The sequence below is a fragment of the Neofelis nebulosa genome, chromosome X, assembly GCF_028018385.1.
Source record: "Neofelis nebulosa isolate mNeoNeb1 chromosome X, mNeoNeb1.pri, whole genome shotgun sequence".
NCBI lineage: Eukaryota > Metazoa > Chordata > Mammalia > Carnivora > Felidae > Neofelis > Neofelis nebulosa.
Window position 1 is genome coordinate 110,861,791 of NC_080800.1, and position 60,948 is coordinate 110,922,738.

Genomic DNA, 60,948 nt, shown 5'->3' on the forward strand with positions numbered 1-60,948 from the left:
GAGGTGACCTTTATCCAGTGGAAGGGTGAGTAAAACTTCTGGGAAGCTAAGGGCTGACACCTGAATGGCATCTTGAAGGGTGCTAGGTCCTGGCTAGTCCAAAAGGAGTTGTAAAGGAGTTTTGGGAGCAAGAACAGCATAAATAAAGAAACAGGGGATGGACCCAGAGGGTATTATGCTGAGTGAAGTAAGTCAGACAGAGAAAGACAAATAGCATATGATTTCACTTACACGTGGAATCTAAAAAACAAAACAAACAAACAAAGCAAAAACAGACCCGTGAATTCATGGAACAAACTGGTATTGCCGGGGGGATGGAGTTGGGGGGACGGGCAACATGGGTGAATGGGGGTGGGAGGTACAGGCTCCCAGTTATGGAATGAATGTTATAGGGATAGAAGGTACAGCATAGGGAACATAGTCAGTGCTTCATGGGGACAGATGGGAGCTACACTTGCGGTGAGCGCAGCACAACGTATAGATGTGTCAAATCGCTAGGTCAGACACCTGAATCTAATGTAACATTGGGTGTCAACTCTACTTCAATAAAAACAAAGACAAGCTTATTGAAATAATAAAAAGGAAAGGCCTTTTGTCTCTCTATTCCACTCATCACAAATACCGACTCTTGGTTTCAGCTCAGGTCGTGATCTTAAGCCCCACATGGGGCTCTGCACTGACAATGCAGAGCCTGCTTGGGATTCACTCTCCTCTCTCTCTCTCTCTCTCTCTCTGTCTCTCTCTCTGTCTCTCCCCCCACCCCCTTGCGCTTTTTTTGTCTCTAAAATAAACAAATAAACTTTTAAAAATTTAAAAAAAGAAAGAAAAACTGGAGATCATTATAAACTACTCTTAACTGGTGTAAGATAAAAAGTACTCCATGTTACCACCTATGAAACTAGCTCTTGTCGGGGCATCTGGGTGGCTCAGTCGGTTAAGCGTCCGACTTTGGCTCAGGTCATGATCTCACGGTTTGTGAGTCTGAGCCCCGCATCGGGCTCTGTGCTGACAGCTCAGAGCCTGCATCAGATTCTGTGTCTCCCTCTCTCTCTGCCCCTCCTCAGCTTGGACTCTCTCTCTCTCTCTCTCTCAAAAATAAACACTAAAAAAAAATTTAATGAAAAAAAGAGGAAACTAGCTCTTCTGGTTAATATCGATTGGGCTCTGTGGGCCAGGAACTGTGCTAAGTGCTCTACGTGGATTATGTAATCATGCAATTTCCGCCCCCCTCCCCCCCAAAAAAATCCTTGAGAAGGCACTTCCATCATTCTCAGTTTATAGATGAGGAAATTAAGGCACTAAGAAGTTAATCTGAAATCAGGATTTGTGTCCAGGCCATTTGGGTTTTTGCCTCCCAGTCTAGTTCCATCTCATTGTGATTAATAGCTCCCACAAATCTTATTCATATATAACGCCTTTAGCTTTTAGACTTATTATTATGCCATTTGAGATGAGTGTAGAATTTTCTGATTATGTTACTTAACCAATAGCCAGATAGGGGCAAAAGGAACAAAGATGCTGAAGATCACCCAGGACTCAATGGCAAAGCCAGTTATAAGCAAGTGTCTTCACTAAGATGTATGCCTAAGAATGATATTGATCAGAAGGAAGTCTTTCAGGCCTGCAGATATAACTGACAAAATGCCCAGTAGGGGAGTGTTTTTGTTTTTGGCTGGAAGGCGGTAGGTTAATGGTTCTCAAACTTTTGTGCAAATCACAGTCTAACCTGGGGAGCTTGTTAAAAATGTAGTTGCTGGGCCCCATTTCACATCTACGCCAGAATCAGTGTGGTAGGGCTTGGGCTGCTGCATTATTAACCAATTCTTGAGATATTTTCATTCCATTCCAAATTTACTTGTCCCCAATTCTTCATTATATTCTCTCCCCCATTCTCTGTTTTCTACTCCTTTCCATTTCCCATTCTCCATGGTTCTCCCTTATTAAATATTTATTGAATATCTACTATAGGCCAGGCACAGAGTTCTACGGGTTAGGGATGGATCAGTGAACATGACAAAACAAAGTCCCTGCACTGGTGGAGACAGATAATAAACACACAAGCAAATAAATAGGAAGCAGTGCTACACAGTGATTAAGAGTTTGGCTTCTGGAGTCAAAACAAGTATGAGCTTGACACATGGTTCTTCTTCTTCCTAGCTGTGTGACCTTGGGCAAGTTACTTAATTGCTCAACAGTCTCTTCCTCTGTAAAATGGGACTAATAACATTCCCTGCCCCTCAGGGCTGTTGTAAAGAGTAAATAAGATAATGCACATAAAGTACTTAGCAGGGTGCCTAGTACATTGTCCGAAGTCAGTTAGCTCTTACTATTTTGTAAGCATCGGCACTGTAAAGTTGAATTACTTCTCCGATATTGCCATCAATATATTAAGTTCAGCTTCTGTATTTAATTCTTTAAAAACAACAAACAAACAAACAAACAAACAAACGATGTCTTACAGATGTCCACGCGCCTCTAAAGCATTTCCCTCTGTCACAGTTGCTAGTTTCCTGGGGAGTTTCTGTACCATACCCAGCATCACACTGCTTCACAAGGGGAGACATGAAAGTCCACCAAGGCTCCTAGCTCTTCGGTTAGGTACCAGAGTAGTTCCGTACCCTGGATGAAGTAAAGGGTGTTCTAAACCGTCACCAATACACTAAGTGGATGTTAAATAAACAACAACAAAGACTATGCAGAATGGCATGGGGTCAAATTCCGGCAGCCAACGTTAGCAGGTACATCAGTGAGGTGATATGGCAGTTAAGGGATACAGAAAAAAACTAACTGTCCTTCATACTTGTTGAGGCAGGAAAATTCACATACATCATTCTCTGTCCTTGTGTCCCATAACAACTTTGCAACTAATAGCAATCTCATTAGACTGATGTGTAAACTAAGGCTCAGAGAAGTCAAACGAATAGTCCAAGTTCACTCTGCTAAGTTAGTGGCAGGCCAGCAACTCAAACACAGGTCTTCTGACTCTTACGCAGCACCTCACACAAATAAATAGCATTTTTTTTTTCACAGAAGCATTTATTTTTTAAAAGGTTTTATTTTAAGTAATCTCTATGCCCAATGGGGGGCTCAAATTTATATCCCCGAGATCAAGAGTCACATGCTCCACTGGCTGAGCCAGCCAGGCACCCCTTCACAAAGACATTTAAAATGCAGAAGCCGGGGCACCTGGGTGGCTCAGTTGGTTGAGCATCTGACTTCGGCCCAGGCCATGGTTTCGCAGTTTGTGAGTTCAAGCCCCACATCGGGCTCGTTGCTGTCACTCTGTCAGTGCAGAACCCGTTTCAGATCCTCCGTCCCCCTCCCTCTCTGCCCCTCCCTCTCTGCCCCTCCCTCTCTGCCCCTCCCTCTCTGCCCCTCCCTCTCTGCCCCTCCCCTGCTCGTTCTCTCCCTTTCCAAAAAATAAATAAAATGCAAAATCTTTCCACTTTAAAAATAAAAAAGTAAGAAATGTAAAATGTATCCAATATACACAATGCAAATAGGCTTCAGTTACACATAAGCAACATTTACGACTTTTTGCACAAGACGCGATTGCAATTTAACATTTGTTTATATTACAAGTAATGAAGATTAAGGTCGGTCTGTCACTACACCAAAATGGACCGTGTCGGTTTTTATCTAACATGTCATAGGTGATCAATATGAACTTGATGAATGAATGAATGATCCACTGGTGTTGATTATAGCTAGAAGGGAGGTCATAGGCATGAGTTGAATTTAGCCTTTGGTTTAGGCAGGAGCAGAAATGCTAGAGGTATCTTACACAGAAACACTGAAGATGGGAAAAGGAATTACTTTTTAGTTGCTGGAAAGGATGAATTGGCTTGTACTGGATTCAGTGATTGAGCTCAAGGACAGGACTGATCTAGGCAGAGCAGATGCAGTTGCTAAGCGGTTGTTTACAGGGTATAAAGTCAGAGACTTGTTTCAATTCTACAAAAAAGAGTAGAAGGCAGTTTCTTAATGTGTGGTCCTCAATAGATCTGCATCAGAATATGTGGGCAGTTTAAGAGGGCGGATTCCTGAACCCCGTTCAGAATCCCTGAAGAGGGGTGGTGCCAAGAAAATTTGCATTTTTAGCAACCTCCCCAGCTAATTCTCACTTCCAAATTTTGAGAATTGCTGGGCCGGAATAACAATAGATCTGCAGCAGGTCTAAGACTCTGACTAGGGGAAAGTCTGCATTATCAGGTAAGAAAGAAGAAGGGAAACCTTATACGAGAGACTGAAATAGCAGCCAGAGAGCCAGAGTCCAGAGTCCCTGTTAAGAGCCAAAGAGGGTGAAAGTTTAAGAACAAGTAAACTGCCAAAAGTGTCAAATGTAACAGAGATGTCAAGAATGAAGATGGAGAAAAGTCGTGAAGATGGAATCCAGATTTTTCTGGGCCCGGACCTGCCCTTCAAGATCCAACTCAAAACATTTCCTCCCCAAGGATGTATTTCCTGCTCCGCTGGACAGAGTCCATCCATCGTTGTGGTATGTAATTCCATTATAGCATTTCATCTATTGTAGTGAAATTCTCGTCTTCTTCCTCATTAGAAATACCGGTTTTTCATCCTCATTAGACTGAGAATTCCTTGAAGGCAGGAGCTGCTTCTTATTTCTTTTCAAATCTCCAGTGTCTGCCATAGTACCTGGCATATAGAGAATATGTGCAAATGCCTGCTGATTGGGAAGGAACTGGGGGCTGAGAACACAGTCTGGGAGTGAAGGGAGAAGAATCCTAAGTGTTCGAAGGCAAATGAGAGCAGGGAATAATTAGAGAATCAGTTCCTGGAGACCATGAAGAAGATGTGATTAAAACCACAGCCTTAGCTTTAAAGAACTGGACGGGCAATTCTTTCTGAGTCTTGAAGGAAGCCACAAAGGATGGGTGTACGAGATAAAGTCACTTAGCCCAGATGGCCCAACTCTAAATAAGTCAGAAAGCTAAGGCCTTTGCTGAGAATGAGGTACAGAAAGCAGGATCTAGAGCCCGAAGAAAGATGGGAAGGCTGTTAGTGGGAGTGTGCTGGCGGTTGGTGGTTCCATAAGACATTAAGAGATCCTATGCTATATCCTCAGGCATTGTTAATAGGGTGTTGTTACGGGGCGCCTGGGTGGCGTAGTCGGTTAAGCGTCCGACTTCAGCCAGGTCACGATCTCGCGGTCCGTGAGTTCGAGCCCCGCATCAGGCTCTGGGCTGATGGCTCGGAGCCTGGAGCCTGTTTCCGATTCTGTGTCTCCCTCTCTCTCTGCCCCTCCCCCGTTCATGCTCTATCTCTCTCTGTCCCAAAAAAAAAAAAAAAAACGTTGAAAAAAAAAAATAGGGTGTTGTTACAAGATGACTCCCTTTCGTAGCCCTTGAAATAACAGGCTGCATCTATCAGCCATGCTAATTGGAGCTGGCTAGCAGACCTGGGGCCTGAAACTCACTAGGGTCGCAGAGCTCTTCCTCTCTGGAACATCCCCTGCGCTTCCTTACCACCTCTTAAGGCATGCTGTGGTCCATCTCCTATCATAGATACTTGTCTTTTCCTTGTTAGACTGTAAATAGTTGAGGGAGAAGGCTGTGTCTTATTCACTGTTGTGCTGTACCTTAAGCATAGCGCTTTGTACACAACAGGCAGAGGATGTCTGTACCAGGCACACACCTCTCTATAGCATTTATCACACCATACCATATTTGTTTGCTTCTTTGTCTCCCTTTTTAGACCACGAGCTTGAGGTTAGGGATGGAGTTGATGTATGTCTCTCTTGTGTTTGGAACTTTGTAGTTTTACAGATGTTTATTGAATCAAATTGTTGAAATGAGTGCACGGTTGAGAGACTGAATAAAAGATACCAAAATGTGGGGAGTTGGGGAGAAATCTAAAAAGACAACACACCGCACAGACAGTACGTTTTGTTACTTTCCCTATCATCAATGTCATTCTGACATCAATCAGTAAGTGTGTAAACGCTGGTGAAAATGCTGGGGGACCGTTTTAAAATACGAAGTTAATGTTTGGAACACTCGTTCTGGATCTTCTTATGTAAATTGCCAGCCTCTCCTTTCACTGTAGAGGGCCTGGGTGAAAGCCCTAAGGGTCCCGTGCAGCTAAATGACTGCTTTGTCCAACATTAGTTACCTGCTTGTATGGGATGCAATGTTACATGAACGCAGTTACTGTTTCCTTTAGAATAACAATTTAAGTTTGACCTTGCAGGGAGAAATAAAAACAATGTTGAAACAGGGTAGTAACAATATAGGATGGCAACAATGAAAATCCACCGCGACCCCCCTCCTTCCCTTTTACAGGAAAAATAGCTACAAAAAGGTTATCTTTAAATTTTCATTGGTTTGTTAGGGCTTTTTTTTTTTTTTTTTTTTTTTTTAACCACTTGCTGGCAGTCTATGAGCATAGGAGAAAATGACAAAAGCTGGCCCTTACATAGGGCATAGTATGTGTCCAAGTGTTATTCTATGTGATTTACGTGTATGAACTCCTTTCTCTTAACAGCTCTTTGAGATGGATACCATTGTGATCTCCATTTTGGACGTGCTGAAACTGAGGGACGGAGAGGTAATGCAACGTGCTCAAGGTCATAGAGCTAGAAGTGGGGGAGCTGGAATTCAAACCCAAGCAGTCAGGCTCCATACATCAAAGAGGAAAGCGCTCGGTTAGGTGTCGGGTTTACCTGTGTGAGTTATAAAGGAAATCACTTATCTTTGTTGATTATGATAATCTCCGTATTTACAGAGGGCCTGTTATATGCCAGGGACGCTCATAGACGTTTAACTTGCATTATCTCATTTCTTCTTCACAATAAACCCGTGAGATAGTATTTTTAATCCCCATTTTAAGACAAAAAAACCAAACCAAAACAAAACAAAACAAAACTCTCAGATACAGAGACGAAAATGCTTTGCCCAAGGATTGAAATCCAGGCCGACCTACTCCACTACGAGCTTCTCAGTCTTTCCTGGCAGTATAATGAGAGAACGGAGGACCTCAAAGGGATGCCACGAGAGTACAATGAAATAATGGATGTGAAAAGGCCTCGGTGAACAAGTGCAAGGGATCAGGCCTACCCACTTGAATCCCTGTTGAAAACTGGTTACCCAGGGCTCCCGCCCAACGGTTTCTAGTCCCAACCCTGCCCCTTCTCCGCCCGACCCACGGCGATATCTTCGAATGTCTTTCTCTGTCTCCTCGGAGCCTGCCCCCAAACACTTGGCTGAGCGGCGGACCGGAGAATAGAAGGTACGCGCGCGAGCAGGAGGCGGAGCTTGCCGCCCCGATCCGTACTGGGGGCGGCCTCGGCACATGCGCCGTGGTTCTGCGGCTTCAGTTGCCCCGGCCGTGCAGCCAACCGGGGCTCGCGGCGCGCTGGAGACGTATTAACGCTGTGTTGAGTCGTTGCGTGCGAGGGGGGCGACGTAAGGGCGCTCCGCGAGCCCGTCTCTCCTCGAATGAAAGGAAACAACCTCCGGCGACAGAGCCCCGCTCCCAGGCGCTGCCGGAGAACCGACACCGACTTCTTTCTCTTTCCCCTCATTGGCGCTTCTCCCCTGCCGTTCGCCTCTGGGCCCCGCCGGTGAGTCCCCACGGTAGCTCGGGGGCCCCCCATTCTCTGCCCGGCGGGAGAAGACAAGGAGGATGGCGGTGGCCAGGCCGCCGCCCCTGCCCGTTGTTAAGGGGGACTCTCGGTGGTCTCGCTTTATTGTCAAGGACCCCAGAAGCGCCGCTCGTTGAAGGCGCTTGGCAGAGAGGTGGCTGAGAAAAGTGCTTCGGAGGAGCTAAGGGAGCGGTTAGGCTCCAGCGTAGACTTCGGGGGAAGGGGCGCAGCATTTAGGGAGGAAAAAATACTGGGAATTTTTAGTCTTTGCCATCGCTTAGGACATATTTGGGAAGGAGGGAGACTCCCAGTTTGGGAAGCGTAAGAGGAAGAATGGTCAGGATGGCAAGAGGGTTGGCTTTGCGGAATGAGGAAAAACTCTGGGGTGGGGGGAATGAGGGGTGAAACTGAGATCTGAAACGAAGACTATTTGAGAGCGAACTCCTGGGGAAGGACGGTTAAAGAAAGTGGTGGGATATCTTCCTGGATTCGGGAGGATTGGAAAAGGACGATTAGGGGACCCTGACTTGACGACCGAAAGGACCTGCTAAAGTGTTTTAGAGGAAGATAGTTTTGCGAGTTTATCTAGCGCTTGATTAGAGGGAGGTCTTGGAGTCTAGTGTGTATTGAGGAATAAATAACGGAGAGAGGATCCGGTACGTTATGTGTACCATCCTTTTATTATATGGACGAACAGCACGGCATTCTTTTGAAATTTGTTCGTTTCGATATTCTGCGTGGAAGTTGAAAAATCCTTTCTTTTTGAAAACCCCTTTTCTTTTCATCGGCTTACTACGTAATATCGGGTCTTATTCAGACAGTTCAAATTCTTTCTTACCCTTGGGTTTGAAACAACTGGAAAATTCCTTCAGTTTCCTTTTGAATAACCGCAAAAAGCAGTGCGAAGCATGTAATAATATCGTGCAACCAAATTCAGGTGCCCTTCCGGTTCATCTCGATCGTTTATTTCTCTCCACTGTAACTTTCCTGACCGAAATACTGCTTGTTTGGGGATCACGTTTATGTATTTTCAACTGTATGTTTCAGCTTGATTGCGTGTGGGCTTGTTTGATCTTCCGGAACGGCAGTTTTTGTTTTGTTTTGTTTTGTTTTTCTGTGGAAATGGTCTTTCAGATACGAGACGTTGAATGAGCTCTCGACTTGGTTCTTGAATGCTCTCCTTGATGTTTCAGGTTATTTCCACCTTGGTGCTTTACAGCATCTTGTAAAATCAGGAACGAATTGATTGCCTCAGCCTAACTAATCGAGCTTTTATATTTTTTCAGACATTTCAATTATGTTTCCCACGCTGTTATCTTTGCCTCTTTTTTTCTGCTTTATAACATGATCCATAATGTTATGTTTCTTTTAAGGAAAAGGTTTCATTGTTGGGCAAAAGCATCAAAGTTTGATCTCTGCGTGCCCTGAAAAACCTTTTACGCTGAAATTAAAATGCCACATAGCTGCGTGGATCGTTATGAACCCCTTAATATTGGTCCTTGGAATGCCCTTATTCTCCTTAACGAGAGACCACAAGTGAGACAGCATTAGATAAAAATCTGTATTTTTATGATAAAGACATTTTTGTGAGGAGTCATTGTTTCCATGATGTTCCCCACTTCATGTTTCACAAGGAGGCTGTAAAAAATTAGCAAGATATGCACAGATACATTATTTTAATTTTAGTGGAAAAATCCATTTAGTCATTGCACATTGGGGAAAGTTTTTAATTGGTTTGGTGCACTTTGTTGTGTTTTCTGTTCACTTTACCAATTTAAACTGATGAAAACACTAGAATATTTTTGAATGCAAAATAAAGCGTACCTTTTTTCTCTCTTAGATTTTTGGGTATTTGATATCTTAGAAAAGGGAATTCTCAAAATTAGGATGACAAATTTACCTGTTTATAAATTCAAAACAGACAGAATTCTGTACGGATACAATTTGAGGGACACCATTTTCAGAATCAATTTCAAGAGTAAAAAGTGCTTTTTTACTCTAGGACTTTTTAGAACCTTACAACCCGGTTTTATAGCCTATGCTAGGGTTGTGCAGAAATTACACATTAAAGATGACTGTACAGATTAGATTCATAATGTGCTATCCTTTGAACTGGCCAAGGATGACCGGGGAGAAATGCTGAATATGTTACAGTGGTTTCAGAGTGTCTACTATTCATTGCATAGTCGTAAAGAAAGCTAATTTAGAACTCAAATAGCAGATTTTGGTGCTGTTTGAATTTTGCTGTTTTGCATGGTTAATTCTAAAGATTTTGGCAGCTATATTCTTGATAAAGCAACTGAACACATATTTGCCTGTACAAATGCAAACACACTTCCCCTTTTGTTTCTCTGTTATGTCCTTTTTTTTCTTTAATCCTAAAAGTATTTGCTGCCTGTTTTCAATCAGTTTCATGGTTTATAGGCAGTGCTGTGAATACAGTACTGTTGTAAAGTATCCGATGGCGTTTGGAAGACTAAGGTATTTAAAATTGTAGATAGCATTAAGGGTTTGTTAAACCCATCAACACAGAGACTGCCAAGGCCTTTGAAGTTTTGTTTAAAAAACAAAACAAAACAACCCTAGGTATAAATTGATAAAAAGACCTGTTTCTTTGGGGCTTCACGTTAAATTTTGATTAAGTATCTGCAGTTTTATATTATAAAGCACTGAGTGGTTTGCAGCTAACACCTTCCTGGCACCAGCTGCTACTGTTCTTGCTGGTGAATGAAGTGCTTCTCACAAAGCTACAATGTGGTGTCAGTGAGTCCATTTTTCAACATAGTATTATGAAAATACTCAAGTATATAGAACAATGGGAAGAATTTTAGTAAATTTTAAGATGAACATTGCAGATTTTATTTATTGTGACTTCTGTTGTGGCAGCCTGGATCCTGGACCACTTAGTTCGGTTGCTTTGGGAAAACTACACAAATCACATAACTGATTTTACACTTGTTTAGGTTCTTCTTAAGAATCCATGTTGAGATTGATGATCTAAATCTGAAACCTTCTATCTTAGAGCTTTTCTTCCCTTTCTTTGTGTTTGACTTTACTACCTAGAATTATAATTTGACTAGATTTAAGGGTCACACAGAAAAATTATCCTTCCTTTATACAATATTGCTAATTTAATGTGAACGTTACTGCATTTAGAACACCACTCTCTGTTTGTAACTTTAACCTGCAGACTTTTGGAATAAGCCTCAGAGTCAGATAATATAGTTGTTTTTTATAAATAATCGGTTCCTAAAGTATGGTTTTTACAAATAGACTTATAAGCTTAATTTTTTCTTTACTCTAAAGAGGGATACAATAGCAAAAATTTATTAAAGATGTATACGTGATTTTTTTCTAAACTTGAAAATAATTCACATTTTAAAAATAAGTGTTCCAGAGTCACGGTTAAGTGCATTCATTTCTCCTTTGTTGGTTTATGAATATGTGAACTTGAGCGAGTTGTGCAATTCTAGAATTCTGTTCACTCTGGATATTGTGTAGTTCTCTTACAAGTTTCTGCTCTGTTCTCAGATATATAATTCTTGGTCTCCTTGAAGGGGAATCTAGCTATACATGAAAAATATTTTTCATTAATATTGTGAGCAGATGACTGTTTTAGTGTCACACATTGCACATTTTTAATTTATCCACACAGAAATCGTTTTAGTTATTTCACATATCCTCTAATTTGGGAGCCGTTTGATTTTTCCGAATTATTTCAGTAACTTATCTTTATGCATACATTTGGTTTTTTCATTATGGAGGCATTTCAGGTTTTAATGTTCATTTGTCTATTCTAAATACCCGCTTAAAAATGCATATATTAAAACTTAGGTTAAATATTAAACAACTACATGACTGTGTAAATGGATATTAAAGTGCAATTAACCATTTTGTTGCCCTTCTCATTCTCTGTAGCATTTCTTGAGGCTTAAAGTGGCATTCTAAAAGCAATTTAAAAATCATGTCAAGCTCAGTTGAACAGAAAAAAGGGCCCACAAGACAGCGCAAATGTGGCTTTTGTAAGTCAAATAGAGACAAGGAATGCGGACAGTTACTAATATCTGCAAACCAGAAGGTGGCAGCGCACCATAAGTGCATGGTAAGTAGAGGCCGGCAGCCGAGAGACCCGAAACCGGGAGGACCCGACAGTGACTGACTGTTCCCGAACAGGATGAAAGTCAGTTAAATTTTTAAGATCTGGTTTCTCACTAATGCTATGCCATTTGTACTAGAAAAGTTCCTTTTAAAGTTAACATCTTGTTGACTGTTTCACTGTAATGTCTTTAAATATGAATCTTAATTGTTTTTAAATGTAATTTATAGCTCTTTTCATCTGCTTTGGTATCATCACACTCTGATAACGAAAGTCTCGGTGGATTTTCTATTGAAGATGTCCAAAAGGAAATTAAAAGAGGCACGAAGCTGGTAAGTTGGTATTTCTGCCTCTTGAGAATAAAACTGACTTTAAGTTCATTAAAGAGGAAATTGCTTATTTTATTTTATTTTAAAAATTTTTTTTTTCCAACGTTTTTTATTTATTTTTGGGACAGAGAGAGACAGAGCATGAACGGGGGAGGGGCAGAGAGAGAGGGAGACACAGAATCGGAAACAGGCTCCAGGCTCCGAGCCATCGGCCCAGAGCCTGATGCGGGGCTCGAACTCACGGACCGCGAGATCGTGACCTGGCTGAAGTCGGACGCTTAACCGACTGCGCCACCCAGGCGCCCCGGAAATTGCTTATTTTAGAGTGTATTGCATTATTATTAACAGTATAATTTTAAATTGCAGTCTTCCCCCCCCCCCCCCCCCCCCCCGAACCAGAAATTCCAAGGCTGGGTTTAACCTATTTATCACTTGACAAAAAAGGAGGGAATCAATATTTATATTGTTCCGATTTTTTTTTCTTTTCAAAAAGAATTAAAATCTTCTTGGAGGCTGTGTTGACTTAGAAAACAAGCAGTTTGCTTAATTTGAATAGATCACGTGTTAAAGCATTCATTCAAGGGAATTTTCATAACTCAGATGTGTTTTCCTCTTCCGTCATCAAGTAATTGTGGTGATCATAAATGAAGGTGACAGTACCCTTTCGGCAAAACAATGTTACCACTTGCTGCATTTTATTGTCGTTCAGCCATGTAACAGCATTTATGACTTTGTGTAACTTTTGATGGATTTTACTGTTTTTTCTGAAGGTATGTATGCTACAGTAACTTCCTGTAGTTGTCTTCACTACTGGTAACCAGATTGACAAGATACTATATTGCTGTTTTCGAAAAGTAATATTGTCTCCTCTCGGGACTTAGAAAAGTGCTCTCTGTACTTATGATGCAGTAGGGTTTACATTGAAACAATTTTCCCTCTTTGGCTATTGTATTTCTCCTTTGAGCCCTTTATTGAAATTACATCGGTAAATGTACCTTCGGTAGCTTCACTCTCAAGTGTGCCGTTATTTTATTTTTTTAATGTTTATTTATTTTTGAGAGAGAAAGAACATGTACCTGAGTACACATGCGGGCACAGGAGAGGGGCAGAGAGAGAGGGAGACAGAGGCTCTATGCTGACAGCAGCGAGCCCGACGTGGCGCTCAAAGTCACGAACTGTGAGATCAGGACCTGAGCCGAAAGTCAGACGCTTAACCGACTGAGCCACCCAGGCACCCCTCAGATGTTTCATTATTTTAAAGATGGGTTTGGCAGAACATATATGTATGTTCTTGGGCACTGGATAATCTCCTATTTCGCAAAGTATAGGATGAGCAGAGGTAGGAACTGTCATTTTGATGATCAGGAATAATCCATTTTTTGTAAGTTGTCAGTCTTGTAGTATTAGGGAAAAAAGCAATATGAAGAAATTGAAGGATTTGAGACTTGCTTTAGGATAAATAATCTCAAACCCTAGAATCATTATTGGCGCAGGTGGGAATTCAGAGGTCAGTTTTTGTGGTAGTGAGGCCTTAACTGTGAAAGCATTTGTATTCCCCTATCCCCAAAACTGCTGTAGTAATAGAATGCTTCGTGGTTTTTTTTTAATATATTTTTTAAATGTTTATTCACTTTTCAAGAGACAGAGACAGAGCGTGAGCAGGGCAGGAGCAGAGAGAAAGGGAGACGCAAAATCCGAAGCAGGCTCCAGGCTCTGAACTGTCAGCACAGAGCCCAATGCGGGGCTTGAACTCACGAACTGTGAGATCATGACCTGAACCGAAGTCGGATGCTTAACTCACTGAGCCACCCAGGCGCCCCTCGTGTTTTTTTTTTTTATCGTGATTTTTATTTGCTGGTTTTAGATTTCTTCATGTTTTTATGGCTTGCTGATTTTTGAGAACCAGAGCAGTATGTTTTTATTTCCTAGTCCTTAAAAACAAATTCAGATGCACAGAAAGAATACTATTTACTTGCAAGTGGTTGTGCTGTAAACCTTATTACCCCATTATTTATTCCTTGGCATTATGAATATGTCTGGAAAATGCTCTACATCCTGTCTCGTGAGCATTTTGCTCCCTTGACATGGCTGCTCTAGTCAGAACGGGAGCAGTTTTGGTCTCAGTGTTACTGATTATTAACAAATGCAGTGCCTCGTTTTACGTGAAGCAGTATGGCTAAATCCAGTGGAGATTTCATTTATTTGGACGTGTTTGTGAAGAGAGCATCTGAACTTTGTACACGTTTCACTAATATAAATTATTTTGATTACTTTTTAATGGTATAGTATAGGGAGTTAATTTTTTCTCAAGTGTAGTGCGTTGTAAAGAACGGCATTTGTCCCTTGAACTAGGGATGGAAGAGCATCGGAGGTTAAGACCACAAACTATGGTAACAGACTTGGATTTGAATCGCAGCCCTGTCGCTGGCTGGCTGGGTGACCCTGGACAAGTTATTTACTTGTGTACACCACGTTTTCCTCACCTGCCAAAAGGAGACAGTGGCAGTGCTTGTCTCCCAGGGATACTGTGAGAATTCAAAGAGAGACTATCTGGGACTTAGCGTGGTGCCTGGCACGTGGCTAGGACTTGGTAAATGGTAGCCACCCTGGTAGCTAGTGTTTACAAATAATAATAACCCGCTCATGTCATTGTAGGCTAATGAAAAGCATGCTGGGCTGGGAAGTCATGAGGCTTGTTTTTTTAATAACTCTGTCACTGACACATTATGTAACTTTAGACAGGTCATTAACTTATTTGTCTTTTTGCCAGTGGTAAACAGATAATGCTGCATCACTGCTTACTAGACGGTGATGTTACATGACTAAAAAGTTCTATAAAAGATCAAAAGAGTTGCCTTAGGAAAGGTGTTTCAAAAGCTATTTTGAGGCCCTGGGCATCTATTAGTGAGGAATAGGGGCAAAAGGAAAGAATTTGAGCCCATAGTTGTGTTCCTTTTCCTCCTCCCAAATGTCAGAATTTAAATACGTTACATGGGGGATAGGACTTGAGTGGCATTCGTATGTTTAACTTTGATCTGTGCAAGGAAGGTAGGTCGTGAATACCCACTGAAAATAGACAGGTGCTTCCAAGTGAGGTTCCAGCCTGTACCTGGTGTTGGCTTAACAGGTGCTCCCTGGCACCAAAGAGAAGTTTCGAGAGAAGAGGCTGGGACCTGCGATGAAAGTGTATAGGTGACCAAATGGGGTCAGAGTCTGAGAGAATGGGAGGTCACAGAGCAGGAGTTACAGGAATGTGGTTTTTATGTTCTTGCTGCCATAGGCAGTTTTCCAAGGTTTTCATGTCAGTCACAAAGATGAGGGGAGGAGAGCTATTCTGTATAAACAAATTCATCTCTTTTTCATCACCTTTGAGCGCCCAGATGGACCAGGAATGGCCAGAGTACTAAGAATTTTATCATTTGAGTCTCTGTTTTTGCAGTTGAGACAGATACATATTTTTCCAGAATGGTTTCCCAGTTCCTATTGAAGCCATATGAAGACACCACATCTGTACCATCTACTCTTACCCTCCCGCCATCTAGCACAGAAATGCATTCTTCCAAGTAAAATTATGAATCATCATGACTGTTTTCATTCTCTTTGAGGAGATACTTGAGTATATTTGAAGAACATACTCTTTCTGGAGGAAGATAGGTGGTGAAATCCTTAAGAGTTCTACGTTGGATAGTTACTGTTAGAATTGGTAACTGTGTCAGATATATCACTCTAAGGACAGGAGTTCAGAAGGCCCCTTAGTTCCTCTTCCCTCACCCCCATGCAAGATTGCCTACAAGCCATCCAACATAAGATTTTTCTCCGCTGTTTTTTTAATGTTTTATTTATTATTTAGAGAGCACAAGTGGGGGGAGGGACAGAGAGAGAAGGGGACAGAGGATCCAAATTAGGCTCCGTGCTGACAGTAGCGAGCTTGATGTGGGGCTCAAACTCACGAACTATGAGATCGTGACCTGAGCCGGACTCTCATCTGACCGAGCCACCCGGGCACCCCTTGTCTCTGCTATTAAATATATCAAGAAGTTGTGATTCTACCCAAGCGACGTGAATCATGACCGTCATTATATTACACTCTTCAGAATTGAGGAATCCATCCTTCTTTGTAATTTAATTATCTCACTTAATTTAAAACCATTTATTTTAGGTCTCTCTCCTTCCATTAAAGGAAGTATTTGGGTTTTTTCTTTACTAAAAATGGACAGTCTTTCATATACTTGATGACTGTCCTCAGGTCACTCCTGAACTTTCCCCTTTACAAACTAAATTTTACTCCCATGTCTAAAGAAATCCTCTGAACGTTTTTCTTGCTTTTTCCAGTAGTAGAAATAGATAACATTTATTGAACACTTAAGATGTGGGCAAAGTACCTTAAATACATGATTCTTTTTAATCCTGACAGTCATAATGTGAGATAGGAGGTTAAATCTCACTTTATGGATGAGGAAACTGAGGCTCAGTGCAGGAACCTGACTAAGGTCCTGTAGCTAGTAAGCGGCAGAGCTGGTGCTTGACTTTAGGGCCAGGCGACTCCAGAGCCGGAACTCTTCATCACCCTAGGTTATCCTAGACTGCCTTTTACGCTACTCAATCCCAAATCATATTTTAAGAAACGTAATTATTAGGGCTTAGGAGTTTTCTAATAAATATGGAAATACTTCTGAATTTAGGACATAATCTAACTCCTGTTAATATATTCTCTTCATAGCATTGTTAGTTTGGGGGACAAAAATCTTACATACATACTAGGTGAGAATATTCAGATTCTGTTACCCTCAAGATATCTTTTGTGGCCTCTGAAAATGAAAAGATCAATTTTAGGTGGTCTTTACTTTGTTATTTCCTCAGTACCAGTGGAATGTTTGGCGCCCTAGAGAAACGGGGTATCTGATTTTGAGTTTATGATCTAGATATTGGGCATGCCATGAATCTGCATATATGACAATTTATACATCTTTTTATTGTGTGTGGGAGGAGCCTTGCCTATTCAGGTAAGTAAGACCGCTGCCTAGAGATGGTAAGGTTTAAAAGAGGGAACGGGGGGATGAGTCCAGGAAAGAGGTTAACTACCAGAACAGGTCATTGAGACCGGCAGTAATGGTTCAGTTGAGTAAGGTGGGATAGTTGCCGGGTCTTTAAACCTTAGACAGGAATTTCAACTTGGATAGTAAGGGGATGGGGATGGGGAAAGCAGGATTTTTCAGGAGAAAAGGGATATACAGTGGTCACTATGGAGAACGAAACCTAATAACGGCAGCGTTTTTGTCTGCTATACATAGATGTTCTGCAAGGGCATCTTAAAATGCATCCTGTCTAAAGCATTATTCATCATCTCCCTGCACTGAACCTTGATTCTCTTTCTAAATCCTTTACCTTCAAGTCTTCCTTCTTCCACATCTGTCACATTGACTCTCCTTCTGGGATGTCTCTGCTTCCTTTTTTTTCTTAATGCTCCCCTGCATCCAGTCTTCCTTTTCCCATCCTTCCAACATAACTGCTGGTAATCACTTGATCTCTGCTTCCCTGCCTCCGAACCTTTACTGGTGCCTTACTGTGTATGAAATAATACCCAGAGGCCTCAGCCTGCCCCTCAGAAGTCATAATCCACCTTTCCCATTCTTGCTCTCCTTCTCTCTCCTCTTCGTTTCCCATACATCCTGTTTGTCCCCAATGTTGTGCAGGCACTGACATTATCCTAGCTGTCAGTTCTGTTTTTGAGTTCAGCTCGACCTTACCTCTGCCCCTGAGTTTAACATGCTGTGCACTGTAATTGTTACACCTGTGCAAGTTTCTTCCCTGCTATATCGTGAACTCTGGGAGGGTAGAGACGATTGTCTTTGCCTAGCGCAGGATTCAGCGGGGACAGTGCATGGAAGGCACTTAGCAGGGTACTTGATGTCTCATTTGTGCTCAATGGCATTTTAATAAATGGGCACTCATTCATTGTTGAATTGGAAGGAGAGAAGAGCTTCAATTGGATAATAGTGTGAAACCTTAATGGCTAAGTATAAATTGGCTAGGGAGGTAATGGTGTAGCCTAAAATTCCTCTTTTTTGGTTAATCACAATTTTAGTGTTGTTTGCAGTTCTAGCAGTTGGCAAAGGAAGGAGCGAAATCTAAAGGGAAGACTCAGGTTGGTTACTTGTTCAGGATGGTAGAGCGCTACGTACGCGCCACACCGGAGGGTTTTCGTGTTTCTTCGACATTCCCTGGCCTGGTATGGTGTTATTTTCGTTGTTTCCTTAGGCATTGTATTTGTCAAGTCCTCCGTCTGGAGTCTAGAATTCATCTGTCTGTCCATTTATCAGTTACTTAATTTAGTGCCTACTTTGTACCAAAGCAGGATGCTTAGACACTTTGGGTACAACCATGAATACGTCTAGTTTAGCCTTAGGAGTATGTAAAGAATGCCACAAGAGAGGTGGGATACGGGACCATCATGAATTCTATTTGAGAAGTCAGAAGGCTTCACAGAGAGCGACATCTGAAATGTGTTCCACTGGGAAAGTGATGCTGTAGAAGTCAAAGGGGGAAGAGTTTCAAGGAGGAGGAAGTGGTCAAAAGTATTAGGTAAGTATTAAATGGCAGTGCCATTTAAAGTAGAGCCAGTGGCTCATTCAGCATTCGGTAAGGGCAAAATGGGGTGCCCACAGAGCACAGAATGCTACTGCTGCTTGCTTGCTTGCCGCATACAAAGAAGCAGAAGATGCCAGGTGATTAGTGGTGCTACGAAATCCTTAGAGCAGTGGTCCTTAGCCAACTTTTACATCAGAAGAGGAGTGGGCAGGGCATTACAGGCATGTATCTTTTGAAAAAGATTCCTAGGTGATTTTGGATGAACACTCCTGGCTGTGGACCAGTGCCTTAGAAGATGGGTTGACCAACTTTGATTATAGGACCAGGTAATAAATATTTAAGGATTTGCCAGCCTTATTGTCTCCATGGTAGTCACAGACAACACACAAAGAAATGAGCATGTCTATGTTCCAATAAAACTTTATTTACTAAAATGGCTGGTGGGCTGGGTCAGGCTTGCAGGACCCCTGCCTTAGGGTATTTTTGTGGAAAAACAGGTAAATTCTTCCTGAGTCGCCGGCCTCGTGGTCATCTGTGTAATGGAGTGTACGTGCATCACGAGTATATTCATCTTAATGTGTACTTTTTTAAAAAGCTCAGGTGATGGCAGGCAGATTAATGTGTGTAGGTATTTTACCTGTCATTTGTATTGAAATGAATTTTGCTTTACTTTGGAGATGATTAAGGAGAAAAATGTAAGGTGAAAGAGAAACTTCAAGTCCACAGCTCTTTGACTATCACTGAATAAATTATTTTTTTCTTTTGCCTTCACATACTACTTCTTTGCAATTGAGAATAATGTAAATTTATGTCATTACGTAACTACCTCTTATCTATTTGTGCTAATGGAGGAGCACCCAAACCAGTAATGTAAAATAATCTATGTTTGGTTTTGGGGGATGTGTTGGTACTCACTTGAGTACGGATATGTGTTTGACATTTCCCACTGAGTGAGTATATATAGTGGGCAACACGGCAGTTTAAAGTACCCTCAGCCTGAACTACAGAGCTGAGTTCAGAAAAACTATCTGAATGTTTCAGATGAAAAAAAAAAAAACAACCTTCAAAAGCTACAGTGAGAATTTATATTCCTCATCAGTGATGACTCACAAAGTCTGATAGAGTTGGAGTTTGTGATATTCAGACCAAGGTCAGGAGACCAGGTTAAGTAAGAACTTGATAGGCTTAATTAGTTCATGGCCCTCCAATTTCAAAAAGCTTTCTGAACTCATTTATTCAGTAACTTCTTAGATTTAGTCTGTTACTCTAATGAAAACAAGTACTTTTCAATGGCTCTGTTTTTTAGAAGCACTTGGAATTTTAAGGTCCTAACCTATCAGTTTTGTCCTTTTTTAATAACTTTGATGGTTTTCAGATTTCTTTTTTGCTTTCCAGCTTTCCATTTAGACCTAATTATTACATAAAGTTGATTATTAATAATATTCTATTGTTAACTTTGTGTTTTTGTGAGACCCTCTTCAAAATGCTGAACTGTTTTTGTTTTTGTTTTTGTTTTTTTAACTGTAGCTGTAGTATAAACCAGATACAGTTATGTGTTCATGTTTCACCCGACCACACAGTGGTATTCTTCTTAGGAATTTTTAACAGGTAAATTGGATAGCTGTCATTTAAACAGATAAGTCAGAGGTCACTCTTGTTTTCTAACAGTGTTGGATATGTAAGGTATTACTGTAAATAAAGCCGTGAACCTGGAGTTTAGGAGCATGTTTTAGGCAGCTCTGAAAACTTACCCTAACTGCCTTGTCCCGCATTCATTTTTATTGAAGGCAGTGTTATCCGTTATTAAAAACAACACAAAAAACCAGACACCAGTGTAAGGTGAACTGCCCTCACTTTATTTTTGTCTCCTGTCTCTTGTGCAGATATCCCTGGTACCCTGTCCCCAACTCCAGTGCTTTTTATGTTTCCCTTGCCTGCAGACTCAAGAATATGGCCTCGTTTTGGAACCTTTTTTGCATTCTCATACCTTTGTAGCCCTTTTCTTAGAGCAGGTGTCTTGAGAGTAGTTAACTACTTGGCTGTGAGGATTTATATCTCTACGGTGGTGGTCGGTGATACATACTGGTAGATACACAGCAGTTAAACTGGGCAAAGCGAAGTCTTAGCAAGTGAGCCCTTTGTCACTTGGTTCCATATGGCTCTGTCTAGCCATCAGATTCCAGCTTTCCTTTCTGCCTGTCCTAGAAGTTGGCAGTCTTATTTTAGTTTTACTTTGTGTCTCTCTGTGGTCTTCGTTGAGTTTTCCCTGAGCTTCGCCCATAGCTCCCGAGAAAGCAGTATTTCGCCTTTTATTCCTTAGGATTTCTTCCTTTTACAAACTGAATCTCAGCGCTTGCCTGGTTTAATTGACTGAGGAGCAGGTACATCCCAGCTTCTGGCTCCCGCAGGACTTTAGCTAAGTCATAGCCCTTTCGGTTCCCTTTATCGGCACTCGTGTGTGATTTAGTTCCTCTTTAGTCTAGGTCAGCTCGTTGAGACTAAGCTTGTGGGGTACAGCTTAACCTTAACATAGTAGAGCTTCACTGATAGTAGAAGAGTGGTTACCACAGGCAGGACGGTGGGGAGGTGTTGGTTAACGAGTAAGAAGTTGCAATTGGGAGGGTGAAGAAGTCTAGAAGCCTGGTGTACGGCATGATGACTAGAGTTAATGCTACGTTGTATACTGGAAATTTGTTTGAGAGTAGATTTCTGGTGCTTTCACCACACACACATGCACACACTCACACAAAATGGTAAGCGTATGAAGACATGAAAATGGTAAGCATATGAATACGTGGCTATGCTAATCAGCTCAACTGTAGTAACCACTTCACTAATATTAAAATATCATGCCATGCGGGGCGCCTGGGTGGCGCAGTCGGTTAAGCGTCCGACTTCAGCCAGGTCACGATCTCGCGGTCCGTGAGTTCGAGCCCCGCGTCAGGCTCTGGGCTGATGGCTCGGAGCCTGGAGCCTGTTTCCAATTCTGTGTGTCTCCCTCTCTCTCTGCCCCTTCCCCGTTCATGCTCTGTCTCTCTCTGTCCCAAAAATAAAAAAAATTAAAAAAAAAAAAAACGTTGAAAAAAAAAATTAAAAAAAAAATAAAATATCATGCCATGCATTCTAAATATGCATAACTTGTATTTTAAAAATTTAGGAGCTAGTGTAGCTTCTAACCACACTGTAAAGATGATGTGCAAATATCTGTAATAGGATAGGGCCTTTTTTTCCAGTCTCCCCATGTCAGAAGAGGTGTTTGAGTTTTGAGGCGTGCTAGGTGTACTAGGGAGCAAACTGAAGAGAGGAGTAGAAGTAAAAGAAAAATGATTCTTACCAAATTTTCACCTCTACATAAAGAACTTGAAATCAGGGTATGAACAGGATAAGGTGACAGTTAACATTTATACTTCTTTGGGGGCCGAAAATGAGCCCTCAACTGAATATTTGATACATGGGACAGACAGACATTTTTGCAGGGGGAAGGGGTCCACAGTTGACCATGTTCCTGTCAGATTCTCTTTCATTTTCCCACGTTGGAAAGAGTCACAGGTAGTACAAACTTGATGTTCAATGGCAGCTGACAGGCATTCTGCTAAGAGCCCAGGAGGGACTGACAAGTTTGAGGGCAAATGTTTTCTGTCAAGAGGAATACAGGATAACATTACCCGGGTCTGGCCAACTGGTGCCAGCTGTGTTGGGGTCCCATTTTCCTATTACTCCACTTTTTCCAGAGAGGTCATCTTTTGTCTTCTTTTGCATAGCTTTTCTTAAGGAAAGTGTACCAGCCATCTATCTAGTTTCCCATCTTCTTTCATTTTGTCTTTTTATCTCTTTTTGATTCTCCACCTTGTATCTAACAGGGCGAATCTTTTCCTCCCAAATATTCTTGCCTCTGTTCATTCTGTGCCCCTTCAACTACAATGTTCTCCTCAATTTTACCTCTCCAAATTCTAGATCAGACTGTTTAAATTTTTAGGCATGCTTGAAGATTATTATGTTAAATCTGCAGGTATTAGAACCATGAGTGAGAAAAAAAATACACCAGAAGATATTAAAATCTTCAGTAACAGAGTAAGCTTAAAGTCAATACATTTATTGAACACTACTTTGTAAAGCAGTGTTTATCTTCCCAAAAACTCAGTCTAGAAACAATTGATGGATAGAATCTATACATTTATAAATATAACTAGCCAGACAAAGAAGTCAAATGGTAAGAGCCAAAATGAATGCTATATCTTAAGTCCCATAGGAGTTCAGGGCAGAAAGGGTTATTTAGGGGCTGGGATGTAGTAGTCTGCTACACTTCAAGGTAACAGTTACGTTTCTGTTTTGTGCTCATAGGTACACAAACACATTTGAATTTTATATTTAGTCTTATGGATAATTTTTGCTATTTTGTTAGCACCTTGCCAAAACTTCATATACAAGCGGGTATTTCTGCTTTTATGTGAATGCTGCTTAAAATAGATCCAGTAAATTCTAATTGAGAAAAATTCCTACTCCTAACCTTGAAAAGAATTTTCCACTCTTTGAAACCATTTTTATTGGTATATCTTTTTTCTTCCTTGAGAGGAAATAACAAAAGTGAGAATAAGCATTTCCTCACTTAAAAATTTTATCTGTCCTAAACTGCTGTAGTTAACTGGTTATACTTTGGGTGGATTTAAATTGAGAACCAGTTAAGACAAATTTTGATATATTTTGGACATTTGGTTTCCTTCTTATTCTCAATAAACTGAGAGATGGATATTAAAAGCATTTGCTGGAGTATTCCCAATACTGTTGATTTTTTAGTTTATTTTAATTTTTTTTTTTAATGTTTATTTTAGAGAGAGAGAGCACAAATGGGGAAGAGGCAGAAAGAGAGGGAGACACAGAGTCTGAAGCAGGCCCCAGGCTTCGAGCTATCAGCACAGAACCTGATCTGGGGCTTGAACTCACGAATCGTGAGATCATGACCTGAGCCGAAGTTGGATGCTTAACTGACTGAGTCACCCAGGCGCCTGTATTTATTTTTAAGTTTGTTTGTTTATTTTGAGAGAGACAGAGGCAGCGTGAGTAGGGGAGGGGCAGAGACAGGGAGAGAGAGAATCCCAAGCAGGCTGTGCACTGCCAGCTGCGGAGCCCAACGTTGTGCTCGAACCCACGAACCGTGGGAATCATGACCTGAGCCAAAACCAAGAGTCAGATGCTTAACCGACTGAGCCACCCATGCGCCCCATTTTATTTCTTTATTTTGAGAGAGTGAGAGAGAGGGACAAGATCTTAAGCAGGCTCCATGCTCAGTGTGGAATCTGAGGCGGGCCTCAATCCCATGACCCTGGGATCATGACCTGAGCCAAAATCAAGAGTCAGGTGTCCAACCAACTGAGCCACCCAGGTGCCCCTAAAATAATTTTTTGTGTATGAAAGTATTTTTGTCCATTGTAGAAAAATCAGAAAATATGGGAAAGTATAAACAAAACCATCCACCCAGTGACACAGAATCTGAAGCAGGCTCTAGGCTCCGAGCGGTCAGCACAGAGCCTGATGTGGGGCTCGAACTCACAGACTGCGAGATCATGACCTGAGCTGAAGTCAGACGCTCAAGTGACTGAGCCACCCAGGTGCCCCTGAATCTCATTTTTTTTTTTTTTTTTTTTGTAATTTTTTTTTTTTTTTTCAACATTTTTTATTTTTGGGACAGAGAGAGACAGAGCATGAACGGGGGAGGGGCAGAGAGAGAGGGAGACACAGAATCGGAAACAGGCTCCAGGCTCCGAGCCATCAGCCCAGAGCCTGACGCGGGGCTCGAACTCACGGACCGCGAGATCGTGACCTGGCTGAAGTCGGACGCTTAACCGACTGCGCCACCCGGGCGCCCCAGAATCTCATTTTTTTTTTTTTTAAATTTTTTTTTTCAACGTTTTTTATTTATTTTTGGGACAGAGAGAGACAGAGCATGAACGGGGGAGGGGCAGAGAGAGAGGGAGACACAGAATCGGAAACAGGCTCCAGGCTCCGAGCCATCAGCCCAGAGCCTGACGCGGGGCTCGAACTCACGGACCGCGAGATCGTGACCTGGCTGAAGTCGGACGCTTAACCGACTGCGCCACCCAGGCGCCCCAGAATCTCATTTTTTTAAGACTAGAGTAATAGAAGTAAAATTAGTGGATCAGGAAATAAGAACTTTTTTTTTTTTTTTTTTTTTTTTTTTTTTTAATAAGAACTTTTTAAAAGCTCTTTGATAAATAAGGCAAGCTGCTGTCCAGAGTATAGTGATTTCTAGCAGGATATGAGCACGCCCATCTCACTATTTTTGCCAGTGTTGAGCCAAGTGCAGCATTTTTAACAACACCTCCCCTCCTTTCACTTTTACTTGCTAATTGAATTCAATAATGTTTTTCAAAATGTGCCTGTAAACCCATTTTTGATGAAATTTCAAGATGAACTACTTGCAGTAGAGTTCTAATGAGATGGGGTACGTTTGACTTGTTAAGAAAAACTGGTTGTAAAGTAGTACGTGTGGAATTATGTAGAGAAATACTGCCATGCAAACACTGTAACGCACCATCGGGGCATCTCTACTTGGTAAGCATGAGTGATTTTTAAATTTCCTTTGTGCCCTTGTCTTTTCCAAAATTTCTCTAATTGTGTTTTTTTTTTTTTTTTTTTTTTTAAATTTTTTTTTTTCAACGTTTTTTATTTATTTTTGGGACAGAGAGAGACATAGCATGAACGGGGGAGGGGCAGAGAGAGAGGGAGACACAGAACCGGAAACAGGCTCCAGGCTCCGAGCCATCAGCCCAGAGCCTGACGCGGGGCTCGAACTCACGGACCGCGAGATCGTGACCTGGCTGAAGTCGGACGCTTAACCGACTGCGCCACCCAGGCGCCCCCTAATTGTGTTTTTTGATGAAAGATACAATTTGCTAAAATAATAAAACTTCATAATTAAGCTGCACTACAAATGCTGCACTTCCTCAAGAATTTATAAGCCACCCCAAAGTATTTAACAGCTTTTCCTGCTTGATAGCTTGGCACAGTATTTCTTTTTAACAGTAATACTCTGAAGTTTCTGTATTTAAGGAAATGGAGTATGTCTCTAGTATTAGTAATGGGCACTGGCCCTCCTGCTTTCTGGGGTGTACCTGCCTTGAGAACGTTTCTACTTCTGACTTAGTAGGAGTATTTCTTAAATGATAGCTTGATTAAGAGGTTGACGCTCTGACTTGCTTAAAGAAGTATAAGGAATTTTATTGGAATTTATATTAGCCTCCCCGTATACCAAAAATGCTTAGGGGCCAAGTGATCCCAAAGTTAGGATGGTAAGTGTTCTTTATGTTAAAATCAATAGAGGAGTGAGAACAGTTCCAAATGAGGTATCTAGAAACCAGCAGTTTTTAAGATTTACCTTCTAGTGAATGTGTTTTGGCATGGCATTTGTAGCTTCGGAGATAGCCTCATTGAAAGTCCACTCAGTCCAGTATACTGTGATACGTTAATCAAAACCACTAGCAATCATTGTTATGTACTTTAAAAAAAAATTCTTTTTTAATGTTTATTTCTGAGACAGAGAGAAACTGAGCATGAGTGGGGGAGGGGCAGAGAGAGAGAGAGGGAACCGCAGAATCCGAAGCAGGCTCCAGGCTCTCAGCTGGCAGCACAGAGGCCGACACCGGGCCTGAACTCACAAACCGTGAGATCATGACCTGAGCTGAAGTCTGTCGCTCAACCAACTGAGCCACCTCGGTGCCCCAATTCTTATGTACTTTTTTTTAAAAAAGAGCTTTTTCCTAAATTGAGAGCACGAGCTAGTTCAACAGTAGGAATTATCCAATAAAGTTAGAAGGTAAATACATTAAAATCTGTTTAAGAATATGTTCTTTTATCTATTTGCCTGAATTCATAATGCAGGAGGTAAGTAACAGATTAAATTAAAATAGATGAGCATGTTTTCAGAATCAACATCACAAATTATTTTTAGAGCTTGAGATATTTAAAAATCTACTTTAATTCTTTTATCCTTCTTCCCTCACTTGAAATTGATTTTACCAAGTTCCCCAATAGTATGTGAGGTTTTTCTCCCCAGAGATTCTCATTAAGTGGAGATGTGAAGGACAAATTGTTTCTGGTAGGAGACATTTTCTGCAGTTACTCATTTCCAGGAAAATCTGGATTGTGGAAAGGGCTAAGTTATATACAGCTTACATTCCTGCTATGCAACATTTCAAGTTTTCTCTTGGCCACAGTGAAACAATAGACATTAATAATATTCCATTAATTTTGTCAATGTTTAACATGGGGGAAAATACCCCTGGTAGAATTTTATTCAAATTATTTCTAGGCGAGAACACAAGAAAAATGGCATTATTAGTTACAAAACTTCAATAACCAGTTTGTTTTCCTTGACAGAGATTGCTATGCCTCTAACCTGACATCACGGCCTTAGGAGAATCGCACGCTAGTAATAATTATTTTATTGTTTTGCTGTAGATGTGTTCTTTGTGCCATTGTCCTGGAGCCACAATTGGTTGTGATGTGAAAACCTGTCACAGGACGTACCACTACCACTGTGCATTGCATGATAAAGCTCAAATACGAGAGAAACCTTCACAAGGAATTTACATGTAATTATTTAACTTCTTTAAGTGTTTTTTTCACAGTCCTACTTTAGGCTTTTGTAAAAGTTTTTCCCGTTTCAAAGCATTTCATCATCATTGTAAAGGGTGTTTTTGGTAAGGAATTTAATGGTTAGAGAAATGGCATAGGACTTTTAATAAGATTTGTGGAATCCAGCTTATGAATGGGGTGAAGTGTACTGCTCATTTTCTTAATTTGGAAAACGAATTTCGTTTGTTTACTTCATAATTTTTGATGTCTTCATTTTTTTGTAGGGTGTATTGCCGAAAACACAAGAAAACCGCACATAACTCTGAAGGTAAGTCATTCAGCCACTTTTCAGTATCAGGAAGAAATTTGAGTGAATTCTGTACGGACTTTTGCCATAAGATGTATCTCAGTACTGAATACATTTCAAAGAATTAAGAAAAGTGTTAGGACAAACTAACATACGTAGTGGAAATGATCTGAAGTTTTAAGGAAAATTTTACCCCTAAATTTAGTTCTTGTAAGGAGTACGTTGAGAATGTATTTATCTTTAGGAAACACATGACGGTGGGGGTTTGGGATTTCTGTGATCATGAAAGTGGTAGTAGATTGCAAAGGTCATAATTGGGATCTGTGCTTCTGTCAGATACGCAAAGTGTGAACGAAGGACACTGGTACTACATTTTGTGATCGCCAGGCTTTCTGTTAGATTTTCATGTTGTAGTACTGTTTTAAAAATACAGACATGTTCATAAGAAGTAATTAACTTTAAAATATATTAACTTTTGAAATTATAGTTTATTTCTCCTTAAATTTAGATAAAACAAGGTCAGGGATGTTTATATATAGTTAGCCAAGTTGTACCTGGTCTTTAAAAGGTATGGAAAAGTTCTTAAATTGAATTCTTATTTCGTACCTTTACAAACAGATGGTTTTGATACTGTCACTAGCAGTATAAAAAGGCTTAGATTTAATCTGAGATTGTTCTGTCCTTCTATTTAGATTAGAGATCTTTAGTTTTTGTTAGCCTCCGAGAATGCGTTGCTTAGCAGTAGAATGGTTTCAGCCTGTTGATTTAGGAAGTGGTTTCTTTCATAAAGACTTACCTAGTTATCAGTGTTAGCATATTAAAGTTTGTGGCCCTTTTTGATATCTTAGATCTTGGCTGTATCCTACCCTTTGGGACTCCAGATTGGTTCCATTACTTTAGGATAGTGCTGGTTATATAATCTTCAGCAAAAACTTGTCTTTAAGGTAAACAGATTCCATAGCTGTTAACAACAGAACATTTCGGAGGTGATAAAGTACAACTGAAAAAAACCTTTATGTTTTCCTTGGTTTTTTCCTCATTTAGTTCTAGAATTCAGTTCAAAAACCTTTTGTTCAAAGGTTAAGAGGAAACTTTCCCACCTTTCATTGCTTCAGATTTTAACAGTGTGTTTTTAAAAATTTTTTTTTTTTTTTTTTAATTTTTTTTTTTTTTCAACATTTTTTATTTATTTTTGGGACAGAGAGAGACAGAGCATGAACGGGGGAGGGGCAGAGAGAGAGGGAGACACAGAATCGGAAACAGGCTCCAGGCTCCGAGCCATCAGCCCAGAGCCCGACGCGGGGCTCGAACTCACGGACCGCGAGATCGTGACCTGGCTGAAGTCGGACGCTTAACCAACTGCGCCACCCAGGCGCCCCTGTTTTTTAAAATTTTTATTGTTTATTTTTGAGAGAGAGAGAGAGAGAGAGAGAGAGACAGGAGAGAGTGGGGGAGGGGCAGAAAGAGAGGGAGACACGGAATCTGACGCAGGCTCCAGGTTCTGAGCTGCCAGCACAGAGCCTGACGCGGGGCTCAAACTCACAGGCTGCAAGATCACGACCTGAGCCACGGTCGGATGCTTAACCGACTGAGCCACCCAGGTGCCCTGGATTCTCTTTAAAATTGTAGTGACCATATATTTATGGTAAACCAAGGATTAAGAGCTGGGATCTGATGAAGATGAGTATATGAACACCCTGGGGCAGAATACTTGAGGGTGGCAACAGTGATTAATGTAGGCAGCTCCCCTTTTATTCGGTAGATTTCTGAAGCTGATAGTACCATCTAGTGGTAGAGAAAAGTCACTGCAGACTGTAAAGTAAATTTTGGCCACCTTTTTGCTTTGAGAAATTTATTGAGAAAGATCTAAATTACTGCTTTTCAAGATGACTTTTTTCATGTAACTGGAAGGATTCCTAAATTCCTAAATTATTCAAATTTGTAATACAATTGTCTTGAATTTGGGGTTCGTTGTATATTTTTTGTAGCACTTTGGGGCCCCTTGTATTATTGATATATACGTAGTGTGTATATACTCATATTGTAGAACTTGAAATGTAATTTTACAATTTGTCACTTTTATCTAGCTTGTATTTGACATTGAGTGCTTTGTCAGAAACAGAACTTCCAATTACTTCATTGTTCTAATGGGAAACATATGTTCTACTTTATGATTGTAATTTATGATTGGGGTTTATAGGATTGTATTTCAGGGACTATCTTTGAGAATTATACCGCAGTAGTTTGTATAGCAAAGAGGAATTGATTACCTGTGGCAGTGTCTTGATTATTTGCCATCGGTGGCTCAATAACCTAGTTTGCTAATACTTAAAATGATAAATACGCCATAATTCAGTCTGTTCATGTTAGTTTGATCTAATATGAACTGTTTTGAAATATTAAATTCAAAAATCTCTTTACCGTCTCCATAGTTTTGCCTTTTCCAGAATGTCATAGAGTTGGAATCGCTAACCATTTATGTAGTGATACCCTCAGTTTGTGTGACTTCCGGCAATTCAGGATCCTGTGTGTAGCACAGAGAAAGTGGCTAGTTAGAAATCTAAGTTAGATAGGGAAGTGAAGGCAGGAAAATAAGAAACAGGAAGGAAGTAATAGATGGGAGGGGCATGATTGAAGATAAGTGAGAAGGAAAGTGCTTGGGAAAGCGGTCATTTTGTGGTCCCAAAGTATGTGTGATTTATAGTGAGTTCAGAGGTTAGAACCCTTCTTAGGTGATTATAAAGGTGTCCGGGTGTGATTATAGGGATTGGGTAGTTGATGGAGGACATCACTGAAGGTCAGGGAACTTGCTTGGATTGTCCCATGGGCCTTTGAAATCACCCAGGATGGGGTGCCTGGGTGGCGCAGTCGGTTAAGCGTCCGACTTCAGCCAGGTCACGATCTCGCGGTCCGTGAGTTCGAGCCCCGCGTCGGGCTCTGGGCTGATGGCTCGGAGCCTGGAGCCTGTTTCCGATTCTGTGTCTCCCTCTCTCTCTGCCCCTCCCCCGTTCATGCTCTGTCTCTCTCTGTCCCAAAAATAAATAAAAAACGTTGAAAAAAAAATTTAAAAAAAAAAAAAAAAAAAAAGAAATCACCCAGGATGCAGCAGGGGCTGGAAAGAGGAAAGTGCAGTAAGCTATGTGCTAAGGAGAATCTGATGCGTGGGGTGGAATGATTGGGAGCTGGTAATTGTTAGCAACAAGGAGGGGAGGAAAGTAGCATAATCAGTGTACCAGCAAAATTGGCATCATCTGGGAGTTGGTTAGAAACGCCTAATCTCGAGCCCCACCCCTGACCTACTAAATAAGAATCGCCACTTTAACTAGATCCCAGGTGACTTGTTTGCACATGAAAGTTTGAGAAGCAGTGGTTTTAGCTGGATGACGTGGACCTCAGGTGCAGGGCTTTTTACAAGTGGCTATAGAACAAATGGTTCAACAAGGCTGTCTAGTAGGACTTATTGTGACAATGAAGTGTTCTATATTTGCACCGTCTATTATGATAGCCACCAGCCACATGTGGTCGTTGAGCACTTAAAATGGTATAGTGCCCTTCTACTCTTTTTTTTTAATGTTTATTTTTGAGAGAGACAGAGCATGAGTTGGGGAAGAGCAGAGAGAGAGAGAGAGAAAGAGAGAGAAGGAGACACAGAATCCGAAGCAGGCTCCAGACTCCGAGCTGTCAGCACAGAGCCTGACTCGGGGCTCAAACCCATGAACTGCGAGATCATGAGCCAAAGTCAGACGTTTAACCAACTGAGCCACCCAGGCACCCCTGCCCTTACTCTTAATAGGAATTTATACATTAAAAATGGACAGGAAAAGCCTAGAATTAAATCCTGCAACTTACGTGCCCCATCCTTTGGCCCATGTGTTTAGATAATAGATATATTCACCTTTTTTTTAAAGCAGTATTTTTTAAATACCCAACATTGGCAATAACAGATAGGTCTAGTTTGTAGCTGATGCTAGCTTCTGTATTATAGACGTACCTTAACATGATAGGTTGTCATCGGTAAACAGTTGAGTACCTACAAGGAACTGTGATTATGTCTTGTGGTTCTTTTAAAATCATTTTCATTAAGAGGTTAAGGCTTTTCTGTTTAATAATGTATATGGAGCAAAGTAATCTGTGATGAGATAGAGAACAGTATTTAGAGTAGATGCTGAGTGTTAGCTATTTGCGGCAAGAATGTGTAGATTGTAAATCGTGATTACAAACATAACCTCAGCTCAGTTTAGGTTCTTGAAACTGTAAGTAGCCAAACTTGTGGCTTATTATTTTTGTTAAGCTACCCAGTATAGAATGTTTTGCATGGTATGGGTGCTCAAGAAATGTTTGTAATGTCTTTTCTTTGTCTTGAAACAGAGCATGGTTTTGAATGTATCCCTTATTTGGGTGTGACCTTTCTGTGTCCTGTGGCTTGTCTTGCACCGGGTGTTAGTAGAGCATGATGAGTTAATAGAACGGGATTTTTTATAAGTCTGAAATTTCTTAAAAATAGCTTAGTGAGAAGTGCCACAATTACGGTGACTGTAAAAGACAGTATATAAAGGAATCTTTTGTGCCTAACCTTGGAAGACCTACTCTTGATTTTATTCAGGGACCTGGTAGATCCCCTAACAGACTTTCTGGAAACTTTATATTAGAGATTGCTTATCAAATCATACAACTCCATTTGTGTTTCAAGAACTAAAGTCACTATAGTTCTATTAGAGGTGTGTTGAAAGTGTGCTGTCCCCTGTGTGCATTCTGCTTTAATATTACCTTAGTATTCTCATTCCCTTTGTTTCTCTACAATGTGTTACACCTTCGGTCTTCGTTGCTTTTGTTAAGTGGAAGATGGGGAGATTTTTATGTGACATCAGTGTCCTTGAAACCCTTTTAAGTTTTGTGGCATTGAATAGATTTATGAAGTACTGGAAAGGCAGTTTTGTGCACTGGTTGAACATGGGCTCTGAAATCAGATCCGTATTTGAATCTTAGCTCTGCTACTTACTCGTACATGGTCTTGGGCAAGCCGTTTAGTATCTCTGGAGCCTTGGATGCTGCATTTGTAAAATGGGAATTAAAATAAAACCCTACCTAGGGGCGAGGGTGGCTCAGTCGGTTGACTGTCCGACTTCGGCTCAGGTCATGATCTCGTGGCTTGTGAGTGTGAGCCCCACGTCGGGCTCTGTGCTGCCGGCTCAGAGCCTGGAGCCTGCTTTGGATTCTGGGTCTCCCTCTCTCTCTGCCCCTCCCCTGCTTGTGTGCTGTCTCTTTCTCTTAAAAACAAATAAACATTAAAAAAATTTAAAAAAAATCTCTACCTCATGGAATTATTGTAAGGATTAAATGGAATAATGTCTGTAAGGGTCTCAGCAACATTCCGGGCACATAGTTCAGTGCTCGCTAAATACTACATTCATGTGGTCTTCCTTGGAAGATAATAGAACTTAAATTGTATTTGTGATTTAACTTGGGAAATTTGAGTAACGTGTTCACGTTGTGCCCTTTGCTAGAACTGACTCCTTATTTTTTCTTTGATTCAGCAGATTTGTTGACTACCCATGTGCAAAAAGTACTGCGCTAGGCACTGTTTACGTTCATCTTTCATTTAGCACACTTTTCAAACTGACTACAGGAAGTATCGAACATACATGAAAATACGTTTGAAAAAAAGCCCCATCACCTGGGTTAACAATCCTCAGCTCCTGGCCAGTCTTGTTTCATCTGCACCCCTCACCTGCTTCCTCCACCTGGATTATTTTGAACTGAATCCCAGCCACATTTCATTTTAGCACACTTGCTTAAGAATTAGTATTTTGGGGGCACCTAGCTGGCTCATTCGGTTGAGTGTCAGACTTCAGCTCGGGTCGTGGTCTCGCGGTTTGTGGGTTCGAGCCCCACATCAGGCTCGCTGCCATCGGCCTGTCAGTGCAGAGCCCGCTTTGGATCCTCTGTCCCTGTCTCTGTGCCCCTCTCCCGCTTGTGCTCTCTCAAAAATAAATACATATTTTGGAAAAAAAAAAGACTATTTTTGAGGCAGGTTGTGTTGTTTATATGTGCATACACATATAAATATGCATAAAGTAAATCATTTATCTGATACCTTTACCGAAAAAGAAAGCAGGTTTGTGTGTGACATGGAGCGTGCAAGGCAAACGCACATCGCGCTTCCGTTGGAGGAGGCGGGGCGAAGGGCGTCCAATCTTCCTTTCGTTGCAGCACTCCAGGCGCCCAGCAGAGGCAGTGACGCTTACTGCAACCTTAATGCTTGTCATTTTGCTTCTGTTTTAAAAATAATCCTAACACACATTTATTGAGTGCCTCCTCGGTGTGGGCACGTGGGAGAATTGCCAATTCCCCAATAAAAAAAGCCCCTTGACAGAGAGCTTACCATCTACACAAGGTATGACAAGAGGAATAACTAACAAGTGAATAGAATTTTCTAGTTTACAAAGCATTTTTCACGTTTTCTTAAGGCTTCCTTTTCAGGAAGGTGTTCTCCTCAGTTCCATTTGATACGCCAGGAGACTTTGCCTTGTGAGTGTTAACTAGCTTTACCAAGTTTTAAGACCTAGTAGGTGGCAGTTTTGAAACTTTCTGTCCAGGGGTCTTTTCTACTTCATACTGTTAACTGATGTGAGACTTTGGGGAGGAAAGGAAATGGAGCTTAACCCAGGAAAGTGGAAGATGAGAAAAATAGTGATTAGAAAGAAGAGAATTGGTAACGGAACAGATAGGGCTTTCCAATACTAGGAGGAGGAGAGTTGGTGTGCTGGTAAGGTGGTCACTCCTGTGCCTCATAGTGGCAATCAGAAGGGTGACAGAAGGACCTGGCCTTTCTAAGGTGACATAGACATCCAGGGGGCGGTGCTCATAAGGGTTGGGAATGCTTGGTGGCACTTTGTCACCTTATCAGCCTGGATTTGTAGAAATAAGAGCTGTGAGTACGAAGGTAAGGTTTTGTTTTCTTATCGCATTCATTTGTTTGATTAGGTGTGTGAACATTGTACAGAAATCGGCAGTACCGATGAGTATACGTTGTTCGTGAGCTTTCCTCCCACCCTTATGTCTGTTTCCAGATTCCTTCGCTGAAAGCAGCCACTACTGTCAGTTTCTTAAGTTTCCTTTCAGAGCATTTCTCTGCAGACATGAGCAAACGTGAAACTGTCCTTTTTCTGACTTCCAGGAGCACTTGACATTGTGTATTTCCATGACAGTGGGTATTGCCACTTTAAAAGCATATGGTTTCTCACTAGCATAGGTTGGTCCCAGCTCTGCCACTTCTTAGCTTGGTGACCTTGGCTAAACTTATTTAACCTTTCTGAACTTTTCCTTATCTGTAAAATGAGGGATGGGGATGCTGACAGATACAAGCTCGTGTGGTGGTCGTGAGGCTCAAGTGAGATCATGCGTATAAATCGCATGGCCCATCTGGCATAGTCAGAACTCCAAAAGTCAGATGTTAGCTCTGAGATTTGGCGTGTTTCCAATTTATAAATTAAGTAGAAAAGGGCAAGATGCAGAATAGTGTGCTCAGAATGCCATTTGTTTGTGTATCCTTTTAAAAACCACGTTTGCATGCGCAGAGGAAGTAACAGCTGACATTTATTGAGAGGGTCTTAGGTGCCAGGCGCTGTTCTAAATTAAGTAACTTTACACTAATTCATTTAGTTCATTCATGGACCCTGGGGGGTAGGTCTCAGGTAAGAAGACACACAGGGACACACAGTCTATGGCAGTTCCAGGGTCAAAACCAGGCTCTCAACCCTTGAGGTTGAGAAGAAAAGCCCTTAATGGTGGTTACTTGAGAGAGGGAAGGAGGGAGGAAGAAGGAAGGGAAGCAGGAAAGCTAGGGCAGGTGCCAGCTGGGAGCGCCGCGCAGGCAGAATTAAAAGGTGGGAAGGAAGATTTTTACTTCTTTGATGCAGAGTTCTTTTATAATTATCATTGAAGGAGAAAAAAACACTTTTTATGTTAAAATGTTAAAACATCTTCACAGTTTTGAATTGGGGAAGAAAACCCTACTGTAACCACGTAGCCATGAAAAATTTAAACGAAGGTGCCGTGACTAGCCTCATACTCATTTTTTTCATGTGCATTTTCAGTTATCTTTTTGGGTAAATTCCACAAAGTATGATCACCGGGTCAAAGGGTTCAGTCTTTTTGAGGTTCCTGACACATGTTGCCATGTTACTTTCTGGAAAGATTTTGCTAGATTATATTCCCATCAGGGGTGGATGAGTTTACCCCTCTTTTCACCACATTGGATGTGAGACGTTCTTTTAATTACAAAAGTAGTATATTATCCATTGCTTAAAAATTAAAATAGTACAATAATGGGTGATGGGCATTGAGGAGGGCACCTGCTGGGATGAGCACTGGGTGTTGTATGGAGACCAATTTGACAATAAATTATATAAAAAAATAAAATGAAATAAAATAGTACAATAATACTGTTACATTAAAGCAGTTCAAAAAGGCCGCAAAAAGGTTACATTCTCTAGGAGTAACTAGTAATAACAGTTTGATGTATATCTTCCCAGAGCCTTGTTTACCTACATACAAATATTTAGTGTATATGCACACTTATTAAATACAGTGGCATCATAGTATATATAGATACTATTATGCTACTTGCTTTTTTTATTCTGTGATTTATCACAGACCTCCTTCACTGTTGTTTACAGATTGACATCATTCTTTTTATTTTCATCCACTGAAGCATTTTATTTGTCTTTTTTCCCATTGATTTTTTTTTATGTTTATTTATTTATTTTGAGAGAGCACAAGTGAGGAGGCAAGGAAGGAGGGAGGGAGGGAGGGAGGAGAGAGAGAGAGAGAGAGAGAGAGAGAGAGAGAGAGAGAGAGATGAGAATGAGAGAGAATATCCCAAGCAGGCTCTATACTGTCAGTGCAGAGCCTGACGCGGGGCTTGAACTCATGAGCCGTGAGACCATGACCTGAGCTGAAATCAAGAGTGGGACACTTAACCGACTGAGCCACCCAAGTGCCCCATTTGACCTCTTTCTTTTTAACTGTTACGTTATATCCCATAGAATAAATAGAACCATAGTTTATTTAAGGATTTCTCTATCAAAAATCATTTACGTCTATTTGTTTCATGGATAAAACTGTATTTATCTTCTTGTACGTATATGCTTGTATACTTATGCAAGTGATTCCGTAGTGTAAAGTTTTAAAATTTGGTTTGCTTTTAACATTGGGGAAGGTACTGTCTCATGTACCCAGTTTATGGTCCCACCAACAGTGTATGAGGGTGTCCAGTTTTCTGCCTCTGTGCTGGGACATTACCAGTTTTTAATTTTTGCAAATCTGATTATCACATTAAATTTCCATTTCTCTCATCTCTAGGAAGATTGGGCTTCTGTTCTTTTTTTTTTTTTTTTTTTTTTAGCCATGTATCTTTTTTCTGTGAATTGCTAGCTATCCTTTGTGCATTTTTCTCTTGAGGTTTGTCCTTTTGAAATTGATTTGTAGCGAGTGATTTCTGTAATGGAAGTATTAATTCTCCGTCACTAAATGCAAATGATTTCCCGGTTTATCATTTGTCTTCTAACTTGGATTATGGTGCATGTGCCATGCAAAGGTTTCTAATTTTTAGTCAGATCTCAGTCTTTCCCTTTATGACTTCTTAGGTGTTTGACCCAACATTATAAAAGCTACTCTCCTCCATTTTCTTCTATTACATTTATAGTTTGTTACTTTATGATTAGATTTTTTTTATATGGTATGAGGAAAGGAATCTCAGTTTTAAAATAATGGATAAGCAATTATGCCATCATGTCTTTTCCCCACTCAATTTGAAATGCTACCATTATACTCGGAATTCCCATATGCTTATGGGTCTATTTTCAACCTTGCTTTCTCTTCTGCTGATAAAAGTCTCTTCCTGTGCCAGTATTTTAACTGCTGTCTCTTTACTGTATATTTTGATGTCTTTTTTTATTTTTTTTTATTTTTTTTATTTTTTTTTTTATTTATTTTTGGGACAGAGAGAGACAGAGCATGAACGGGGGAGGGGCAGAGAGAGAGGGAGACACAGAATCGGAAACAGGCTCCAGGCTCCGAGCCATCAGCCCAGAGCCTGACGCGGGGCTCGAACTCACAGACCGCGAGATCGTGACCTGGCTGAAGTCGGACGCTTAACCGACTGCGCCACCCAGGCGCCCCTTTGATGTCTTTTTTTAAAAAAAATCTTGTTGTATATCATAAATTTACTCTTCCAGAAAACCGTGGAATCAACCATTTTATCAGAGTTGCGTTAAATTAAGTTAGTGAGAGCTGACATTCCAAAGTTGACCCTCTTCCTCCAGAAGCTCAATATTTTTGTGAGGCTTCTTTTTGATGTTTATTTCTAACATATCTTGTGTTCAGTTATTCTAGCTTTTTATAACTAAACTCTGCTATTATGATACATGAAAATGATATATCACTTAATTTACACTTGGATTGTAGAAAAGTTATATTTTCTATAAGTGTGTTTAACTACTTATACTCTGAATTATTTGGTCATTTGCTTGGTCCATTTTTCAGTTGGGGCCTTAATCTCTTATGAGCTTATATCATAAGGATACTAATCCTTTTTCACAATTGCAACAGAGTTTCTTCTAATTTGTTTACTTTTTTATTTTATCACTTTTTTTTGCTGTATAAATCTGAAAATTTAGTATAGTTAAAACTGTCAGTCTTTTATGATTTTTACCATTGCTGTTAAAGTCCCCTAAAATTTTACACCAAGTGGTTCCATATTTAGTGCAAAAAAAAAAAAAAAAAAAAAGCCATGTAGAAAACAAGTCATGTTGGCCTGATAATGGAATTAGTTAAGTAATTTCTTTAAAGGTGTTTAATAATGTAATCTTATAGTGTTAATGATTATTTGTTTTCATTGTAAGTAACAGAATATTCTATATATCATATGTATTGTATAACATGTACCAGAATGATGGACAGATTTGCTTATGATTTTTCATTTTTTAAAGAATTTTTAATTTGGGGCAAGTGCAAGTAATTCTAACAGCTTTAATGAAATTCTGTGTCTTAAAAATTGTCAGTTTCAATGTTTAAAGTAGGTGATGTGTTTTGATATGAAATTTGCTATAATGTTAAGATCAGAAGATATCTTTGACTTCTCGGTCTTCACAGGAAGTTATTCATATGAATTTACCTTATTGCTGGTAAAACTTTTACTTTTCCCCCCTTTTTCCTCCCTCATATCCTACTGTAGTTATGTGAAGTTGCATTGATATAAATTTTTATGAACTGTTTTGCAAGCAATCTAATGCCTTCAGTTCCTTGAATTTATATATTCAAATATACTAATTGAATTACCCTTTTCTTGTCATAATGATTATGCTTTTATTTCTAAAACAATAAAAAAATTTTAAGTATTTATTGGGAAACATTGATATCTATGAATAGAAGTTGATATGCTTTCTCATTGAGAAATTAATCCCTGGAATTGAAAACTTAATGTTAAAAGAAAAAACAAAGGCCTTAGAACTGTGCCTAAAACTGTCTTTAGTTTGACCCTAAGAGAAGTGAACATTCGGTTTTTATACCTTTTTAACACTAAATACTTTGTCTCATGTACAGTAGGCCCTCAATAAAGGAAGTGTTTGTAGTGAGTAACTGGATGAAACACCATTCCATTAATCATAGAAATTCTTTTCAAATTGCTGGGAAATGCAGTTCTAAAACTTCTACATAAATGTTATTTAATCCATTAAAGTATATACCTCACTTGCAACATAGCTTTGTTACCATTTGTGTTAGAAATTCCTTGCATACTTAATATTTGTTTAAGTACTTGATCTGTTGTTCATTTATAGATGACTTCCTTGTGGAATATGACCCATTTGATTTTCATGATAGTTTAAGGAGCTATCCTAGAAGAGTGCTGCCTGATAGAACTTTTTTGTGATGGTGGAAACGTTCTGTATCTGCCATGGCCAGTATAGATGCAGCTCACCATCTGCGACTTATAAGCCCTTGAAATGTGGTCAGTGTGAATGAGAAACTGAAGTTTTAATTGTGTTTAATTACAAGCGACTAAAATTGTGAAAAACCACCTGTTTGTTGCTCGTGGCTGCTATATTGGACAGCACAGATACACCTACTTTATTTCCATTTAGTTTTCCAAGTTATAGTAAGATTATTTTCTTAGGTAAGTGTTCTGATTTCACTCACAGTGTTTGGTAAAACTCTTTGAAACCTATGGTAAAAACAATAATACAAGAGCTAATTCTAAAAATGGACTTTAATTAGAGTTTGAAAATGTTTACTGGCTTGTGTGCACAGTCAAGATCACAAAACTCATTTTTATAGAATTATAAATCCAAAAGAAATCATTATTACAAGGATTATAATAAAACTTTTGAAGTCTTCTGTTTTTTTTTTTAAGTTTATTTAATTTCTTGAGAGAGAGAAAGAAAGAGCAAACAGGGGAGGGGCAGAGAGAGAAGGAGATGAGAATCTCATGCAGGCTTTGCACTGTCAATGTGGAGCCTGATGTGGGGCTTGAACTCATGAACCATGAGATCATGATGTGAGCTGAGACCAAGAGTCGGACGCTTAATCGACTGAGCCACCCAGGTGCCCCTAAAACTGTTTTTTTTGGTATTTGATTTTGGTTGCATTTATATGAAACATTAAGGTTCCTATATTGAGCATTCCACACACCGTTTCTCCTCATTTCTGGAGGGGATTTCATTCTAAGGAGAAATGTGTATTCTAAGGACCCATGAACTAATGCCCATTTTAAGATTGGTCCACGTAAAGCTTTTTGTTCATTTTTAAGCAGCTGATTTAGAAGAAAGTTTTAATGAACATGAACTGGAGCCCTCATCACCTAAAAGTAAAAAGAAAAGTCGCAAAGGAAGGCCACGAAAAACCAATTTTAAAGGGCTGTCGGAAGATACCAGGTCTACATCCTCCCATGGAACAGATGAAATGGAAAGTAGTTCCTATGTAAGTAGGAAAATGTGAGATTTTTTACTTTTTGTTGCACCATGAATATTTCATTTAAACTGTGTTTATAGGTAAAGCTCATCATTTGAAATGTTAACTAAGCTTGAGGGTACTGATGGCATATTTTGATGGATCTTTTTTTTTAAGTGTTTTTTTTTTTTCCTTTTACATTTGCAGAGAGATAGGTCTCCACATAGAAGCAGCCCTAGTGACACCAGGCCTAAATGTGGATTTTGTCATGTAGGGGAGGAAGAAAATGAAGCCAGAGGAAAACTGCATATATTTAATGCCAAGAAGGCAGCTGCACATTATAAGTGCATGGTAAGCGTGGTTCTTTTTATGTGCTTTTAAACCCAAGTTTTTTTTTTTGAAAGGCATTTAGCTAGTAACCAAATATGGCACTTTTCTCTCCAGTGTTAGTGGTTTTGAATTATGAATAGTATATCCTGTAGTCCCAAATCTTCATTAACTTTAGGGTTTTAAAAATACAGCCTTTATGACTTAGTAGGATTTCAGGTGGTCCTAATTATAGTTACCATCTTCTGGATAATTGGTAGTTAACTATGTCGTAACTGTACAAATTTCAGCTTATAAACCTGTCGTGAGGGGGGTGTCCGGTGTCCACTACAACCTTGGAAATATCCGTGTTGTTGTGCTTCACACATTGTATTGCACTTACTCATTTGTCAGCCTCTCTCCCTTAATAATAGACTCTTAATTCTTTGAAGAGAAGAACTATATCTTTGCATCCTAAGATCCAGGTCGCACATACAGTGTACATAAACATTTTTGAGTTTGATTGTATTATTCATCCCATTTATGATTAGGTTTTAAAAATTATTGGGATGCCCGGGTGGCTCAGTCGGTTAAGCGTCTGACTCTTGATTTCGGCTCAGGTCGTGATCTCGAGGTTTGTGAGTTCAAGCCCCATTTCGGGCTCTGAGCTGACAGTGTGGAGCCTGCTTGGGATTCTCTCTCTCCCTCTCTCTGCCCTTCCCCTGCTTGCTTGTTCTCTCTCTCTGTCAAAATAAAGAATTAAAATAAACATTTAAAAAATTAGATTATTTATATCAGAGGTTCTTGACCAGAGAGGTGTATCAGATTTACCTTGGGAGCTTTTTCCAAAATACTGAACCCTACAGTATATCCCAAACATGTCTAGTTAAAAAAAAAAAAATTCCCCAGGTAATTTTGATCTACATCTATGTTGAAATTTGCCAGTTTAAACTATTTTTTAAAACTTTGTGGAAACAGGGTACTGGGTGGCTCAGTTGGCTGAGCATCCAACTCTTGATCTCAGGGTTGTGACCTCAAGCCCTCGGTTGAGCTTCGTGCTGTGCCTGAAGCCCACTGAAGAACACAAAGCCAAAAAACTTTGTGGAAACGTAATAAAACAATTGAGATGACAGGGTAACATTGTGGAATAAAGTATCTAATCTTGACTTCACGCTGGCAGCATTAGTTTCATTTCATTGTCCTTATTTTGGGTTATATTTTAGTCCGACAGATGAATGTATTAAAAGTATTTGAGTCAGTACTTGATTATTATGGAAAAGTCCTCTCTCTCAGGATATTGAAGTAACATAACACATTTGTTATTACGTTGTTTAATCTTTTTCTCACAAGAATTCTGAATGTTAAATGTTCCTGCATTTTTCTCTTCTAGCTGTTTTCTTCTGGCACAGTCCAGCTCACAACGACATCAAGGGCAGAATTTGGAGATTTTGATATTAAAACTGTACTTCAGGAGATTAAGCGAGGAAAAAGAATGGTCTGTGGTTTTATATTTATGCTATGCAACGTTACTCTTCTGACTCTCTCCTTTAAACTTAGAACACATCTCAAATTTATCCAGTCATCAAAAAATTTAATATAAAGTAGTTCATATGTTAAAGCAAGTATCTATTGGACTTATTTGTAATATAATAAAGGACGCTGATGTTACTGAAACTTATTCCTCTTTCTATGTAACTTCATTACTTCAGAGAATTACACTGAGATTTATATTTCAGGGTATCTGAGGGTCTTTTAATAAAATAAATGAAGATGTGAATGTGACACACCTAATTAAGTTTAAAATGTTATATTATTTAAGCTTGCTTACAGAACAACTCCATAACCCTAATAGAGCATTGGGAACTTCCCTGTGTTGTTATTCATTCTTTTTTTTCTTTTTCTTTTTTTTTTTTAATGAAAGGAAAAGATTTTTTTCAGAGCCTTCTGTTTAGTTAAAGTTCACATAAGCAGTTATGTCTCTTAAAGTGTTTATCATAGCTTTAAAGTTTTCTTTATAAAATGTGCCTAAGTCTCCTGTTCTTAAATACACTGAATTACTAATAAATAGCTTTAAGAAATATTGGCATCTTTATTGATCACTTACTCCTTTACAGTTGGTGAATATCATAAAATGTCAATGGAATGCAAAATCTTTTCTTTAAGACAACAACTGTCTCTAGAGATGACTTTAAGCATTTTTTAATTGTGAAAATTTTCGAACCTATCAAAATTAGAAACACTAGTAACACACATCTGTCCATCACCTTGACTCATCAGTTATCAAGAATTTGCGGCACTCGTTTCATCTATGCCTTTTATTCTTGTTGCTTGAAGTGTTTTAAAGCAGAGATGAGACTTCATATCATTTCACCTCTACATATTTCAGTATGTATCTCTTAAAAGTCGGACATTCTCTTAGCTAACCACAGTGTCATTACCCCTTATAGATTAACAATGAGTTCTCAGTGTCATTTAATACCCAGTTCGTATTTGTATTTCCCCAGTTGTCTCAAAACTATCTTTTTAACGTCGAGTTGTGTGAATCAGAATCCAAAGGAAGATGACACATTGCATTTGATTGTTCTCTATACGTAACCTAGGGCACTTCCCCGCCCCTTGTCTTAGTTGTTTCTTTTTCTGTTTTGTCGTGTGCCATTGGCCTGTTGAAGAAAATGAATTAACTGTCCTGTAGAATACCCCATATGTTTTATTTGTTGGTTTGCTTATTTGTGATGCCATTTAACTTGTCCCTCTGCTCGCCAGATTGTCTTTAAAGTGGAGGTTACATGTAAAGGCTTGATTAGGTTCGGTATCAAGATTTTTGGGGGTAAGAATACTTCACAGGTGGGACTGTATCATCCACATTTTATAATATCAGACTAGTCCTAATGTCTGGTCCTTGGATTCGGGTGGCGAGTGTAATCCGTGCCCCTCTGTCGTGAGTCCGCCTTCAGCCTTTCATCCAGTGGTTTCAGGCTTTGCTGAGCTTTATCTGAATCCATTAGAAATGACCCTTTCTTTGTGCAACTGCAGCTTTGAAGGTGTGAAGATTGTTGATGTGAGCTATTCTGTTTAAATCCAGTTCAGTTTATTGATACTTTGATTAGTCTTTTATAAGCAAAACTCCTTGGAATCAGAATGTATAATACTACAAAAATATGTAAGGGAAAAATCTCTTCCACGTATCACACCGAGCAGTGTTGTTGTACAGCTATAAATAGGTGACCAGGATAACAGTTCCGTTCTGGTCAACTTATTTGTTTACCTCTGCACAGTGAAATGTTGGTGTACTCACTAACCTAACATTTTCCCAAGTGTGCTCCAAAGGAAATTAGTGCATCGAGATGCTCCCCAGCCCCTCCAAAAATAAAAGGGCATCTGGAATTCAATACTTTGGGAGCTATTTCCTATACCCTCCTTCTTGCCGAAAGGCTGTGAGAAGTTCTGCAATCAAGCAATCTGTTGCATTCCTCCAACTTACTTGACTATGAAACTCTTTTGTCAACAATCACCCTTTTAATCTCAGAACATTCTTGAGGCAAGGCAGATCTAGGGCAACTTGTGATGTCTTGAAAAGATTTCAGCCCCATTAGACTCCCTCTGCCCTTTTACCTACTTGGTAGCAGTCCCTCCGTGGGGAATCGCTTTCCTGTCTTCTCATTCTTTAGTCATAATAGCCAAGGACCTAGTCCCGTGAGGAGGAGAAGCCAACCACTAAAATCTAGAGTATCATTTTTTGGTGTGTTTGGCAGTATTCAGGAATATCTTGTTTATGTTTAGATGTCAGACCTTGGAAGGTTAGTATAGGTAAATAATGGAAACATCAGGGAGTGACTTAATATCAGAAAGTCTATCAGAGTGTGGTTTAAATTGCAGCGTGATTTAATCGAGATGCTCAACAGTAAGTTTGGTGTATTTTTTTTCCATAGAAAACTGGCTGTTTTCTTTGTAAACTGGAATGTTTGGCTGAAATATGGCTAAAATAGAATAAATAAGGTTGCAAAAACTTTGAAATACTGCTTATGATTATTCTTTCTCTTCCCTTAAACAGAAATGTACACTTTGCAGTCAGCCCGGTGCTACTATTGGATGTGAAATAAAAGCCTGTGTTAAGACTTACCATTACCACTGTGGAGTACAAGACAAAGCCAAATACATTGAAAATATGTCACGAGGAATTTACAAGTAAGAGAACAACAATTGTCCATTTTCCTTAACTTGTCAGTAAGTAACTGCCCGTGAGTAGATGACATCAGTTTACTTGGTCACTGTCCCTAGATGGTATTTAGCCAAGTATAGAAGACTTAGGACTCCATATAAAGAAACAAGTACTGTGATTGGCATTTTCCTCTTTCAATACATCCCTGGATTAGCAGTCACTCAGCCAGTGTGTGTTATGTTTACTAAGTGCCAGGTGTTGTGATAGGAGCTGGGCATACAGTAGTGATCAGTACACATACGGACTAAGTCCTCGCGAAGCTTATAGTCTAGTGGGAGAGACGTGTTAATTAAATGGCCACGTAAATGTACAATTACAAACTACATTAAGTGCTAGAAAGGATATGTTACAAAGCACCATGAGAACATGTAACGAGAAGGAGCTGACTTAATCTGTAGTGAGTGAATATTTAGGAATTTCCTTAAGGAAATAGAGCTTGAGCTGAGATAGGAAGGGCGTAGATCCATGTGGGTGTTGGGACCGTGTTCTAGGCAGAAGGAACAGCATGTGCAAGACCCTGAGGTGGAACCGAAGCAAGGGTGCGAATGGGAAGGTGAGTCAGGAGGCTGCTGCTCAGGGTCCAGGTGGGAATTCTTGGCAGCTTAGAATAGGATATGGTTGTGAAGATAGAAGCCCAGAGACGCTCTTGGGGGAATGAGGAAAACATAAGGTTTGGAGATTTGGAATTACTGTCCTCTGCTTTATCGGTCTTCCATATCCATGTACGTGTATAATGGTTCCATTCGTTTAACTGAATGGAGACTGCGTTGGTGGGGGTCCATGGATTTTTGACTTGCCTTCGCGAGTTATAAAGCACTTCCTTCCATTCCCAGGATGCAATAAGCCAGTGACTAAACACCCTACTATTTTGCGTACGAAGCAATTTATTGTAAGCAGTCACCACGTATTTGGGTGATTGGATGAGGTGCTAATGCTCTATTATAAAGTTTGCCAAACTTTGTTTAATAAGGAAGGCAGGAGATGTTTTTCAAGTGAATTCTGTCAAGCCTTTAAGAAACAGGAATTCTAATATTTAAAGAGGTCCAGCACATGGCGAAAGATGGAAAACTTCATTCATTCTGTGAAACTTACATTAACTGTGACACTAAACCTGACAGAGATGGCATGTAAAACAAAAACAAGAAAACCGCAGACCAAATCTGGCTTTCATAAACAATATACCAAATTCCTAAATGTTAGAAAATCAAATCCAGATCTGTATTCTAACGATTTAAAGACTGTTCAAAATTAGGAAATTTATTAGTGTGAACCATTATAACTAATAAAGAAAGAAAGATCCTATCGCCTTCCTGGTGGATGGTGAAAAGGCATTAGATGGCATTCAGCATCCACTTCTGAATTTTAAAGTAAGGAACCAAGAGTGCGCTCGGGCAGCGAGGAGTCCTAATGGAGCATTTATGAGAAAACGGCAGCAAAGAGCCTTATTTTTTTAATTTTTTTTTTCAACGTTTTTTATTTATTTTTGGGACAGAGAGAAACAGAGCATGAACGGGGGAGGGGCAGAGAGAGAGGGAGACACAGAATCGGAAACAGGCTCCAGGCTCCGAGCCATCAGCTCAGAGCCCGACACGGGGCTCGAACTCACGGACCGCGAGATCGTGACCTGGCTGAAGTCGGACGCTTAACCGACTGCGCCACCCAGGCGCCCCGCAAAGATCCTTATTAAAGGAAAGGGACTGCAGTTCGTAACCAGGGCTGAGCCTCACAACCCCCCGAGGATGGATAAGGCCCGCTTTAAAAACGTTCATGCCTGGGCTCCACCATCAGAGATTTAAAATTCACTAGGTAGAAGCCCAAGCCATGTTTTTTAATGACACCCCAGGTTATTCTCATGTTCATCTGGAATTGAGAACCACTCTACCAGTACGCTTTCAACTACCAGTGTTACTTTTCAGCGCTCTTCGGGAGGGTTAAGCCAGTGCAACACGAGAAAGAAGAAAAATGTATAATAGATATTGTGAAGGAGCAAAATAAAATTGTCAATATTTGTTATGAGTGTCATCGTCTACCGAGAAAATCCCAAGGAATCAACCCAATTTATTAAAATCAATAAGAGCTCAGTAGGGTTGCTGAATACTAGATGAATTTTTAGAAACAATCCCAGTAATAACTAGCTAGAAATCATAAATGAAAAATGTCACCCTCCGCCCCTTTCCCCATACACCTACACACACCACAGGTGAACCTTTTTTTTTTTTTTTTAAAGTGTTTTTACACAGGACCCAAATGAAAAGTAAAATATTTATGTTTTTTGATGAAGAGACTCAACCTTGAAAGATACCTGTCTTCCTCAAATTAATCTAGACGATAAATACAATTGTAATGAAATAAAGAGTTTTGACTTTTATCTAGAAGAGTAAATGGGGTACTGTTGGTAATGGTTGAGTTACTTTATATAATAGGAAACAACTGAAAGCTTAAACCAGATAGAAATTTGGTTTTCCCCCGAAATATGTCCCAAGGAGAGCAGTCCAGATGTGGTAGGCTGTTCTGCGTGTCCTCGGGGACCCAGATGACCATCTTCCGGCTCTCTCCTTCTTGGAACGTCCCTTCCACAGGCAGTTAGGAGGGAGTGGGAGCAAAGGAAAGTGTTTGGGTGAGGTGGCCATTCCTCCAGCCGAGTGGCTTTTTAGTCCGCCTTCCTGGAAGTTCCACAAGCTCTTCTGCTCAGCATCCCATTAGGCAGAATTGAGTCACCATGTCCCAGGGAGACAGGGGAACATACCCCTGGTGGGCATATTGCTACCCAAATCTGGTTCAGTACTACGAAGGGAAGGGGAGAAAGTAGGTACGGGGGTAGTCAACACGTCTTGATCACAGCAGCCAAGAAGAAATTGAAATGAGATCAAGAGGGAAAATCCCCTATTAGATCTCAAAACCAGTGACATAGTAATTAAACCTGGTACTGGCACAGTGACAACGGCCACAAGAAATCCATGTCTCTGTTAGGGTAATTTCAGTAGTACTAGATCTGTGGAGACAGGATGGATTATTCAATACTTGGTATCTCTACAGTTTATACAACTGGCTCTCCCTCCATTTAGAAAATGGGTTGGAGGGGCGCCTGGGTGGCGCAGTCGGTTAAGCGTCCGACTTCAGCCAGGTCACGATCTCGCGGTCCGTGAGCTCGAGCCCCGCGTCGGGTCCTGGGCTGATGGCTCGGAGCCTGGAGCCTGTTTCCGATTCTGTGTCTCCCTCTCTCTCTGCCCCTCCCCCGTTCATGCTCTGTCTCTCTCTGTCCCAAAAATAAATAAAAAACGTTGAAAAAAAAAAAATTTTAAAGAGAAAATGGGTTGGATCCTTACCTCAGACTGCACCCCAGAATATATCCTTCATGGGTTAAAAACCTAATCGTATGTAAAACTGAGTAGAAAATGTAGGAGAAATTTTCTAGAATCTGTTGAGTACAGATGACCTTTCTAAGCATGATAGGAAACTCAGATTTTTTGACTGTATTGAAATTAGACTAAAGAGAACTTCAAATCCCTAAGAAAAACAGCCCAGGTTTTGTTTTTTGTTTTTTGTTTTTTGGGTTTTTTTAATGGGCAAAGGACATGAAAAGGGAATTTATAAGAGGACTGGCCGTGGATTATAAGCACGTGAAAAGCTATTCTCCCTTATTTGTAATGAAAAAAACATACATTAAAACAAGATGTTACCAGTTTTTGCCTATCTGATGGCCAAAGATTAGTAGGATTCACATGGCAGCTGGGTTCTGGAGACCTGGGCATTCATGTTTGATACTGAGTTAGGCTATAAATTGGTACAATTTGGGAGAACAATATAGCATTGGAGACCAAAACCTTTAACGAAATGGTGTATATATTTTGCCACTAGTCTGCTTTGTAGAGATTTATGCCAGGGAAGTGAGCAGGAAACAGTACAAAAACGTACATGCGAGAAGTTTCGTTGCATTACTGTTCGTGCTCACTGCGATACCCGCTAAGGCATCTTACTCACCTGTTCTTCGGATTGGTGAGATGACCACAGATGGCATCAGTCAGCGTAACGGTGTGGCTCAGGCCCAGTAAGATTGGATTCACATTGGGTAGGTCCACAGGGGAGCCACCCGAGCTTAAAAGCCTCGTACCGCATTTGGAGGCAGCACCTGGTCCACTGTAGTTCTGTAGGCACAGGTCATTGTCAGGTTACACCACACAGGAACAGAGATACAGCTTCTTCTCAGAGTATAATTCTCCCGCTCCAGCTACCGTCCACCAACCGAGGGGTAGCAGCTCAGTGCAGAAGCGGGCACGCCATGCCAAGTTTTGCTAAGTTGCCAGGGGAATAGCTAGAGTTAACTGAAGGTAAGTCGGAAAAGATTTTTAGCCTTTCACCCATTGCAGCAAAAATCAACCCCCCAAAAACCAGAATGTCTATCAAAAGACTTAAGTTTTAGTACGTGCGTTTAGTGGAATACTCTGTAGCAATTAAAGAATGAAGTAGCTCCGTATGGAGAGTCGTGGAGAGGTATTACACCTGTGATCAAGTAAGGTGAAAAACCCAAGTTGCATGATCTACTTTAGCATGTAACAAGTACACGTATGCACATGTATGTGCAGATGCACACCTGTGTACATAAAAGATTTCTGAGGGGTATATTCAGCAGCTGGACAGTTGTTACCTCATCCATAATTTTACCAGCAGAGAGAATTTGAAATCTTTTGGAATAGTTTCTAGACATGTGATCGTGTATGTACATATTTATAAAAAGATTTTCTTATGTATACTCTTATAATATCTGGGGTATTTTTCTGTGACATTAAACAGTTCTACATCACCATTTTAATGGTTGCATAATCACTTCCTTTTCTAGACATTCAGATGGTTTTTACTCTCTAGCTGTCAGAGAACCATGTTGCCAGTGACCATCTCTAAACGAAAGTATTTATACCGGGGTCCACAGTGATTTGAATTACTCTTTCTATTTTTTTCACATTGCAATTTGTTTCTAAAATCTGCATATGGTGTGGATTCCAGATTTTTTTCATAGAGACTATTGAGCTCAAATCAGAGTCCGTATGCAAGTAGTTTGGGGATAGAAGAATGGAAAATGGGAGGAATACCTCTGAATGAAGGGGTTTCCCTCTCCTGTATGTGCTTTCCTTCTTCATTGGCTCTGGATCCTGAATATACTCATTAGATTATTTAAGTAATCTATTCATTAAATGAAATGTGTTCATTAAGAAGGCAAGAGAAGATTACATAGTGATTCTGCTTATCCTGTTTTATTGTTTTTATTGTATTACTAAACTTTGAAATATGAATGTCTCTAAAAAGTCAGTCACCCACCATAAAATAAATTCTGTGACAGTAGAGATCTTGTTTGACTGGTTCACACCCGTGATCTCGGTGTCTAGATTGGTGAAGGACATATAATGGGCCTGTGGGGGTGAAAAATAATCCCATAAAAAGATGAAAATCTGTTTTAACAAAAAAGGGCTTGTCCCTTTAGGAAAAAACTCTTACGGGGAAAAAAAAAGAAAAAACTTAGGAAAAATTTCAGAAGTATACAAAAATAGAATAGGATAACAGCTCCCCATCTCAGCAGCTACCAAGTTACTGCCACACTTGTTTTCATCTATTGTTTTTCCTTCTGATGTATTTAGTTAAAGCAGAACCCGACATCTCTTTTGTCATTTTATCCCTACATCGGTATCACGGTGCCATTATCACACTTTGTAAGATCAACAGTAAGTTCTTAGTATGCTGTCCTACCAAGTCTACGTTTACATTTCCCCAGTTGTCTTGGAAATGTCTTTTTAGACTTGCTTTGTTCGAATCTCGATACTTACAAGGTCCCTACATTGCATTTAATGGCTATATCTCATAAGTCTCTCTTGATATAGAGCAATCCCTACTCCACCCCGCCCGATAAGTCTTGTAGAGCCCCACATTCTAGATTTAGCTATTTGCTTTTTCATGATGCCATTTGCTTTGTTTCTCTACGCCTCCATACTTCCCATAATTTATAAGTGATTCCCAGTGGGCAGCGTTTGAAGAGTACAAATTCTCCATAGTTCTTTGGAAGTAACTGAAAATATTTTAAGAATAAAAAAATAAGCAAAACTAGGTCAGAAGTCAGTTGCTTTTGTTGCTCCCCACCCTCCCCTCTGCCTTTAATTCTACTCACATGTTAGACACTCCTCATGTTAAACCAAGTTTTAGATCCTTTGTATCAGAAGGATTCCTATAGGAATGTCTTATCTGTTGCTGACCACAAGAGGGCACTCACTGAACATTTTTAAAGCATTGTTCCATCTTGTCATCTTGTATATGTAATTGACTTAAAACTGAGCTCATATCAGCTCACCCACTGATTACAGTGGGGTGGTTACCTATAAAACACAGATTTGGTACTTATATGTTAGTTGGCCTCCCTAAACCCTTGTCCTAAGTAACTCACATTGCTATTTATTAAAAGCAATGAATGTCAAGTATACGGTGTATATTACCCACATAAAAGGTTGTCAGAACGGCCTAATGTCAAAGTATCACTCCAGAGGTACAAATCCTCTGGTTTGAAAGGGGAAAACCTACCATCCCAGTGGAGAAATTTGGCCATCACCACCACTTAAACCAAGTGATCGAAAAGCATCACTGATAGTGGGGCATTCTGAAATTAACATTCCTCTTGAAGTACACAGGGTCACCTAGCAAATATCCTGGACTAACAAAGAAAAAAGTTGAACCTAGAGCTAAGGAAGCCCGTGGACCTTATTTCCAGTTTTATAGGAATCTGGAGTAAGAGAGAACCAACTGAAGCAGTGCCACAGTTAGACAAGTCCAGAGTGGTGTAGTTGAAAAGGTAGCTGGTGTAACTTTTTCCAAAAAGTGAGTGTCATGGGAAAGAGAGGTTGGAAGAGCCAGTCTAGATCAGGAGAGACCTAGCCAAACACAGGGCCTGGAAAACTGTTAGGGGGCTCATAAAGGTGTTCTAATGAAAGCCAGGACACGAGTGCTGGGAAGACGTTTTGAGGAATTTGAATAAAAATGTTTCATGAAACACGAGCAAAAAGCAACAGTATATATAGAGTTTATATTGTTTCCTGAAATGTACTCTTATTATCTTTCTGAAACCTCGAGTTTGATTATTTCATCTGTATACCTGCAAGTTTGTATTTTCAAGTTGGCTGGAAGATTTATTTTTAATCTCAGTGGGCAGAATGAGGACTTGCCTCATCTTTGGGCATGTGTGACAACATTTACCCTAAACCAGAGGTTTTATTTCCGATGAACTTGCGTTATCTCATTAATAGAGTGCTTTCCTATCTTTCAGATAGAAATGGACCCGTAACTAATTGTAGAGTTTTTAGAAAGCATGGATGAGGAAACCTTTATTTTGAATGGGCACCAACCTCATCTGCTAATGGTGTAAATGTATTATCAGCAGTGACAAAACGTTTTGAGATTTTTATCTTTCATCATTGTAGACTATATTGTAAAAATCATAGTGGAAATGATGAGAGAGATGAAGAAGATGAGGAACGAGAGAGTAAAAGCCGGGGAAAAGTAGAAATTGACCAGCAGCAACTAACTCAGCAGCAACTTAATGGAAACTAGGTATGAACGTTACTTCTCTCGGATCTGTTGTCAGGATACAATACTCACTGATAAATAACATGTTGGAGTAATGGTATATGCAGTATGATTTTTTTAATGCTATTATGTTTAGTTAAGCATGTTCCTAGAATGCTAAAGGATTGTGTAGGCTTGCATAGTTTTTTTAACTAGCTGATTTTGTACCAGTAAAACCAAGCTCTCCACTTTATCCATAAGTATAGTTGTAATGTCAAACCGATAAGATGTTCTCGCTCCTCAATAACATTATATTTATTGTGTTCCCCTCAAGCATCATATTTTACAATTTTTTATCATCTTTTGAACAGGTTCATGGGACAGAGTTAGAAAACTGGGAATTGAATAAGACATCCATAACTACTATGCTTTTTTCACTGTTTTCTAAAATCAAAAAGGGTTTGTAACTTTTTACTGCCCAACTCTTAGATCCTTCATTGAACCGCCTAAAAACGTCTTTTGTTTGTTTTATGAGCCTTCACTAGATGGCAGAATTTGACATGTTGCTATTACGTAGCTGTAGTTTGCAGTTTCTGGGAAGCAATTGAAACACTATTAACCCTGTGTTTAGTGTCGACAGTTAAAGCAGACATTGAAATGAAGTAAGCTATATTTCTGGACTGAACAAAGTTCTACTGTTTAGAGTGTCTAAGTTTGTTTAGTGGATTCATACTCAAGGGAGAGCATAAGCAAATTTCACTTTACAGTGCAAACACGCCTCTGGTGGCGACACATGGGAATTTGTGCTTTTTTTTTTTTTTTTGCTTTTTTTTTTTTTTTTTCCACACTCAAGTAATGGATACTAGAAATGAAGAGAACCTTCTTTTTCTCTTGGCTTTGACAGCACATGCTAAAAATCTCTTCCAAGAAGTGTGCTAAAGCTTTTCATTTCGTCCCTGTTAAAGTTGTTCTCACTGACCAGCATGCACTCGGGCAACTGGTGATAAGTTATGAGCTCCGGTGCGCCTCTGCCAAACTTCTCTTGACAGTAAACCTCTTCTCTTATCATGTCATACAAAGAACTTCTAGCAAAATTATTGGATCCTCTCAAGTTGAAACTAACATTTGGCAACAGCAAATTGAACCTCTTTAAGATGTAAAGGGTTACCACTCACTAAGGACTTAAGCCACCATGTCGGAAATCGATTCCTCTCAAGTGCCGTGTGGTGTGGAACACTTCATATATTGGCCCAGAGTATGTAAGGAGGTCTCATGTGCTGTAGGAGTCAAAAAACAGCCTGCAGAAAACAGTATTTATTTTTAATTTTGTGACCACTATTTTAAAAAAAAAATTATTTAATATTTTTAATGTTTTCGTTCATTGCTTTGCTTATCTATCAAATAGGCTTTCGTGCCCTCCTTTTCTTCTGGTAGGGCCTGGTGTTGTTTTTTCGATCATCGAAGTTGTTTTTCGAAGCCTAAGAACCCAGCTGTTTAGAAAGGATTTTCACACTGGCATTCCCAGCTCGTGATATTTTCTCCCACTTACCTGCTGAAGCACATTTATATATTTCTTTATGGCAAAACCAAAAAACTTTAGTTGTGGTCTGCCTAATATTACCATAGCACCTCAATATTCAAAGGTAGGGCTTCTGATTTCTGAATTATTAGTTAACCTACCACATTAAAGCAAATTAGCAAACAAGAAATACCGTGTTAACTTGACTGTGCATCGAGATATTCTGCAGCTTATGGAAAAGCATTTTTAAAATGTAACAGGTGGAAAATTACACTGTGCTTAATGACTGATTTTTTTTTTTTTAACCGCTAGTCCCTTAAGGTCACATTTGTCGAGTGTGTATTCACTTAAGTCAAGGGACTTGATGATTGCTTTATTTTAACCATCTTTTATTATTTTTAGAAGGAAACTAGCTTTAGTGGGGTTGCCCTATATGTTTTTCTCCTTTTGCTCTAAATATGCCATTGGGTGTTGTGTTTTTTTTTTTTTTATGTTGTGTGTATGTGATGAATTTTCAAAATTCACCATGACTTGAAGTGCAACGACAGATCTAGATGTTTGTTTACCAAGCTATGTGACTTTTCCCAAAGGATCTGTACTTTATTTCCTTACAACAGCTTGAAACCTGTTATTTTAAATCTTTGAATCACTGTGTCTTGATCATTTTTACATGGTGTGCCATACACTTACCCACGGAACAATAGAGCACCTTCATTTTTGGACAACTACTGTAATGATGTTCTTAGGAAAAATGGAAGGTGCCGGGGTAAAAATGGCCAGTCGATGATCATATCATGGACTTCAAATACTTAGCTGTCAGTCGACGGATTTGCTATGTAATCAAGTGTATACCTTTGTATGGGTGTCTTCAACCCTTTCTCTGCCACTAGCAACCAGAATAGCACTTTACCTTTTGGTTGGCTAGAATAAGTGGCTGGCTACCTATCTTTCTCACTGTGGTGTGATTGGCTAAACAGTCTTTCATTAAAAGTTGAAATGAAATGTAAATTGAAGTCACATGAAAAATCACCTTTGGTTGTAAACCTCCGATACTTTGATTCTCCATCCATGTCTTCGTCACATGCTGAGTAAAAAGTGCCTTACAATGTAAAAATTGTACAGTACTTATGTTCCCAAGTAGCAGCATCATCTTCTGGGTAGTAATTACATTGTGGTATGAATATTTAGAAAAATGGACCTCAGCAGTGTATTTACTGTTCATCTCTTAAGTCCTTAACCGTAGTTTTAATAAGCATGACATTATTTGATAAGTATATAACACGTACGTCATTTCCAAAAATACTGCCATGACTGTCTTTTACGCATATTTTAGCTTGAAATTTTGAAGCGTCTTTTCTTTCCTTTTTTTTCCCCTCTGTTTTGTTTTGTTTTCGTTATTGATATTCAACAGTGTAATCTTTGCAAGCGTATATTGAAGATTATTCTGGAGCATTTATTGCCTTACCAGAACTGTTAGTAAGAAATGTTCTTTAGAGTAGAAAGATAGACTTGAGTTTCTATACTTTAATAAGAGCTCTTTGTTCCTGGGGGGAGGGGGAGGGGGTGTGAATTTTACTTTTCATCTCAATTTATTAAAAACCCACAGCTGAAATACATTTTATTTCAAAGATCAGCAATTTTAGAATTTCAGATAGTACTTGCTCAGGAGTACGTGCTACTCAAGATATTAAGAGAATAACAAGATATGTAGATCTACTGTTGAATCAGAATCTATGTACTTGAACAAATGTGTGAATCTTAAATATCTCAAAGAAAAAGAAAAGTGTTCTAGAATGTTGTTGCTTTTTTGAAAAGCACTAAAGGTTAGACCAAGGTATACAGTTTTGTTCTAACAGACATTTAGGTTAACTGTAAAGATAAGGAATGCATTATGGGTCAAAATCAAACATTCCTCTCATGTTATGTATATTTTGTTCCTGTTATATTGGCTTTATTTTCAAAATTGTAGTTTGTAGTATTAGTTTCCTTTTATTGGTATTCTTGCATATACTATTCATTCAATAAATGAGTTATGACTTTCATGTTTGTATGTATGTCTTTTTTGTCAAAGGGTATAATGAAGGGTATCATCTGTAGCAGCAGCAAGATTGTGTTCCCTTTAGTCATCCTTCAAGACGAAATGCCCAGTTTGTTTAGTAACTTGTCAATAAAGAGAATGAGAGAGAACAAAAAGTGCATTTGAGTCCAGTTCAAGATTTCACAACATCAGAGTTTCATCATGGAGCGAGACATCCGTCTTTCGAGTACAACAGAACTGTGTTACACCTTGGTTCTTTTATTATTAACAGGATTCGGGTACCTTTGGCTTGAATTGGGTCCTCTGGAAGCTAGTTCAAAGGGGATTTTGAAAAGAAGCCAAAACTCCTAGTGCGGTTTATCTGTTTGGTCATACGGAGGAGGATTAATATTTTTTATAAAGGCATTCCGCCTTAACAGATTTCAATTGACTCCCTCTATCGTGGACAGCTTACTTCTCGTACAGTGCTTGGAGATTGAGGTAGTCGTGTCCAGGGCAGAAATGAAAGTTTTAATTAGTGGAATGTGCTCATTCCATACACACAACTCCTAACCTGCATTCCTACTCTAGAGGAAAAATAAATTAGGGGCACCTGGGTGGATCAGTCGGTTAAGCGTCCGACTTCAGCTCAGGTCATGATCTCATGTTTCCTGAGTTCGACTCCCGCATCCGGCTGTCTGCGGTCAGCGTGGCGTCTGCTTTGGATCCTCTGTCTCTGTCTTTGTCTCTGTCTCTCTCTCTGCTCCTCCCCCTCTCTCTCTGTCTTTCTCTCTCAAAAATAAATAAATAACTTTTACACATTATGTAACAGGTCTGGTTAATGCTGGAACTATGGGATAGTGTACCTCACTGCAAATGTTACCTGGCATTACTCATCACACATGCATCCATGTGCCAGCGTGTGTGTGTTTAAAATCCATTCTTTACTCTCATTTTGTTTTTTTAATTTTTTAACAAAAGATTTTATCTTTTTTACCACCATAAAAATATGGAGAAGGGGGTTATGTGGTTTTCTTTAGCTAACTAAAACTATTGACAGCTGGGGACTTTGGTGGGGGGAGTTCTGTTTTCTTTTTCCAGCTGCAGTCATCAGCAATTGCTCAGGTCATTCCAAAGTGTAAACCTGGTAGAATTTTCTAGGAAAATTCTATGGCCAGCAAAATTCTATGGCCGGTCCATATTTTTAAGGGAAAACCGTCTATGTTTGTATATTAGAGTCTTCGGTTGCAGAGACAATGCTGCTTTATATATAAACCAATGTTACATAATTTTGCAATGTTGAGATAATGAAGTATCTGGGCAATTACCCAGTATATATAGATATCTATCTATCTAGATATCTATCTATATCTGTCTATATATCTATCTGTATCTATCTATATATACATCTATCTATATATCTATATAGATATCTATATAGATCTAGATCTATATCTTATATAGATATATCTATAGATATCTATATAGATATGTATCTATATATATACATACGTACATACTTTATATATATAAGGATATAAGGCAAAAATTTACTCTTGATTTTTATTCAGAAGATGAAAAACCTAAAATGCCAGTTACTTATGAAAGTTAATGACAGCATTTAAAGTGTGACTCTGTAGCAGACACGTTCTGCAACATGGTTAGTGGACTGAAGTCATTCAGACCTGGATCTTTGTCAAGAGATAGGGGGTCCATATACATCCAAATTATGCCTTCGTCTCTACCTCTCTGGCTATAAATGTGTTTTTATGCTGTGGGTGGAGGCAGTGCCAGGGAGATCGGGAAGGTGCAGCTGGGCAAAGAGCTAACTAGATCTGCCGTGTGAATGATAATGATCTAGTAAACAGACTTAACATGGAAACGAAAATACTGTTTGAAGGGACAAACCTTTGAAATGGGACCCGAGAGAGAGAGAGAGAGAGAGAGAGAGAGAGCGCGCGAGAGAGCGAGAGAGCGCATATTCAAGGACGTGTGGGTGCGGGAAGGTAGAAGTAAACTTTAATATGGACATTGGATTTAGAGGTACTGAGTTTTTCTGTAAAGTGATTTGTACAAAAGGATGAGGCTTTTCCTTTTCTGAGTTTTTTTTTTTTTAATCAGCTATTTACAAATTTTTTTTATTTATTAAAGTCACACATCACCTTAAAAAGAAAGTACTGACCCTTGCTACAATGTAGATGAACCTTGGAAACATAATGCTAACAAGCCCGGCACAAAGGATCACATATTGTATGATGACATTTACATGAAATGTCCAGAAGAGGCATATCCACAGAGACAGAATGCAGATTTGTGGTTACGGGGGAGATGCGGAGAGGGGGCCCTGGGAAGTGACTGTTACCAGGTGCTACAGGGTTTCTTTTGGGGGGATGCAAATGGCTGGATTAAGCAGCAGTGGTGGTTACACAATTTTGTGAATATACTAAAAACCATGAGTTCTACCCTTTGAAAGGGTGAGTTATATTTTATGAATTTTACTTCCATTTAAAAATAATACAGGGGCGCCTGGGTGGCGCAGTCGGTTAAGCGGCCGACTTCAGCCAGGTCACGATCTCGCGGTCCGTGAGTTCGAGCCCCGCGTCGGGCTCTGTGCTGACAGCTCGGAGCCTGGAGCCTGTTTCCAATTCTGTGTCTCCCTCTCTCTCTGCCCCTCCCCCGTTCATGCTCTGTCTCTCTCTGTCCCAAAAATAAATAAAAAACGTTGAAAAAAAAAATTAAAAAAAAAAATAAAAAATAAAAATAAAAATAATACATAGTCATCGTACAAAATTAAAACCTACAAAGATCTATAGGGCAAAACGGGAAAATCCCCGTTCTCCACAAGCCTACTTCCCAGTATTTGACGTGTATCCCTCTAAATGCTTGTGTACATATATAACTTATGTACTTCTTAGAGTAAATAGGATCATGCAATACACGCAGTTCTGCACCTGTCCTTTTCCTTTGAACAACTAGATTTCTCATGTTCTGTTTAGAGGCTCCGCTCCATTGCAGTGTGTGGCTGGACTGAAATTGTTCCGTCAGGTCTCACGTACTTCTTGATGCCCTTATGAGGGGGGCATTTATTAGGCCAAATTTCCAGCAGTGGAACTGCAACATAAAATATATATACATTTAAAGTTTTAATAAAAATTGCCATCCAAAAAATTTGCACCAATTAAAAAGGTCATCTATAGGGATTAAGCTTCCCTGCTTTTCCACTCCAAAAGGAATGCCTTTTATTTTTATTTATATTTTTTTAACGTTTATTCATTTTTGAGAGAGAAAGACAGAGACAGAGACAGAGCGTGAGTGGGGGAGGGGCAGAGAGAGAGGGAGACAGAATCCGAAGCAGGCTCCAGGCTCCGAGCTGTCAGCACAGGGCCTGACGCGGGGCTCAAACTCACGAACTACGAAATTGTGACCTGAGCCGAGGTGGGTCACTCAACCGACTGAGCCACTCAGGTGCCCCGAGGAATGCGTTTTAATGGAAAGCGTTCTGGTACCTTCTTTTAAAAAACATAATACATGCCTTATAGAAAACTCTGTAGGGTCTTGATTTTGTGGTAAAGCCCATAGAGACTGTATTTCAAAGTAGAATATGGATTATTTGGGGGAAACAATCGATTAAGTCAAAAGGTTTTGTTTCATATGTATTAGTAACAGTAGTAATTGGTGAATCTTCTCCCTTCCGCCCGCTTTCTGAAAAGTAACAGATTGTTCATAGCTGTTCATTTTTGGCCAGATGGATCTGCTTCTCTGTATGTCCGGGGTCATGGGTGTCTTGCTTCAGTGCACTTGAAGGGGTCGTGCAGTGTTTCGTTAAAGAATTCCTATGACCTTTATGTGTCGTGATGGTTCTTACTCCCCAAATCATGAATGTGTCTAACGACTGGTCAATTATGTAGAAACAAGATGAAACCATTTGAACTTTTCACTTTTCAACTAGTTGTTTTGTCCTTGGATGAATAAACTGTAAGACAAACCAGAAAAATTGACTTGATATATCTATAGATACATATATAGATGTATCTATAGATATCTATATATAGATATCTATCTATATCATGCTTTCAGCTCATTTGCAAAAAAAAAAAAAAGATTGTTCTCACTTAAGAATTTCAAGCAAGTTACCTGCACGTCTGAAAATAAATTGTTGGTAAAAATAACACAAGTATTCAGTTATGCCGGTCAGTCAACATGCCAGTTTCTAAGTAAAGAATAAATTGAATGTAGTCAAGGATGATTGATACCACACGAAAACTAGTTTTTCCTAATTCTCAAAATCACCTTTTGTGCTAATTGGGTATTTATGATATTAGCCAAACAACCATTTTATTTAAAAGGATTTAATCCTGTGTGTAACCTTACAAAAATAGTTTTTCAATATTTTACCAATAACCTTTGATCATGTTTCCTTCCACCCTTTTATTCATATATGTATGAAGTAATGAAGTCTTTAAAGAGGGGTAGCATTAGAGAGTTCTTCTTGTAACTTTGAACTTCGGTGGTCATGGAGACTGCTATTATTTTCATTTCAGAGGTTAGCCAGACAATTTAACACAAAGGCTTATTTTCAAACATTCCTGATCCTTAAGCCCAAATAGGCTTATGTTCTATATTTAGTATTGATTTAGTATTACCAGGAAGCAATCATTCTCGGGACCCTGGTTTCATATGTTCTCGGTTAGAGAGCAAGCACAAAAGATAAGCAGTTTCTGGAAAGTTTGCACATCACAGAGCTGGAATTTTGGCATTATCCTCAAATAGGACAGTCTTTCCGGACCTCCCTTAGAAGAGTTGTTCTTAAGCATTTCAGCCTATCCGTGTGCCCAGACCGCTCAGGGCGGCTATCCAGTATGCGGGGGTTGGGGGTGGGGACACA

At 39.8% G+C, this 60,948-nt stretch overlaps 1 protein-coding gene across 3 annotated transcripts; it reads left to right on the top strand.

Moving 5' to 3' along the window:
• Window positions 1–7,404: 7,404 nt before the first annotated feature.
• On the top strand, window positions 7,405–56,088 carry PHF6 (PHD finger protein 6). Of its 3 annotated transcripts, none has more exons than XM_058712180.1 (11): window positions 7,405–7,582; window positions 11,522–11,705; window positions 11,930–12,031; window positions 27,092–27,225; window positions 27,493–27,536; window positions 40,324–40,493; window positions 40,671–40,814; window positions 42,160–42,264; window positions 44,821–44,954; window positions 52,443–52,572; window positions 52,899–56,088. In XM_058712180.1, exons 2-10 carry the CDS (start codon window positions 11,568–11,570, stop codon window positions 52,570–52,572), a joined length of 1,101 nt encoding a protein of 366 aa, XP_058568163.1. In that variant the 5' UTR covers window positions 7,405–7,582; window positions 11,522–11,567; the 3' UTR covers window positions 52,899–56,088. The 3 variants fall into 3 exon arrangements, with proteins under 3 accessions (XP_058568163.1, XP_058568165.1, XP_058568166.1); XM_058712182.1 differs by having other exon boundaries at window positions 53,432–56,088; XM_058712183.1 differs by having other exon boundaries at window positions 7,406–7,582; window positions 40,327–40,493; window positions 52,443–56,088.
• The last annotated feature ends 4,860 nt before the right edge of the window (window positions 56,089–60,948 follow it).

Bases quoted from the DNA above. Each gene is read 5' to 3' on its own strand.
- PHF6 (XM_058712180.1), top strand. From the start codon at position 11,568: ATGTCAAGCTCAGTTGAACAGAAAAAAGGGCCCACAAGACAGCGCAAA. The intron at 40,494-40,670 runs GTAAGTAGGAAA...TTACATTTGCAG, and splicing joins AAATGGAAAGTAGTTCCTAT to AGAGATAGGTCTCCACATAG. The intron at 44,955-52,442 runs GTAAGAGAACAA...TCATCATTGTAG, and splicing joins ATGTCACGAGGAATTTACAA to ACTATATTGTAAAAATCATA.